This window comes from Tripterygium wilfordii, chromosome 13 (genome assembly GCF_013401445.1).
Source record: "Tripterygium wilfordii isolate XIE 37 chromosome 13, ASM1340144v1, whole genome shotgun sequence".
Taxonomy (NCBI): Eukaryota; Viridiplantae; Streptophyta; class Magnoliopsida; order Celastrales; family Celastraceae; genus Tripterygium; species Tripterygium wilfordii.
In genome coordinates this window covers 9515044-9587132 of record NC_052244.1, presented here as the reverse complement: position 1 = coordinate 9587132, position 72089 = coordinate 9515044, and the positions used below count along the sequence as shown (strand labels likewise).

The 72089-nt window shown below is 36.5% G+C and overlaps 5 protein-coding genes across 5 annotated transcripts in view; 3 read left to right on the top strand and 2 right to left on the bottom strand.

The window, feature by feature from the left end:
• Positions 1–8475: 8475 nt before the first annotated feature.
• Positions 8476–9135, bottom strand: LOC120012535. Its single transcript, XM_038863982.1, has one exon. It carries the CDS (start codon positions 9133–9135, stop codon positions 8476–8478), a length of 660 nt encoding a protein of 219 aa, XP_038719910.1.
• Positions 9136–23678: 14543 nt separating this feature from the next.
• LOC120012534 (probable 2-oxoglutarate-dependent dioxygenase AOP1.2) lies at positions 23679–24536 on the top strand. The gene is made up of 3 exons (XM_038863981.1): positions 23679–23914; positions 24097–24139; positions 24336–24536. The coding sequence occupies exons 1-3, from the start codon at positions 23679–23681 to the stop codon at positions 24534–24536; spliced, it is 480 nt and encodes a 159-aa protein (XP_038719909.1).
• A 5618-nt stretch (positions 24537–30154) lies between these two features.
• LOC120011768 (probable 2-oxoglutarate-dependent dioxygenase AOP1) lies at positions 30155–31515 on the top strand. Its single transcript, XM_038862878.1, has 3 exons — positions 30155–30528; positions 30635–30962; positions 31110–31515. Exons 1-3 carry the CDS (start codon positions 30155–30157, stop codon positions 31368–31370), a joined length of 963 nt encoding a protein of 320 aa, XP_038718806.1. The 3' UTR covers positions 31371–31515.
• A 5198-nt stretch (positions 31516–36713) lies between these two features.
• LOC120013384 (protein TIC 40, chloroplastic-like) lies at positions 36714–51125 on the bottom strand. The gene is made up of 14 exons (XM_038865174.1): positions 50751–51125; positions 49909–50020; positions 49615–49672; positions 49456–49473; positions 46948–47233; positions 44931–45037; positions 44777–44831; positions 43889–43958; positions 41382–41422; positions 40156–40201; positions 39344–39438; positions 38294–38397; positions 37648–37695; positions 36714–37249 (listed from the first exon to the last, which is right to left on the bottom strand). Exons 1-14 carry the CDS (start codon positions 50992–50994, stop codon positions 37190–37192), a joined length of 1344 nt encoding a protein of 447 aa, XP_038721102.1. The 5' UTR covers positions 50995–51125; the 3' UTR covers positions 36714–37189.
• A 19291-nt stretch (positions 51126–70416) lies between these two features.
• Positions 70417–72089, top strand: part of LOC120013447 (THO complex subunit 4D-like) — a 5381-nt gene continuing 3708 nt past the window's right edge. Inside the window, exons 1-2 of the mRNA XM_038865252.1 lie at positions 70417–70637; positions 71024–71262. Of these exons, the coding sequence (XP_038721180.1) occupies positions 71056–71262 (207 nt within the window). The 5' untranslated portion in view covers positions 70417–70637; positions 71024–71055. The remainder of the gene's footprint in view (positions 70638–71023; positions 71263–72089) is intronic.

Genomic DNA, 72089 nt, shown 5'->3' with positions numbered 1-72089 from the left:
TAAAGATCACAAACTTGGTTGGTTTGCAGTGAGCACATGGATGACCAAAACCCTGTAGCTGATGTGGACAAAATTGATATTTCTATCGAAATAATTATACGATCATAGCGATGGTTCAGATGTTATTTGATTCTGTTGATGACTTGCATAATTTTTACAAGGAATATGTACAAGGAATATGGACAAGTTAGTGGGTTCTCTATTAAACGGAGATCAATAACAAAGGACGACAATGGGATGCATAAATATTTCCAATAGTGGCTAATTACACTGACAATGTAATTAAATATAGTCACAATATTATAAGTCATTGTTGTGTTTATTAATGATAGGTTTAGTCAAGTGTGTAATCACATTGACAATGTATTTAACTATGGGTAAAGGATACTTTTGGTCCCTCACAGATGGGCTGTGTAACAACTCAGTCCCTCACATTCTAAACGTAACAATTAGGTCATTGGTCTTTGTAGACTGTAACTCGATCAGATTTGGGGCAAATCCGGTCAGTCAATTTGTTGACCTGTGACGTTGACCTAACATATACCGTCAAAATCATCTGACGTGGCATCAAAAAAAATTTCAAAAACCTTTTTTAATTGACATTTGCATATGTGAAAATTTTGTGAAAATTAACACATGACACTTTATGAAAATAAACAAATTGTAAAAAAAAACCTAATTTTCTTTAACTATTGGTCTCTCTGAATGGAATCCGAGAAAACCCTAGAAGAAACAAAATGACAAGTTTGATCACCATTGCATACATTTAAGTCTAATATGTTCATTACATTCCATTAAAAACTAGTTATTAAACAAATGCATTACATTGTAACTTATAACACAATCTATGTTTCTTCTTCAAATTGACAACTCTCAGTATGGATGTTATCCCTAATAAATTCGACTTGTACTGTAAAGTGCTAGCCCTTGGCTTCTCAGTTGATTTATCTCCTAGTTTCTTTTTTCTTGCTCTAACATTTACCATCCTGAAATAAACAAGAGAATAACAATCAAAAAAACACAAGTGAATAACAAGTGTAATCAATGGCTAATTACATTGTCAATGTAATTAGCCACTGGTGATTATTTTGTTATAGTCGAAAACAAATCAGAACCTCAAGCATGCTTAATTTGGAGCTCCAGCAAATCTCAGAGACCATAAGAACCATCAAGTATTTCTCCACTCACGGTAAAGATCAGTAAATATGCACGATGACCACTACTTTTTAAGAAGCTAGACCCTAATTATCGATCGAGCTAAAACAAAGAAATCACAAATTACTAACCCAAACCCAAATCCTTATTACAGTGTGCAATCTTTATGAAAAAATCGTTGAAATTAGGTCTCTTGTGGTAGAAATCTACTAACAATGAGAGTGTTTTTAAAGATCAAAGTTTGAATTCCCTCGATCGTCTCTGAGGTGCTCTATGACTATCGCCGAGCTTCTCTGACTGCACTGGGTGTATATGACTATTGTCTATCTTCTCTGACTTCCATCGACCTTCTATTCGCGCCGTCGGGCTTCTATAAGCTTTGTCGCCGGAGATCCGAACGGGAGAATTTCAGATTTTAGAAGATTAGGTTTTACGTGATGTGACTTTCTCTCTCCTGCTTGGGAGCCATGCGTGTTTTTATTCAAATATTAGGGTTTTGTTTTATTTGAATTTGTCTAGCTGGACTCTCCTATGTGGCATGCCAACTAGTTATGGACCATTGTGGATTTATAACTTATAGACATATAGGGCTTCCGATTTCAAAAAGGACAAAAAGTCAAAATATATGACATTTTTTAGAGATTTTTCATCCCGATTTTGTTGTATTCGAACTAGATATACTCATACTCACCACAAGACTTGTAGATCTTGTTGTTTTCCTTCGATCTGTCATCACATCATTATTTTTGATAGTTTCTATGGTGATTTTCATGGTTTTTTGGCTTTGACTTGGGATATGGAGATTGCAGGTGATTTGTTATTAGTTTCAATTAATTTGATATATATCTGTCATAATGTTATCTATCTTGCTAAGTGTTATTTTTCTTGATAAAATGTTATTTGTCTTTAATGAAATGTTATATGTCTGAAGTTCCAAAACAGATAACATGTCACGCCCCGTCCCAGGAACGTGACTTATTGACAACACGTGTGTGCACCCACGTGCCGCCACCTAAAACAAGGACTCAAATCAACTCAATTCACAATTTTAAAAGCAATAAGATTTAAACAAAAATTCGGCAGCACCTCCCCGTATTTCGGAGAATGCCCCCTGCACAAACTATAGCAATTTAAACCAACAATCTCCATACCACCAAACTAAACATCCAGGGCCTCAGGCCATATCATCCCAATCATAAATCTTCATACGCACATACATACTAGGGCATTAAGCCTAACCATCCAAAATCATCATTCATCCCACAGATTACATACTTGTATATATCCTAATATACAATTAAGCCAAAGACTAACCAAACACCACACAAAATAAAACAACAAACCACCACAAGTCCAGGCCATCCGCGTCACGCTCCTCCCTGCGGATCCGTAGTCAGAGCACTAACGCTAGTACCTATATCACCTGAGGAGGTGAAAATATAACACGGTGAGCAGGAGGTGATAGGTGTGATAATACCTATTGTTTTTGGTAGGAATCTCCCCCTCTTAAGCTTCATTTAAATAAATAATGAGTGTATTTATGTTTTGATTTGTATTTTTTGATAGGTTGATTGCGGTTTGGATGAAAAGTGATGAAAAAAGGGCTGAACTGAAGAAAATGTCCACCGACCTTCGTGTGTTCAAATACTTATAACTTTTTGTCACGTTATCGGAATCAAGCGAAATAAAAGGCATTGGAAACTAGACATCTCAAGCTTTCCGTAGACGCTAAAATCGTGCAAATCGGACGTCGTATGGAGATTTTGGAATCATTCCACGCCTAGGCGCAATATTTGTGCACGCCCAGTATCACTTGTGCACGCCCAGTCCAGCGAGTTGGGGCGTGAATTTGAAGTTGTGCACGCCTAGGATTGCGCCTAGGCGTGCGCCTAGGCGTGGTGCGCCTAGGCGTGAATACAACGCGCCTAGGCGCACAAGACAGTTTTTTGGGATGTTTTAATTCGCGAACTTGCCGAGCCGCAGGACACTTTTTAACCTAGAACTGATTTTCTGGGGAGCGAAACCAGAGGGGGAAGGCGATTCTTGGAGCTAGGAGGAGAGATTCTTCAGCTCAACTTGGATCTACTCAACTAATTGGGTTTATTCATGATTTTCTCATCTCTCCTTTTGTGTTTTTCTCTCATTATGTGTAACTAAACCTCTTTGCCAAGGCTAGGTTGAAGCCTTGGGTTTGATGACTTTGTTTATGACTTGATTTACATATATATGAGTTGATTTGGGTATAAATCTTGTGTTTCTATGTTTGATTGTAATTTCTTCATGCTTGTGGTGTTTGGCCAACACTTTAGGTTTTTGGATGAAATTGTTTGGAGAATTTGCTTAGACAATAATATGTCAAGTAGATTATGCTTCTTGAAACACTTGATTATGAATGTGTCTCCCTTTAATTAGGTGACAATTTGTATGAATTCTAATCTCCATAGAACTCCATGAATTCCTATGCATGTTTAGACCAATAAGATGGCTAGAATGTATTTAGGAATATCCGACCTAGACCAATAAGATGGCTAGTAATCGATTTTAGGGAGACTTGGCTTAAGTGCGCTAAAACCGACTTAGGTACGGATTCGTTATGCCCGAATTAGCAAATATGTGTGTGAATTTGTGTCATTGCAAGTCATTTCCCAAGGGGGATTCCAAAGCCTTGGTGTTCATCTCATATTCGTTAACTCATCTCATTTGCATTAGTTGCATCTTTATTCTAAGAAAATACCAAAAACACTTTGCTATTTGCTTGTTTTAGTTTAATTACCAAACCAAACAATCTTGAGTTGAACTTTACTTTTGATTGCATTGTCCATATATACATACAAATATACATTTGGATTAGACATAACACCGTCCCTGTGGATTCGACCCTTGCTTATCATTGTGCTGTAGTCGCCGACTAGTACACTTGCTAGTAAGGTTAATTTAGACCCAACAGGAGGCTCAGTAGGGATATCGAATAGGAGCATAAAATAAGGAATAAGGCCGGAATATCATAAGAAATAAAGCTATGCAACAATATGCCATGTCGTCAAACAAATGCAATCCGTACATCCAACCGAGCCATGTCGCTAGAGCCAATTAACCGGAACCACTAGCATATGCTCTCACAAATATTCCATACCATGCCACTAGATCCAATAAACCGGAACTACTAGTGCATGTTCACACAAGTACCATCAACCGTGTCACTAGAGCCAAATATCCGGAACCACCAGTACACGTTAACGTACGTACCAAAATCCAAACCACCACTTTCACCATGCACAAATGCAACATCACACATGAATGTTATGCAACTAAATTTATTTGCGCGCAATTTCATTAAAACATGTGCTCAAGAGTATCGACTACTCGATAGATGACCGAGTGTCCATGGGTATACATTCAACATTAAACATACAACATAGCAACTTGAGTTCACAATAGCACACAATCCAAGGTTTGTTTCCCCTTGAACAAAAAGGCGGAAACTAATGAATTTAACACAATTCGGGTAGCCAATAGTGTTTTGAGATTAAGGGTTAAGAAAATCCCTACCTCGTTTGAGCAAAACTTCACCACAACTCTAGCCACCAACCTTCCAAGTTCAAATAACCTAATTTATAACATTTACAATCACTTCCCTTCCAACAATATCAATTTCAACACATACATTCACAATAAGACACTTACCTTAGTCAATTCTTCAAATCCTTGCTCAATCCCTTCTCCTTCTATCTCCACACTTCAAGCCAAGCTCAAATCTAGCATCAATATACATAAACTTTGATTACTCAACAAGCTTTTACCCCAAAACCTCTAATTTCACGAAATCCCACAAAACCCATAAACCCTAGCTTGAAATCCATGGAAATCTTACCTCAATCTTGTGAAGATCTTGCAATCCAAGCTTTAGAAAGTCCAAAAGCTTCAATTCAAGCTCCTTTCTCCTTGATTCACACCAAAATCCTTCTTCTCTCTCTCTCGGCTATCTCTCTGTCACATATGTGAGAAATGAACCCAGAAATCGTTAAAAGTGTTTTTAAAACCCAATTTCCCAATAAGTGTCCAGACTGCTCCAAGGGGTGTCCAGACACTTTGTGAAGAAAATGAGACAAAGTGTAAAACTGCTCAAAATTTACTCGAGGTGTCTGGACACTTTGTTTGGGTGTCCGGACACTTCACCATATTTTTTTTTCTTTTAATTGGGTTTTCACATCCTTTCCCCCTTAAATAAATTTCGTCCTCGAAATTTAAGTCATACCTGAGAAGTCGAATAGATGTGGATACTTTTTCTTCATTTCGGATTCCAACTCCCAAGTTGCTTCCTCGGTTCCATGATGCATCCATAACACTTTCACCAATGGTATTGTGCTTGATCTCGTAACCTTATCTTGCCTATCCAGAATTCTCATCGGTTGCACAAAATAGGTTCTGTCATCCTCCACCGTCAATGTCTCCCAATCCAACACATGTGAAGGGTCCGGTTCATACTTTTGAAGTGTTGAAACATGAAACACATTATGCACATTCAACAATTTTGGCGGTAATGCCAAACGTTATGCCACCTCCCCAACTCTCTCTAGAATCTCAAAAGGACCAACATATCTTTGTGCTAACTTACCTTGCTTGCTAAAACGTTGCACTTCTCTCCTAGGGCTTACTTTCACAAACATTTTGTCACCCACCGAGAACTCCAATGGTCTCCTTCTTCTATCCGCATAGGATTTTTGTTGGCTTTGGGCTATAAACAACCTCTTGTTAATCTCCTCTACCTTGAGTTTGGCCTCCTTCACAAATTCAGGTCTGAACAACACTTTCTCTCCAACTTTCGCCCAACACGAAGGTGATCGACACGGCCTTCCATACAAAGCCTCAAAAGGCGCCATTCCGATACTACTTTGGTATGAGTTGTTATAGACAAACTCAGCCAAATGTAAGTAATCCTCCCAACTCTTACCAAAATCCATAACACACGCCCGCAACATATCTTCAAGTATTTGGATCGTTCTCTCACTTTGTCCATCGGTCTCCGGATGAAACGAAGTAGACATAGTCAATTTAGTACCTAATGCTTCTTGCAAACTCTCCCAAAAACGTCCCGTGAACCGCGGATCTCTATCCGACACAATGCTCAATGGAACTCCATGCAACCTCACAATTTCCCACACATACAATCTACTCAATGATTCAAGTGAGTCTGTCTTGTTAACTGGAAGAAAATGTGCCGACTTCGTCAATCGATCCACAATCACCCAAATGGTGTCCTTCCTCTTCGGTGTCAATGGTAGCGCTGTCACAAAATCCATTGTGATATTCTCCCATTTCCATTGAGCAACCGGAAGCGGTTGTAACAACCCCGCAGGTCTTTGGTGTTCCGCCTTCACCTGTTGACAAGTGAGGCACCTAGCAACATATTTACCCACATCAACTTTCATTCCACGCCACCAAAACTGATGCTTCAAATCTTGATACATCTTGTTACCCCTCGGATGCATGGCAAATCGGGAATGGTGTGCCTCCCGTAGAATTTCCTCCCGTAACTCTTTATCATTTGGCACCACCAATCTACCCTCAAAGCTCACACCACCATCTCCGCCTCTAATCCATCCGGACTCCTCCTCAATCACATCAAATGTTGCATCCCCAATTTGTGCATCTAACACCTTTTGAATCAATGCCGGCCGAACAGAAACACATCCCAAATACAACTTCTCCTCTCGCTCTTGCAATTCCAACCCAAACGAATTAATCAACTCCACAAACTCCCATTCCCGCATAGAAATTGCCGCAATGATATTCTTTCTACTCAAAGCGTCGGCCACCACATTCGCCTTCCCCGGGTGATAATTCAATGCAAAATCTAATCCTCCAGATATTCCATCCACCTTCACTGTCTCTGATTCAACTCCTTTTGTGTGAAGAGATATTTGAGGCTCTTGTGATCAGAGAAAACCTCAAACCTCTCTCTATACAAGTAATATCTCCACCGTTTAAGTGCAAACACCACCGCCGCCAATTCCAAGTCATGAACCGGATAATTCCATTCATGCTGCTTCAATAACCGTGAACCATACTCCACCACCCTCTCCTGTTGCATTAAAACACATCCCAAGCCTATTTTAGAAGCATCACAATAGACTTGGTATCCCATATTCCTCTTCGGAACAACTAATACTGGTGGAGATGTAAGTCTCCGTTTCAACTCTTCAAATGCCTTCTTACACTCCTCGGACCATTCAAACGGTGTTTCTTTCCGTGTAAGCTGCGTCATTGGTGCAGCAATACGCGAAAAATCACAAATAAACCGTCGGTAATATCCTGCCAAGCCAAAAAAACTCCGAATTTCGGTAATATTTTTCGACCTTTCCCACTTCGACACTGACTCCACTTTGGATGTATCCACTGCAATGCCCTCCTGTGTTATAACATGTCCAAGAAATTTCACCTCCGTTGCCCAGAATTCACACTTGCTCAGTTTTGCATACAACTCATACTCCCGTAATGTTTGTAACACTGCTCGTAAATGTAATTCATGCTCCTGGACCGTGGGTGAATACACCAATATATCATCAATGAATACTACCACAAAACGATCCAAAAATGGAGTACCAGCTGCATTAAGTCCATAAACACAGCGGGTGCATTAGTGAGTCCAAAAGGCGTAACAAGGAACTCATAATGCCCATACCGTGTTCGAAAAGCCGTCTTCTGCACATCTGACTCCCTAATCCTCAACTGGTGATAACCGGATCTCAAGTCAATTTTAGAAAAGTGTCTTGCACCCCGTAATTGATCAAACAAATCATTGATTCTTGGCAATGGGTACTTATTCTTCACAGTCACCCGATTGAGTTGCCGGTAATCAATACACATTCTCAAAGTTCCATCTTTCTTCTTCACAAACAACACTGGAGCACCCCACAGAGAGACGCTCGGTCTAATAAACCCCTTTGACTCCAAATCCTTCAATTGAGTCTCCAATTCCCTCAACTCCACCGGTGCGATTCGGTAAGGTGCAATGGAAATTGGTTTGGTGTCCGAAACCAACTCAATAGTAAACTCTATCTCTCTCCTTGGTGGTATCCCCGGCAAGTCCTCCGAAAATACATCCATAAATTCCTCAACCACCGGTATCGGCTTAGCCATATCGCCACTCGGTGCCGAAGTGGTCAAACTTGCTACAAGACAATCCGCATATGCATGATTTTCCAGGAAGTGCGAGCATGGCACTCCCTTAGACCCCTGTAATTTAATCACCCCACCTCCCGGTACATTCAAGGTAATTTTACGCATCCAAAAATCAATAATAGCTCTATGTTTTGTCAACTAGTCTACACCCAAAATTACATCAAAGTCTTTAAAATTGAGGACATATAAATCCGCCGTCAATTCTATTTCACCAAATCTACACACCACTCCTTCCACCATCCCCTCAAGTGAAGTAGTGTACCCAAATGGGGAAGTCACCGCAAACATTCGTCTTATTGGGGACACTTCTAATTCTATTGACTTTGCCAAGGATGCAGTAATGAAAGATGCAGTCGCACCAGAATCAAACAATACTCTCACTAAACAATTTAAAACAAGAAAAGTACCTCCAACGAAGTTTGGATGCTTCGACCCTGTCTGGTGCCCTAAGGCAAATACTCTCCCCTGAGTCAATGCAGGCTGAATCTGTGACTGCTGTTGCTGTGTCTTGGTCTGTGATCGTCCTCTTCCAACAGAGCCACCTGAGGAAACGGACGGTGCACGAGGGGTAGTAGGTGTGGAAGCAGCCGATGAAACCCCATATCTCTGCTGTGTGTCTCTCCTCCTCTGAGGATAATCTACCCGCATATGGCCTATCTTGCCACACTCAAAACATTCAGGTCCAGAAGTAGTGCACTGGTGCCTAACATGACCCGCCTGTCCACATCGAAAACAAACCCTCGGTCCCTGCTGTGATCCTCTACCTCCCTGGGACCCTCCACTGCTCTGTCCAGACATGTTCTGTGAAGTCTGACTGTCTGTCCTCTACCTCTTCTGATTAGACCACCCCTGCCTCTGTCCTCTAAGAGCCCTTCCAGTACTACCACTTAAGGATCGACCGCTAAAAGTATCCCAATATTTCTTTGAATCTTTATTAATTTGCTCCTGCTTCAAAGCCTCCTCTCGCATATCATCATAGGTAACAATCTTCATGCTAGCCAACGGTGCACCTACATTCGGTATCAAACCTTGCCTGAATCTCTCCGCCTTGCTCTCCTCATCCGAGGCATACATCTTCCCAAATTCATATAACTCCTCAAACTTGTAACTGTAGTCTGCCACTGACTCATCCGGTTTCTGTAACAAAGTCAAGAACTCCTTTGCCTTCTCCGTGCGATAAGAGTTTGGCACAAAATGCTGCAAAAATAATCTCTCAAATGATGCCCAAGTGAGTTACTTTTTCCTCTACCCCAGAGCATACCACCAATCATAAGCCTTGTCCTTCAGGAAGTACGAGGCTACCATTCCCCATCTCTCATCCGGAATGCCTAAGGTATCCAGATGTCTAGTCATCTCTCGGATCCAAGTGTGAGCTTTTGCCACATCTATATCACCATGAAATTTTGGAGGCTCCAATTTGCGAGGTCGATCCACCTCACTTATTTATCGTTGAATTCTGTTAGCCTCCCCCGAGGTCTGACCCTCCACCACACCGTGAGTATCCAGTCTAATTCGTGCCTGAACTACCTGTGTAATGTTCTTCATCACCTCCGACATCTCTTTCATCACTTGTATTTGAGCCTCAAACATCGAAGCTATCTGAGTAGTTGATAAAGCTTGCCCCTGAGTTGGTGTAGCCTCAGGAACCACTCCTTCTCCACCTGCCACATTCACTGCAGGATTCTCTGCCTCCTCAGAATTCCTCACCGCAGTGCGCCTTCCCCTCTGTTGCACCCTACTCCACGTAGGTAATTTAGGAACTATCGCAGGAGCGGGTATATTTTGTTCACCGCGTCCCCGCCCAGCTCCTCGACTGCGACCACCACCCCGCCTACCACCAGGGGTCCTAACACCCCCGCGTCCACGCCCTCATCCACGCCCCTGATCCAGGGACTCGAGGGAATGAACATCCTACGCGTGTCCATCTACAACCATAACATAAATAATCAATGTTCAATATCATCAAAACATACGATACTTTACGGGATTAGAATACATACCGGATCAGCGGAGGTCGTGACGTGGCCTGGACATACCACACACACCATTCACACATCATACGTGACACAAATACTCACCCATACACACACAAAAAATCATATTGAACCCAACCCTTAGGTCCTACACAGAGCCAACCTAGGCTCTGATACCAACTTGTCACGCCCCGTCCCAGGAACATGACTTATTGACAACACGTGGGTGCACACACGTGTTGTCAACGGGGCCTGACATGACATATCAGAACAAATTCGAAACATATATAATATCTGTAGATTCAGATTCAATTTCAATTTCATATGAAAAAAAGAGTTCGAAAAAGCAATAAAACCTCAAAAGTGATGCGCATTGGTCCGTGGAGTTGATTGAGGGTATTGATGGTCGTCGACGTTGATCGTATTGGCCGGATCTAATTCTTTTTCAAATGGTGGCCTTGATTTTCTATTATCGATGATGATTGGGCTTTGATCAGGCTGACCTAGAGCTTCATTTCGATAGTTCGTTCTTCGAAAAAGATGACCGGACAACCAACTTTCGATATGGTGGTGCAAGGAAGAAGGACGAAGAAGAAGAAAGGAGGAAGAAGAATGAGAGAAAGTATTTTGATAAGTTAGTTGTATTTGTCCTTTTTTCTAAAGGTTTTTTTTTTAGGTTGTCCTTATTAGAATGCAATTTTTAATTTTTTTTCTTATGGGTACAAACCCCTATAATTTATGGAGCAGAGTAACGTGCCCTTTTCTCTTTTTCCTTTTTCTCATTGTCTTGTTAAGTAAGTTCGTAGAAGAAAATTAAATAACATACATGAAAAAAGTGGATTTAAAAAGAAAAGAAACAACATGTGACTCAGTTGACAATCAGCTGAATTAAGGATACAAAAATGTTTTATGTCCATAATATTGGTGTCCATAATGAGTCATAATCTAGGTGGCAAAAGATTTAACAAAAAATGTTCCACACACTTTTGCCCTCATTTTTCTCGCCTCTCTCTTAGAGTTAATTTTTTTTTTCTTTTACTTTTAAACTAGTGAGCCAATAACCCGGTCCCTTGCCTGGGTCGATGTCCGAGTTGATTTTAAGTCCATTTGGGAGAGCGGTTGAATTGATTTTCAATGCTAGTGGAAAAGCTGAGTTTAAAGCTATGACATATGTTGTGAGATGTTTGGCGAACTAAAAGTTGACGTTAGTAGAAAAGTTGTTGAATTAAAGTATTATAATATTAGATTTTATGATTTTTATATTAAATTCAATATTAGATTAATATAATAAATATAATTTTATTAAAATTAATTTTAAACATAATTAATTTAATTAATTAATTAATAAAATAATTATTTTTATTAACGTGACCCCACATTAATTTGACATGCCAAACAATCTTTCTTTTGGCCCACATTAATTTTTTAAAAAAAAAGAAGTATGGCGTTAAACGCTTAGAGAAGCTCCTACAGGGACGGAGCCTCTCAAATTGCAGCGGAACCGTTATCATGTGTGCAGCGGTTCCGCTACAACCGCTTCACCAGAACAGCACAATGGTGCCGTTAGTAAAACTGCTTCCGATTTTGCTACACCAAACGCACAGAACATTGCATGTTAGTCATGCTTTCTCACCGATGCTCAATGTTTTTGAGACATCAGTTCACACAAATTTTAAATGAGTTTGTTTGACATGCTTAATTTGTGAGATATTGACTGTATTTGGTGACCGCTTTACCAAACATGTGAAATTTGAGGGTGGTATTAGGGCGGCTCTCAAATCACAAGCTCCAAAATGGAGATTGTGAGGGCGTTAAACGTCCTTACATTTTTTTTTTAATTTTTTATGCGGGCCCCACATATTTTAAAGTCAAACTTCCACTTTTTAAATAAAAAGCATGATGGGACCACTTGAATAATAAATATTACTAATATACCCCAACTAAGATATATTTAGACTTAATAAATTAGATTTATAATTATAAATATATATATTAATAATTATAATAATATATATTTTAAATTTGACATTTTCTTTCATTTATATATGCAGTATATATTATATTACAAATTTATTTAAATATTAAACTAAAGTAATTATTATTTTTACTTAATAAAGTATATTTATAAATTAATAATCATTATTTATTTATTAAATTTATAATTAATTTTTTATTGAATAAAAAAAATTAAAATGAAAAAATATAAACAAAATATATTTACCCAGCCTAACCGCTAACAATAGTTAACAGCTCTACCAAACACCTCACAGCTTATTTCACAGCTTTAAGTTCAGCTTTTTTTCAACACCTTAACCGCTAGCGTTGAAAATCAACACAATTACTCTACCAAACGGGCACATTGTGTAAATCCGATGGTTTGTTTGTGTGCACAAAAAATTGTTGCTGCAAATAAAAAAATAAATATTATATTTAAATAACCTAAGTTTGACCATATCCTGTTGTTTCAATCTCGAAACTTTCATATCCACTAGTTTGATAAATTAAATTACTTTAATTAATTAATAAAGCATTAATTTATTGTCAAATTACAAGTAGTGAAAAGAAGACAGTACAAAAAAAATCTCAAAGGGATAAGAACACGCTTGTCATTTTCACGTCCATGGTTGCATTTGGTAAAGCGGTTAGATTGATTTTCAACCATAATTTAAAAGTTACAGAAAAAAGGTTGTAGTAAAAATTCTGTAATATGCTGAGGTGTTTGACGAAAGAAAACTATTAATAGCTTATGCGGGGGATTTTTCTAGGCCTAGGGACCCATCCAACCCACACACAGGTACTGTGCACTTCGGGCTAGATAAGGTCGCAACTCTGGTCCACGCCTCTACGGCCCATCAACTCCATACGCATTTATTTCACGATAATTTAATATCCTCGCCTCCCTCACTGCTAGAACTCATGACTCTTTAGAGTTAGGAGAGTGAGTACCCAAGTTACCATGATGGATATTTTTCGCCCACTAAGGAATTGTTCTCTTTAGTCACCTGTGCACCTGTTAGTCCAGTCCCCCATGCGTAGACCGACCAGCAAGCACATCAACCTCACAGATTTATTTTAGGAAAATATCCAGCCTTCCCTCACATGAATCCATGACCTCTTGGTGATGGGAGAGTGAATACCCAACAGGGGTGTACATCGGGTTTCAAAACCCGATTCGATATGATGATCCGGTCTGACCCAACGTCTATCGAGCTGACCCAAAATTATTTTTATCAAACCAGATCAAACCCGACTCAATGAACTCTTAATAGGACCAGGTCTCGTGTCAATATTTTTTATAATTTTCGGGTTATAGGGTGACCCGTAACCCGGTTAACAAAATATATTTAATTAAAGATATATGTTTATTTGTCGGTTGATTTGTGCATGGATTCTTTTATGGCTTGTTTGTTTGTGTTTCTCTCCAAGTTTTTACGATGTGGGATATGTGCAACATTAACAAACATATATATTGAGATAAAGCCCAAGCCCAATCTTCGTGTAGATATTAACAAAGAAAAAAAATCATTAATGCTTTGAATCTAGAAGTTTCTTATCACTAGAAAGAGCAAGAGTTTTGATAAGATCATATATTCTCTCATTTTAGTACTCTCTAAGCTTGGTTTTTGTTAGAGGAATGGCTTTAAAAATGACTAAATACTTTGTTTTTCTCATTTTCAGTTTTCTCGAGCACTTGGATGGTTTATAATGGAAAATTGTCAATTTTGAGTATTTGAAGAACCATCAATTGGAGAATAAAGCTAAGACCTTGAAGAATGTTGGAGAATATTTTGAGAATTTTCTGTTAAGCCAATTAACCCAGATTTGAAGACAAGTTGAGCTAAAATATGATCTCGGCAGAACTGCGCTACCTATGAAGAAGTGGGTCTAGAAGATTCCACAGAATTTTACTAGAGGCGTATGAGATAGCTTTGGAAAGCTAGGACATCAAGCTTCAATTTATATATTTTTCAGGATTTTTCAGAAGGTTGTAACATGGTCAGAATCCGTAAAAGATACAGCAGCCCAGCTTCCAAGTTAACTTAGGAGTCAAACTTTCCTTCTATTGTCTTTATTGGTTAGGAAACCTTTGTAACGTGGGTTTCTTTGAGGGTTTACATTTATTTTAGAGGAAGTTTAGGGTTTAAAAGAGGCTATTTAAGGAGGACTTCAGAAATTCTCACGGACGTTCAAACACTCGAATATTCAGCTGACTTTTCTAGGGTGTTCTCCAACCTTTCTTGTGATTTTCATTCATGACTATGTGTAAATAAACGCTCTTTCTAGGGCGTGATGAAGTCTTAATTTGATTGTTTAGTTTGTTTATTACTCTTATCTTTGATTGCTCTTTTGATGTTTGATTTTTAATCACCATGATATACTATTTGAATGCTTAGATGGCTGATCACCAACTAGGTTTTCAAATAAGTAATTTGATGCAAGTTCACGTAGATACCATACGGGACTTGGGATCAGCTTCTAGTGATTAGAGATTGGAAACGCGTAGGGTAGATACCATACTCCTAGGGTTTACATGGCATGTTAATGAATTCTTGAACTTAAGGATATCTTGCATGTTCATATTTGAGTTAGATACCATAACCAAATTACATGTTAAGATAAACGTATTAGCCTAGATACCATAGGTAATTCACGCCTTAGTGGATTCGCCAACAACATCGGTTGAGTGGATTAAGGGTGAGGTAATCAACAACTAGAGAGGATTATTAAGATGGAATCATTGTCCTAATACTTTCATAAATTTGCTTTCTCAACTAAAATCAACAAGTTTGTGTTTTATTTACTTCGTTGCTTTTAATTTCGTTACTTGCTATCTAAAATCAATCATCTCCCAATAATTATTTCTTTTGCAGGTTTAGTATAATGGTTAATTGTATTGTTTATCCAATCCTTGTGGTTCGACCTCGTTCTTGCATAACCTATTCTACTACGGTCTTGTACGCTTGCAAGTATTTTAATTTGGGATTTTCGTTTGCTTATTTTAAGCGATCAAAAATTGCTATCAAGTTTTTGGCGCTGTTGTCGGGGATTGTTTTATTTAATTCGATTAATTATTTGTGCTTTACTTAGTTTTAATTTTGTTCAATTTTTGTTTGCAAGTTATAGAATCAATGCGTGTTAGCTCGAGTCTTTTCTCTATGAATGTTGGGATCGGTACAATGACTTGTTTATTCACTACCCTCACCATGGTTTTAATGAATATGAGAAGGTACAATTTTTCTACGAATGATTGACACCTCAAACTCGCCAAACCGTAGATGCTACGGTTGGAGGAAGTTTATCAATGAAGACTTCAGTTGAAGCCAGTGAAATATTTGAGACCATGTGCTTGAATTCACAACAATGGGACATAAATTCAGGAGAGAAAGTAGCAGCCCCTAAACTGCGAGATGTTTACAAGATTAATTCCAACTCTGTTCTTGAAGCATAAGTGGCAAAATTGAGACATGAGCTGAAGCTACTGGCTGGGAAGAAAGAGGTATGTGCTATGTGCTCTAGCACTATGCATACTATTGAAGTTTGTCCACATAATCAAATAGGACAAGAGGAGGCTACATTTGGAATCTATTCACAAAATAGAGTTGGGTACAATCCCTACTCTAACACATACAATCCTGGTTGGATAGATCACCCAAATGTTTTGTGAAAAAATCAGCAAGGATAGTCCCTAATGATTCCATAATTTGAGCAACCAACCGAGCCCAAGAAGTCTCCCCTTGAAGACATGTTTGCTCAATTTATGCAAGTCACGCAACAAACTCACAACACAATGCAAGCTTTGATTCATAAATTAGAGATACAATTGGGACAGCTAGCTTATGTGGTGAATGAGAGGAGTCAAACCGAAGTTAATTCAAGAGGTATGGAGCATGCAAAGGCAATTAGAACTTTTCATAGCGATGAATCGTATGGTAGAAAAGATAAGGATGTGATTTTGAGGGATGAGAGAGTTGAAGATACACCAATTGTGCCTCCATCGTCACAAGAGGAAAGTGACAAATTAATTCCTCCTAGTGCACCACCGGCTGCACCATTAAGGGAGAGAGTTTACATACATCCTCTACCCTTTCCACAAGTGTTCTATAAACAAAAGAAAGAGAGATACATGTTGGACATTATGGAATTGTTCAAGAAAGTTCACATCCACATTCCGCTATTGGATGCAATTAAACAAGTTCCATCACATGCCAAGTTCCTCAAAGATATTGCACTAATAAAAGGAAGTTTGCGGGACATGAGAGGGTGATACTAAACGAAGAGTGTAGTGCTATTCTACTTAATAAATTACCACCAAAGTTGAAAGATCCAGGGAATTTTACAATCCCTTGTGTTATTGGCAATTTACAATTTGAAAAAGCTTTGATTGATTTGGGTGCTAGTGTTAACTTAATGTCTTTATCTGTTTTTCAGCAACTAGGTGTGGGAAAGATGCAACCAACGCCGATAAGGTTATAGCTCGCAGATCGGTCCATCAAATTTTCACTTGGAATTATTGAAGACGTATTGGTTAAAGTGGATCGTTTCGTACTTCCAACGGATTTTATTATACTTGATATGGAAGAATGTCGAGAAGTTTCCATCATCATGGGTAGTCCATTCGTGGCAACCGCTAACACTATTATTGATTTGAAGAAGGGCTTGTTAATCACGAATGTTGAAGGAGAATCGGCAGAGTTTCGAGTATTCAAGGCCATGAAGAGATCGGCGGATATGGAGGAGTGTAACTGGCTGGACATTATTGAGTAGCTTGTACATACCAATTTTATTTCTCGAGTCGACAATGATGAGCTAAAAACCAGCCTAGAGTATCCAGAATTAATACAAGCTGCTGGTGATGATGTTTTAAACAAGGTAGCTATGTTCAATTCTGCCCTAACTCAACCACGAAAATGAAGACAAACTACTGAACTTTTGGGGCCATCTAAGAGACGAGTTTTGTTCTCCATACAACAAGCTCCTAAACTGAAACTTAAATTGCTGCCCACTCATGACATGCCAATTGGACCGTAAGACTTCTCTCCGGGAAAAAAAGTCCTTTTGAACAACTCTATGCTCAAGCTATTTCCATGGAAATTACATTCAAGAAGGCACAGTCCTTTTCAAGTTGCTCAAGTCTACCCCAATGGAGCTGTTGATAGTCAAAACTTGGAGAGGGACAAAGAGTTTAAAGTTGACGTGCATCGCCTCAAACCATATCTTGAAGTTGGCTATGATGCTGCCAAGTCCATCACTTGAATGAATGCATTGCTCTACATCTTGCCTAGATGTTAAATAAAGCGCTTATTGGGAGGCAACCCAAGCTCTTTTTCGTTCTATTTTAATTTTTTTTATTTCTTTACTTGGTGCTTAGATATAATTCCTGATATTTCTTTATTTGGCGTCCTATAGGATCTATTGGACAGGGGTAAAATTAGCTCAAGCTACAAAATTTTCACTTGATGGTTCATTGAGATGGCTGTAGATTTAGCTCAAGCTAAACATTTTCGACCTAGATGACTTGAATGGAAAGCTTGTCCAAAGACCCTCAATATCAGGTTGTATCTTTTCCTTCCCTTCTTATTGTGTGGTTGTGATTTTGTTATGATCAATTGCATTGAGGACAATGCACAATTTTAGTGTGGGGCTGGGATACATCATGCATGATGAAAATTTTTGAAAAAAAAGAGAAGAAAAGTTTATTGTCATGTGTCATCTCTTTTGCAAGTACATATGAAGTAATTTAGTTTTATTATCACACAGATGAATTTGAGTTAAGAACACACATTCTTATCTAGGTTTCTTTAAACTGAGTCTTGTTTCATCTATTCTTTTTAGTTAACAATTACACTTGCACGTTACACATGTTTTGTGGGGTATGCCATTTGAGATTAATCATGAATGTTGTTAGTGTTTTAAGAATAGTTGGAATTTGTTGACTTAGATACCTTGGCATGAAAAAAAAAAGAAAAAAAAAAAAGAAAAATCAATAAGTATATGAAAAAAATGGTGTGTTTGTGTTTGTCTTTGGTTTTCTCTACTGAGTAACCAGGTCTCTTGCCTAGCAAGCATTGAGTTTCGCTTAAAATGGTAGAGAGATCAAGATGAATACTTGCATGACTAGCAAAGCCTCGTAGCCTTTTTGACTCGAGTCATTAAACTCGTAAGGGTGTCTTTACACCTAATGCCCTAAGCCAACTGGTTGGGAGTCATTGGTTGAAAGCTCGCTACAAGGATCAATTAGAAAGCTTAATGAGGTTTAGCATCGCACAAGTCATGAGAAAAAGAAAGAAAAAAATTGGGAAAAAAAAAAGTGAAAAAGGAAAAAAATGCCTTGGTATTTCACTTTATGGTTCTACTGATTTTTGTGATACTACAATGTAATTTTTATTACAAAAGAACGAGTCAAGTGTAACTTTATATATCTTTTCTAAACAACATATGGAGAGAGAAATTACCCCAAATACATTATACAGAGTGGTAGTGTAGTTAACTATATTTTCCAAATCAACCATGAAACAAAATAAACTACTAAATAATAGAATGAGACATCACAAACAAATAAGACATCACAAATACATTACACAATATGGAAGTGAAGTTATATCATTGCTCATATTAAAAAAATTGGACCAATCTAGCAAACTAAAGTACAGGTTTCATGAGCTCAGTATAGGGAACCCATCATGAAGATTAGACAAGATCGAACAAACAAAATCCCACAGTTTATATCTAAATACACTTTCATTAATAGTATACCCAAACAAGACAACATATGAAAAATGAAAACAACATTATGCACACTGGTTGTGAACTAAAAGTTGTGATTAAATGAAAAAAGTGAACCCACCAAGTAAGGAAACTAAACTATTCAAGCCAACCACATTATGCACAAAGGTAATGTAGTTATATATTTGTCAATACAAAACAAATACATTACTACCCTTGTAGTGTAATCAAATATTTGTTCTACCTACAAAATGGAACCCATCAACCAAACTACAGAAATCAAATCAAATACATTATTAAACTCGCAATGTAGTGAAATATATTACCCTACAAAAAACACATTTAACCTAGCAAAAAAAACTAAAGCATTCAATCCAATTACATTATTGAACCCAGCAAACAAAAGGGCAGTGTAGTTTCGTATATTGGCAATGTGTTTAACAAAGCTATCCATTAAGCACAATAAACAAAATACTTATAGCGTATTTTGGAACTTACGAAGTTGCTGCTTGTTATGGTGTGTCCCATATTGTGACCAGATAGCAAACTAAATTACAGGTTTCGTATAGGGAATCCAACAAACAAGATTGAACAATAGAAACCCACACTAAATACCTAAATACACTTCCATTAATATTATACCCAAACAAAATGGTAGTGTAATCAAAGATTTGTTCTACCTACAAAATGAACCCATCAAAAAAAACTAAAGCATTCATTAATGGGCAGTGTAGTTATATACCCAAAACAAAATGGTAGTGTAATCAAAGATTTCTTCTCCCTACAAAATGGATCCCATAAAAAAAAACTAAAGCATTCAATAATGGGCAGTGTAGTTATATACATAAAACAAAATGATAGTATAATCAAAGATTTGTTCTACCTACAAAAAGGAATCCAGCAAAAAAAACTCAACCATTCAATAATGGGCAGTGTAGGTTCAAGAAATTGGAAATTTCTTGTTCAATAAATCAAACCTACAAAATTTATTCTGTTAATTGAATACCCAAAAAAAAAAATGTCAAATACATTGTTTAAAAACAAAAGCAACTCTCAAAGTGAATAACTTTACCTTGGTTGTGGATTGCTAGTCGATATGAAGCCAACTTCAACAAGACCAGGCCCGAATTTGATCCTTCTTCGACGAAAATTTGCAAAAACGGTCTATTCCGACCATGATTGTCACGGACGATTCTCGTCGAAGATGAAAAATGGTCATCGGAGGTGTAAACACGGGCAGAGTAGTTGAGAGAAGCTTGGGAGGATTTTGGAAGCTTCTCGTATACGGTTACCGATGTTGGAGGGTTTTGGTCTTGGAAATCGCAAAACCACCTAAAAAAATTATTTTGCTTTTGCGATTTGAATTTTAAAATTACACAGTCAGCATCCCAAAAGCAATCACAGTCAGCATGTCATGTCATTATGTATCCTTATGTACACCAAACCTATGTATGACTATCATTACCGTATATCATATTAATACGTACACAAGTCACATCTACTAACAACCGGTTAGTTAAATATAAACCCAAAATTAGGTAATCGAAAATGTTAAATGTCCCAAATTTTTTTAACCCAAGTTGTCACGCCCCGATCCGCGGAGCGTGAAGAAAATGACAAATACACAAAAACCACATACCAAACACAACCACGTGCTTCTCACGTGTTACATCCCAAACCAACATAAAATTTTCCAAAAATTTCGGCAGCATCTCCCCATAAATTGGGGAAACCAACCTGTAAACAGATCACACACAAAGAAAAACACTTCTAATACCATCAACATCAATTGACCTGTAGGTCCACCGTCAAACACATACCACTTCATCATCATCAAACACACAGTAGTCACGGGTCACCACTCCCGACCAACAAAACAAATCCATACATCAATCCAGCCATAACCATAGTACATCAATGAACTTAAACAACTAAAACATGCCAACATCACGCCATACATATATATATATATATATATATCCACACACACGTGTCAACTAAACGTAAAAGTCCAGGCCACCTCCGTCACGTATCCTCCTACTGATCCACTAGATCCTGTCTCACCTGTGGGGAGAAAAATAGATAGGGTGAGCAGAAGGCTCAGTAGGGACGAAACACGAGCACAAGTAAAGAATAATAAGGTTGGAGAAGAAACAACGTTTAATCAATGCAACAAAATACAATGCAAACTAATGCACCCGATCAATCCAACAGAACCTCCATATCCGCCTCCAATGACACCTAACCGACGGATTAGATTCTCGTCCTGTGTATAAGCCGACGAGAATCCACCCGCACTACCTCTCTCTCTAGCATCCAATCAATACCAACATCAAATACCAGTCATCTAACATCATAAATCACAAACCACTAGAGAGAAGGTTGGCACATATGTGGTCGCAACCATTCACTGCTAGCCACACAGTAATATCTCAACCTGCCACGCCTGGCCTAGCGTCAAATAACTAGCCAACGTGCAGTAATAAATACCGCTACGGGAATCCTATGGACTAGGACCATCACAAGGCTCCTATCCATCATCCACGCACGTGCCCAAATAACATCCAACACCTAATGTGAGCCCAGGACTACCCTCGGAACCCACCATGCATCTAATGTAAATTCTTACAATTCATGTCATTCGTGCAACACATATATATAAAAACATTCATTCGCCGTGATGCATGAAGATTTACATAATGCCCGATTTTTGACCAAGCATTTCAAGGTTATATAATCACCAAACTAAATCACATATAATATGTCATTGACAAGTAGGTAAAGAAACAATGGTAAGCCCTCAAGGCTTGTTTCCTCTCGAAAAAGATTGAGACGGAAACCAAAACTTACCGTTTAAGCAATTCGATGGTTTGAAAATATTTCGAAATAAAAGGGTAAGAAATCCCTACCTCGATAGTGATGCACAAAATAATTAACCGTTTACCATTGTTTGAAAATCAAATTTCCCTCTTCTCTCTCAATTTTCTTTTGTTTAAAAATTGAAAATCACTCCCTCTCTCTTTTATTTCCCACTTTCATTTTTTTCCCACACTTTCATTATTTCATCATTTCTCATTTAACCACAAATAGACAAGTAAATCATTCATATTCACGAATTACATTGAAAAGAATAGTATTACATTTTTTTTTGCTATAAAAGAATGCAACTACATTTTTTTGTATACAAACATGCAATTACATTGTTTTTTTGTATACAGACATCCAATTACATTGTTTTTTTTTTGCTGTAAAAGAATGCAATTACATTGTTTTGAAAACAATGTAATTTTCATAATTGACAAATATAAGCTGTAGGAAAAAAAATAGTCCACAAACCAGAAAAGAATAACAAGGTAGATACATTGTTTTAAAAAGCATGTTCATTCAAATGATTGTAAACACAGTGTATAACTTCTAAATATGCAAAAAAAACAAGAACAAGATTACATTATTGTTGGAGGTGGCTGAGAACATTGCTGGAGGCGGCCGAAAACGTTGCTGGAAGTGGTCGAACGACCCGATCGATAAATTACATTGTTTTTAAAACAATCATCGAAATCCGATAGCTATCTGGCTGGGAAATGGATGGGTAAGGTGTGTATCGACAACTGGAGTCCAAATACGAGGTCGGTTGTCGGAGAAGTCACTGGAGGTGGCCGGATCGACGTGATTTGTGCCGTGGTGATCTCATCCTTTGGGAGCTTTTTTTTTCCACGATACGAGAAAAGGTGGGTGGCTAGAGGGTTGGAAAATGATTGTGGTGGTTGAGCGCTTCCGTTGGGTGGGTCAACGGCTCAGATCAATCGCCGAACGAAAGAGCTACAGTGGTAGTGGTGGTGTTTTGTGAGGGTGGGAGGGAGAAAAAGGAGAGAGAAAGGGACGAAAGAGAAGAAAGAGAGAGAGAGAGAGAGAGAGAGAGAGAATGTGAGTGTTTATATAGAGACAAATTGGGAGAAATTGAGATAAATTTTGTTGGGCCATTTAACACTACCGTTAGGTAATATAATAGGACAATGGAGAGCATCTCTCTCCTTAGAATATAACGGGGATATAATCTCTGAAATTAGTCACTTCCTAAACGTGTTAATTGAGTTTTTTTTGTCACTAAAAATACTTAAAATTTCATTTTGGTCGCAGAAAAATCAAATGTTCTAAGTGAGTAACCCAAATATTTTATTTGTTTCATATTGATCACTCAGGCAAATTTTGAGGATAACGGTCAAAGTGACATGTCGAACAATTGACTGTCCTAAACCCCAAAATCTATACGAGCAACCAATGTGGAACAACTAAAATTTTTGGGTTACTCACTTGGACCATTTTATCTTTCAGTGACCAAAATGAAATCTTGGATATTTTTCAGTGACGAAAAGTTCCATTAACCCTTTCCTAAACTAATTTCTTGAGCTCTTCAAGAAGTGGAGGCCCCTCATCTCCTCTCTTCATACAGTACTCCCTTTTATTTTATTCATCTTTGGCGTCAGCTCTTACATCAAACGACAGAGACTTTCACGTTTAGGACAATGGAGATGATCTCTCTTTCCTTGGAAGATAGAATGGAATCTCTGAAGTTGTTGAAAGCCTCTATATAAATCCCACATCCTCATAAGCTAAACTTAAGAAATATCCAAGTTTTTCTGAAAAATGGGATCCCAAACACCTCTTAAGCTACCAATAATAGACTTCACCACACCTGGCACACTAAATCAAGGCAGTCTTGAGTGGGATTCACTGAAAGTTCAAGTAAGGGAAGCACTGAAAGAGTACGGTTGCTTTGAGGCTGTGTATGACGAACTTCCACCAAAACTCCGAAAGTCCCATTTCAGTATCGTGGAAGAGCTTTTCAATCTCCCTACCGATGTTAACAAAGCTGAGAGTATGTTTGATTGTATTTTTGAAAACAGTTTTCCGTTTTCAAAAACAAAAATGTGTGTGGAAATTCATTTGGTTGTTAGTTTTTAAGAACTTGTTTTGTAAAACTGAAATCTACTTTTTGTTTTCAAAAACTTAAAAACCAAAACATATAAAAGGTGTTTTGCAAATTTTTCAAAACTTGTTTCAGCACTGATCCCAAGAGTGGTGCTCCACTGCCAATTGGGTTAATTGTGCTTTGGTCACTTGACAAATCATTTTTTGTTTTCTGTTTTTGAAAACAATTTTCAAATAACACAAACCAAACCAATTTTTAACACTTCTTAATTTCTGAAATTTGTTTCAAAAATCTGAACTCAAAATGGTTTTTAAAAACTACAAAATAAAAAGAATCTCCAAACACACTCTGAATGTCAGAATCTTTTGTAGGCATGGGCAAATGGGCATCTGTACAATGCGGTTCATCGTGTAATGATGAGAGGAAATATAACACGGTACTCAACAGGGTTGTTTTCAGTCCCAAGAGAAGGCTACGTGTTGAAGGTTTCAAAAGAGCTGGTGAAGGGTAGTCTTGAAGGGGCTGGGAATGATGAAGACCAAACTTCTCGTATATGTCACCTACTTAGTTAAGGACTCTACATGATAGTTACTATTTTAATTAGTGTTTGCTTTCAAAGGACTCTACATGGTAGTTACTATTTTAATTAGTGTTTGCTTTCAATTAGCTTAGTTTAACTTAGTAGCGAAGGAATAGTTTTTTATTTGGTTTTGAAGTAATAGTTTAAGTAGAATTTGTTTTGTCTTTCTATGACTATATAAGCAAAGACAACATTATGTTAGAGAATTGTGTTTCAGATGACACTCTTCTGGTTTTTATTCTACTTGGCTGATCTCTCTCAACGACATCATTTTATCCTTTTTCTTTCTTTATCTCACTCGATGTCGTTTCTTCTCAAAACGTTTTCGTAGTGTTTTATCTAGCTGTGTTTGACAAGACCTCAGTTTGATTTTTGTGTCTCTGGCAAGATGACCGTTGGTCACCTCTACCATATATAGCTCTGGTCCTTGATCTATTCTTCTTTAAGCTTTTGCAACGACTACTTTCTCTGATAGATGAATTCAAAGTTCTCACAATTCTTTTCCACTTAAGTTTATTTTATGGTATCAGAGCATGGCCCACATTAAGTTTGCTTCAGGTTCTCAGAACCCTAATCCGTCAAAGTTTTCAATTCCTTCAAGTTCTCAGAACTCTAGTCCTTCAAATCCTGATTATTCAATTCCTGCAAAGCCTTCCTTTGTTCCAATACCAGATCCTCAACTTGAATTTTTTTTTATTCTCACAGTCTTACGGCTCACAACGGATAATGACTCAAAATATAAATCCTTTTAGAAATCCTTACTACCTGATCAACTCGAATTTCTCTTCGACCTTGATTGCGTTGACGCTGACTGGAAACAATGACCATTTGTGGAGCAATCGGTTGGTCAATGCGCTCAAAGCTCGGAACAAGATGGGATTTGTGGATGGATCACTCATCATCCCAGACGCAAGTCACCCAAATCACCAGAACTGGGAGCAATGCGATTGTCTGGTGAAAAACTGGATTACGAACTGCGTTTCACCTGACATCTTGGTAAGCGTTTCTACTGCCAAAATATTGAATGAGTTATGGATGGATTTGAAAAATAGGTATTCATCCTCAAACCCAACAAGGGACTTCGAGCTGACTAGATCAATCTCAACCATAAAGCAAGGTACTTCATTTGTAAATGAGTACTATGCCAGAATTAAGTCACTTTGGGATGAGTTATACCAATATAAACAACTAGCTATTTGCAAATGTGGTGGTTGTGTTTGTGATGTTGGAAGGACCTCCTTGAAGGAACAGAACAAAGAAAGACTCTTGCAGTTTTTGATGGGGTTGAACGATTGTTATGAACATGTGGTGAATCAAATTCTTCTGACGGATCCCCTGCCTGAAGTAAACAAGGCAATTGCTCAAATAGGACAGGTGGAAAGGAAGTTGATTGTCAATTCCAACAACAAGATTGCACAAAAGGAAACTGTTTCACAAGACACAATGGCCATGCAAGTATCTGCAAGGAATACTTATCCCTCAGACAAGGATTCAAGGAAGAGAAATTCATCTGAAAAGGAGAAGCTTTTCTACAGGTATTGCAAGAAAACGAATCATAATATTGATAAATGCTTTAAGCTTGTAGGTTACCCAACGGATGGACCCAATCCAACCAAAAGGGCAACGTACAACAATCCAGGAGGTTTTAATGAGAAAAGAAGTGTTAATCAAGTTGAAGCTTCTACTCAAAACTCTCAAGGATCATCAGTACAACTCACAGGTGACCAGTGTCAACAGATTCTAGCCTTCCTGAAGACTCAAGGTCAAAATTCAGATACCAATAACCATGCTGCCTCAGTCTCGGCTGTAGGAGGTAACTGTGATTTAAATTCAAGCTGGATTATTGACATAGGAGCTTCAGATCATATAACTTGCATGATGAATTTTTTCCACACATACAGAAAAGCATATAATGCATCTGTGACTTTACCTAATGGTACAAGACATGAAATCACTCATATAGGTGACATTAAACTAGGAAATAATATTGTATTGACAGGAGTGCTGCTAGTGAAAGATTTCAAATTCAATTTAATCTCTGCAAGCAAATTGCTCATGAATCTATATTATGAACTGGCTTTCACATATAGCTAATGTAAACTGTAGGATTTAAACACTTTGAAGAAACTTGGGATGGGAATTAGGCATAATGATTTGTACTTCTTACTTGAAGAGTTAAAACCAAAGGAAGAATTTTTTGTTCAAATCAACTCAGTGCCAAGGAGTCAAATCTGGCACAAGAGACTAGGCCATCCTTCTACTAAGGTGTTAGAGATGATAGGAAGTGATTTTGTTGGAGACTATCATCCATGTAATGTTTGTAATTTATCTAAGATTAAGAGAAGACCATTCTCAATTAGTGAGACTAAGTGTTTAAATGTTTTTGATCTGGTACATGTGGACATATGGGGTCCAAATCATGTAACATCCATTGATGGATATAGATATTTTGTAACTGTAGTAGATGATTTCAGTAGAAATACATGGATTTTTTTGATGAAATCTAAGTCTGAAGTTGAGAATCATATTGTATGGTTTAATAATTACGTCAAGAATCAATTTAACACCAAATCAAAATAATAAGGTCTGACAACGGGTTGGAATTTAACATGACAGAATTTTATAATAAGGAAGGGGATTTTACATCAAAAACATGCCCATATACCCCTCAACAAAATGGAATAGTTGAGAGGAAACACCAACACATCATGAATGTTGCTAGAGCTCTTAAGATCCAATCTAGAATTGCTGAGGAATACTGGAGTTATTGCATACAAGCTGCCATATTTTTGATTAACAGGCTTCCTTCTAGAGTCCTAGATAAGAAGAGTCCCTATCACATACTATACAACAAGAAACCTGATTACAACACACTGAAAGCTTTTGGATGTTTATGTTACTCAAAAATTCTTAGACATCAACAATCTAAGTTTGACAATAGAGCCAGAACATGCATTTTTCTAGGCTACCCTATTAATGTCAAAGGTTATAGACTGATGGACCTAGATTCAAGAGAAATTTTTATATCTAGAGACATAGTTTTTGATGAAAAACATTTTCCTCTACTTGAAAACACTGCACAGCATGTCACAGATACTCTGGATACAAATGTTTTAATAGATACACAAACCCTCAACAAGGAAATTCCTAATGATGTTCAAAACTCTAGAAGAATTAGAAGAACTCATGGGTATTTATCGCGATATGATTGTAACACAGTAGTTAAATCTAAGTCAGACATCATTACATCTCATTCTCATGCTACACATTCGGTAGGGTTTGAGCATTTTTTGGGAGCCATTAGCTCTCAACATGAGCCTAGAAATTTTTTAGAAGCTTCTAAAACACCTCAGTGGTGTGAAGCTATGGACAGAGAGATTACAACTGTCAATGAGAATAATACCTGGACAGTTGTTCCACTGCCCAAGGATAGGAAAGCTGTTGGTTCCAAATGGATATACAAGATTAAGTATAATCAAAATGGTATTGTGGAGAGGTATAAGGCAAGGCTGGTAGCACAAGGCTACAGCCAAACTTTAGGATTTGACTACCAGGAGACATTTTCTCCCGTTGTCAAAATGGTAATAGTTCGAATATTCTTGGTTATTGTTTATGCAAACAATTGGATAGTTCATCATTTAGATGTGCATAATGCATTTCTAAATGGTGACTTTAATGAGGAGGTATACATGAAAATGCCACCAGGATATCAAACTCATGACTCAGATCATGTATGCAAATTAAACAAGTCTCTATATGGCTTGAAGCAAGCATCAAGACAATTGAAATGTAAAGAAGCCCTGCTTAAATTTGGTTTTATTCAGTCAAAATGTGATTATTCATTGTTCATATACACTAGAAAATCCTTCAAAATTATCTTATTACTTTATGTTGATGATATGGCCATAGGTGGTAATAACCTTGCTTTGATTCAAGAAGTTAAAGATTATATTGGAACATGTTTCAAAACTAAAGACTTAGGGGATTTAAAATATTTTCTGGGATTAGAAATACATCATACTGATTCTGGAATGACTATTTGCCAAAGAAAATATATATTAGGCTTGCTTGTTGATAGTAATTTCAGGGACTGCAGTACAGCCAATGCCCCCATGGATGCCAATTCCAAACTGTCCATCAACAGTGGAGACCTACTGGAAGATCCTATGGTGTACAGAAGATTGATTGGTAAGTTAATATATTTGACTCTCACTAGACCTGACATAAACTTTACTGTGAACAGCCTGAGTCAATACATGAGAGCTCCCACCACCTTTCATCCCAAAGCTACTCATAGGGTCTTGAGGTACTTGAAAGGAACTTGCAATCAAGCTTTGTTCTATCCTACAAAATCAGATTTCACAATTCAAGCATATTGTGATGCGGACTGGGCAGCTTGCAAGGATTCCAGAAGGTCTGTCACGGGTTATCACATCATGTTGGGAGAAGCCTTGGTTGCCTGGAAATCCAAAAAGTAGCAAACTATTTCAAGATCATCTGCTGAAGCAGAATATAGATCCATGGCATCTGTTACTAGTGAAATCGTTTGGATCAATGCCCTGCTGTGTGATCTTCGACAACCTGTGATCATACCAATTCCATTACACTGTGACAATAGAGCTGCTATACACATTGCCACCAATCCTGTCTTCTATGAAAGAACAAAGCACATCAAAATTGACTGCCATTTTGTTGTTAGAGAAAAGGTGGAGAAGAAGCTCATTAAACTTTTTCATATCAGAACGCATCAACAACCAGCAGATTTATTCACCAAGCCTATGACAGTTTCTCAATTACAAGCATTCATGCTCAAGCTTAACATGATTGAAAAACACGTTAAGCTTGAGGGGGGATGTTAGAGAATTGTGTTTCAGATGACACTCTTCTGGTTTTTATTCTACTTGGCTGGTCTCTCTCAACGACATCGTTTTATCCTTTTTCTTTCTTTATCTCAGTCGACCTCGTTTCTTCTCAAAATGTTGTCGTAGTGTTTTATCTAGCTGTGTTTGACAAGACCTCATTTTGATTTTTGTATCTCTGGCAAGATGACCGTTGGTCACCTCTGCTATACATAGCTCTGGTCCTTGCTCTATTCTTCTTTAAGCTTTTGCAACGACTACTTTCTCTGATAAATGAATTCAAAGTTCTCACAATTCTTTTCCGTTTAAGTTTATTTTACATTAGGTTGTTATTCATTCAATTAATCAAAAACATTGAGATTTTATTCTCGAAAACTCATTTTTCTTTACTTCGGTTTAGACGAGTTCTATAACACCACATGACACATGCATGTGAGTTTACAGCTCACATTGAAAGAATCGATATATATATATATATATATACACCCCACGTATCATCAGAAGGTAAACCTTTGGTTGTCGAGCCCACGTGAGTTTCCAGCTCACATTGAAAGCATCTATCAATCTTCATATTAATAAACCTGAAAGAGAAAGAATACGGCACCTCCGCATTAATAAACCTGAACCACGTGAGTTTACAGCGCACATCCAAAGCAATCTATCGATCTCCATATGTATATATATATATCCCACATATCCTCAGAAGTCAAAAGCTAACTAAACTTAAGATCGAAATCAAAGTTTCTGAGAAATGGGATCCCAAACACCTCTTAAGCTACCAGTCATAGACTTCACAACACCTGGTGCACTAAATCAAGGTAGTCCTGAGTGGGATTCAGTGAAAGTTCAAGTAAGGGAAGCACTGGAAGAGTATGGTTGTTTTGAGGCTGTGTACGACGAACTTTCACTGGAGCTCCGAAAGGCCCATTTTGGTGTCGTGGAAAAGCTTTTCGATCTCCCTACGGATGTTAAAAAGCTAAATGTTTATGAAAAACCCTTTCATGGCTATCGTGGTCATTACCCGGACGTATTCGAAACCATGGAGGTTGACTGTGCCAATGTCTTGCAACAAGTCGAAGAAAACTTCATCAACAAATTCTGGCCTCAAGGGAATCCCGATTTAAGGTTAATTTGTTAGTTACAATCTTTCTTCTTCTTTCCAAAAATTCAATGAATTAACAGGGTGGGTATTGATTGATTTTTCTCATATATATATATATATATTTGGCAGCAAAACTATACACTCTTTCTCTAGACAGGTAGCAGAGTTTGATGGTGTTGTTAGAAGGATGGTCTTGGAAAGCCTGTGTATTGAGAAATACTGGGAAGAACATATGAACTCGACCGACTATGTGCTTACAGTAAATAGATATTTACCATCTCAAAACGGTGATGAGTCCCATCTTGGGTTACTTTCTCACACTGATAAAACAACGACCTCCCTTTTGTTTGGAAAAGACTTGGATGGTCTAGAGATACAAACAAAGCAAGGAGACTGGATCAACGTCAAACTATCTTCTGCTAATTCTCTTTTTTACATGGCTGGGGATGCTCTCTATGTAAGTCAACCGACTACACTTTTCTCCCACACAAACACATACATGTATTGTTCAAAGCGGCAATTCATCGAACACCTTATCTGTAGATCATAATGAATTCTTACTATTGTTTCATGCACGTGAATAATTTGTCTGAATCTTGTATAGGCATGGACAAATGGGAATCTATTCAATGCGATTCATCGTGTAATGATGAGAGGAAATATAACAAGGTACACAACAGGGTTGTTTTCGGTCCCAAAAGAAGGCTACATGGTGACGGTTCCAGAAGAGCTGGTGGACGAAGAACACCCTTTGCAATTTAAACCTTTTGATCATTTCGAATACCTCAAATTCTTAGCTGAACATTTTGATCCTAGTTCAATTGTACCTGAAGTTTCCAACATTAAAACTTATTGTGGCACATAATTCTATTGGGGATTGTAACGCTCTGGATCTTCCTATTGTTAGTATGGATAGTGCATTGCTACTGCGTGCATGCACAAGTTATATGTTTGTGTGATGTTCTTGTTTGTATGGTGTATTTCTTATATTGTTATGTTGTTGTGTGGTGGAGATTAATGGTCTCCACGGTTGTGAAGGGTTTATGTAGCCTCTAGTATGTACTGTCTATGTTATGTTGAATAAGAATCACTTCATGGTGGTACTTGGTAGTTCTCTTGTTCCCTTCTTCATCTGTGTTGTGTTACTGAGTGAGTTTTAGGTTCTTGCTGTTACACTGTTAATACACCATTTTTGAAACAAAGCTATCTCTCAAAGGGAAATTTAGGAGAGAATTCTATCATCTACGCATATTATTGAGGAGAGAAGGAGTTGGTAAAAGAGAGCACCGACTCTTCCTCTCCAAACTTAAAAAAAGAAGCAGCGAAGTTATTTTAGAGAGGAGGGAGAGAGAAGCTACAAACTTATTTGTTTACTTTCCACATATTCAAAAACTCATTGCTTCTTTCGGATAACAAGAAATTTCATAACAAGATCCTTATCAAAATATTCATTCTTATTTTGGATAATTTGTTTTTTTCCGTTTTCTGGGTAAAATATCCACAAACTATCATGGAAATAAATTAAAGTGAGATACATCAGCCAAAGAAAATTGCATAAATAAAACAAGTTTTTAAAAAAAGTTAATTAAAACGACACTGGCCAGCCGTCAATCTCGAGGTGGCGGCCATGTGAAATCGTGAATTGTGTCACCTGTCATGAAAGCTCCGATGCCTTCAGATTTCAGAATCACTTGGCAGTTAAATCATCTACCGGTGGAGTGGATGAATCTCTCCCAAAATATGATTCTTATTTTACCTCTAAATCTACGTGGTATTTGAAATAATTTTTGATTATAAACACATATAGGATTCACTTAACATCCGACACTTCACACAGAGTCTAATGGGATCATATTTTGAGCTCTCAAACATTATTCTATTTGTAGAGTAGTAAAGTTACTCTTTAACACTAAAGTACGCCAAGAAGGAAGATTTTAGGAGAATTTACACAAGGACAAAATGAGAGAGGTTTGTTATAATAAGGGCATGTCAAAAAAAAAGTTTGAATATAATTTTTCGTCCCTCAATTATACACGTTTCAAATGTAGGTCAAACGTAGCACACAGAGCCAAGAATACTCTGACCTTTGTAAGTCGCTCCACGTGATCTTTGCTATCCCACTTGATCTTAGAGACACCCATTTGTTATCAATGGATTTTCTTATAGGGATAAAGATAATGATAAAGGTTGTTGTGTAGAATTAAAGAAAATAACTATTATAATTAAAGATTAAAATATGATTAAGTATTACAATTAACTAAACATGTGGGATTAAAAAATTGGAAGTTTGGGAGGGGAAAAAAGCTTTAGTGTATCATACTTATATATATAGAGAGAGAGAGGAATTCTCTTATGAGGTCCTAAAATGAGTTCTTAAAATGAGTTTCTAACTTCTAGAATTCACTTTTAGGGTTCAAAATGTTTTTCAAAAATTTAGAAAAATATATTTGTATCTTGATCAGTTATACGAACCCAACGATATTTTTTTTAAAAAAAAAAATCAAATGCAACCTACAAAGCGTATGAAATATTTTTTGTTTTATATCTAATAATCCAGAATTATCATGCACTTTGCATGTTGAATTTGATTTTTGTTTCGAATAAAAATATATCGTTGGATTCGTAAAACCGATCAAGATACAAATATATTTTTTTAAAAAAAATTTGTAACCTAAAAGTTAGAACCTTATTTTAGGATCTCATAAGAGAATTCCTATATATATAGATTTTAGTAACTATCATTTAAGATTTCAAAAAGTGGCCAAAATTTTTATAGTAATAAAGATAATCATATTGAAAAAGGTGATAAAATCTGTTTTATAGGGATAAATATAATGATAAAAGTTGTTGTGTAGAATTTTAAAAAATAACTATTATAATTAAGGATTAAAATATGATTAAGTATTACAATAACCAAACACGTGGGATTAAAAAATTGAAAGTTTGGCAGGGAAAAAAACTTAAGTGTATCCTGCTTTTATAATATATATATATATAGATAGATAGATAGATGGAAAAAACTTTTATAGTGGTAAAGATAATCATATTGAAAAAGATGATAAAATCTTTTTTATAGGGATAAAATATAATGATAAAGGTGGTTGTGTAGAATTTAAATAAACAACTATTATAATTACGGATTAAAATAGGCAAAAGGGTAATTTTCATCCCTCAATTATTGGTCGGGTTTTATTTTCGTTCCTTAGTTTTTTTCTTCCTTTTTTGTCCCCCAACTATGGGAAAGTACCCCGTTTGTCCCTTGAAAAAATCCAGCGACGGAAAGATCCAACGTGACATCCTATTGTTTGTCAGATCAGATTTCTCCAACGTGCTACATAGGAGTCACATAATCATTTTCCAACCCCAATCTCACTTGAAGGACGAAAATGATATTTTCCAATAGTTGAGGACGAAAATGGGAGGAAAAAAAAAAGCTTAGGGTCAAAATGAAACTCGTCCCCTAATTGAGGGACAAAAAGTACATTTTTGCCGATTAAAATATGATTAAGTATTACAATAACTAAACAAGTGGGATTAAAAAGTTGGAAGTTTGAGAGGGAAAAAAAAAGCCTAAAGTGTATCCTACTTGTATATATCTCTTTCTTCTTCATCTTTTCCCTTTCTTCTTTCTTTCTTCTCTCTCTTCTCCCTCTTTCTTCTCTCCATCTTCTCTCTCTTTCTTCTCTAAGTTGCAACATCTGCAAGCAAAAATGAAGCTGCGATTCCTTTTAAGTTTTGTGAGGTCCGTTTAAGGTTTTGTGTTGGGCATATTGCTACTTCCTGATCATCAACTTCTGGGGTGTTCTCCATATGTTCACTCCATCCCGAAGACAACGTCTTCCCCGGCTGAAGCGTGCACAACAAATAATTTTTAGAATGTTTAGAAATAGGTGAATTTTTAACGACTAAGGAAGCACAAAAAAATGCAGATCTGATGTGAAAAAAAAATGAAGGTCCAACGACTTATAAAGCTCTAGCGCTTGGATTGTCAGTTGATTTATCACCTGGTTCTTGTTTTTTTTGCTCTAACAGTTGCCATCCTAAAATAAACAAGTAAATAACGATTAAAAAACACAATGTATTTGAACCTTATTTCACAGTCAAATGTAATCAGTGTACTTTTTAAAGCGTTGCAATGAAATGGATGCAGTGCATTTTATTCCAATCCAACTAAAAAGGGATGGCAGATAGTGTAATCAATGTCTTATTACATTGATAACATAATTAATTACATTCAATTTGTAATAAACCCTTACCAAACTTATTAAGCCATCACTGTCAAGTTTAATCACAAATGTCTTATTATATTGAGAGCAGCGTAACATTTACATTTAAAGTGAAATAAGCCGCTCTCAAACTAAATAGGCTAACATTGCCAAGTTTACTCACCAATGTCTTATTACATTGGAAGCTAAACTAATTACGTTTGACGTGTAATAAGAAAGGTTGGGTTCGGTGCTCAAACAAAAATCTCAAATACCCATGAAAATCCAAAAAAAAACTCAAACTGAAATCTCAAAACTCATGAAAACCCAAAAAAACCCCAATCGAAATCTCAAATACCCATGAAAATCCAAAAAAAAAAAACTTAAACTGAAATCTCAAAACTCATGAAAACCCAAAAAACCTCAACCGAAATCTCAAATACCCATGAAAATCTAAACAAATCTCCAATCCCAAACAAATCCCAATCTGAAATCTCCGCTATGAGCTCCTCAACTAGGGGAGTCTATTGGTGGCATCGGGGTGACAAACCGACACTGAAAACAGCTAGATTGATACTTTTTGTTTGGCAGTTATTCGCTACTTCCCGGTGGATTTTCCAGTAAAATCAGCGACCGTTGACATTAAGTGGTGGATGGGCTTTTATTTGTAAAGCAAAATAGGCATTATCACTCTCTCAATTTATATTTTTTAAAAGTATACAAGAGTTTTTTTTTTTTTTTTTGGGCAATATGCAGCTCTACCATGTTAGGGATCATATCACTTACTTTCCAAGACCAAGTAATAAATTTTATTTGGCATGTTTGTTGAACCAGCTAGCAACAAAAGGTCAAAGTTCATTATTTGCGTTCTTAGATTCTCAAAGTGCTCAGCTTGATATTAGAACACTAGCCAGACAATATACTCTTTAAGAATAAAAATTTGCAGAAAATTTATCTGTTAGATAGAAGACCAGAAAAGCTGTTGCTTCCCAAATTTAGTGACAAGATTACTTGGACGGCGACCAGATCGACTAAGATATCAAAAGCTTCTGATACATTTCCCATCGCTGTATACATCGATCAACTTCCCATGTCTCTTGGAATTTTTCCCTTCAAGCTGTATAACAAGATGAGAGTACTAATTAACTGAAGTTAAGTTCTTGATAAACCAGAGGTTGCAAGTTATTTACGTCAAGAACAAGACTCTAAATTATACATGCGACCATAAATCAATCAAAAAATAATTTTCAACACTCAAAATTTGTCAACAATTTCTTTCTTTCTTTCTTTTTATTTTATTTATAATTTCTTTTTGGAGTAAAAGATAATTTTCATTGATAAAAAGATTTTGCAACTCTGGATAAATTCTCTCTCCACGAGAGAGTGAGTTTCCTTGATAAACAGACGAGGGTCTCATCGCACGCACCTACCGACAAACAATCCCCACCAACTTGCGTATTAATTGTTTGGTTTGTTAAATGAAATGTCACATAGGCGACTTGTCATACTTTTCACTTGTTAAGGTCATAACTGTAATAATTGAGTCCACCTCCAAAACAAAATTCGACACGCCCTTATCCATTGCAACATAGAGCGCTCAGATAATGGTAATCGGTCCACAGAATAATGGCTTCACCGCGTCTGCTCTAGTCTTAGCCATGGCCATTCTAATTCTCTCCACTAGCATTCCTAAGCACCGCCCCTACCCCATAGCATTACACTCTTCATTTTTCATAGGTGATTCGAGTTTAAATCACTTCATCAATGCGAACTGTCAAGATGGAGGGAGAAGATGACGCACATATATTTAATGAAATATCTAATTATAAATCCCCACCGTCAAGTATCAGTTTGTTGCTTCACATTCAAGCAACCCAAACCCTAACCCTAACCCTAACCCAAGAGTGCGTACCAAACACGCAATGATTTTCCACAAGCACTCGTCTCCTGAGATTAACATGGTCGTCACAGTAAAACGACTGACCATCTACTTCTGCAAAATATTTTAGGCATTCGCTGCCGCCAACATTAATGCCCGCACAAGGAGTTCTATTACAATCGGAACAAACCCAACTTCCAAAAACAATATCATTTACAGTTGATCATACATTATTATCTCCATAAAAGCCCAGTTAACTCGAGCTTAAACTTAAAAATGCCAAGCAGAGCAAGCAAAAAACATTTCAGAAGGAACTCCAAAGATTCAACTAAATATCATCATATTATCTTAGCCATAGAAATAAAGTGAAAAACTTCTAGCTCGGCCCAGTTCACAATGTTAGCAGCGGTGCAGCAGATCTCCGGAACCGTACGCCTGAGACCTAGTTCAGTTGAATATGATCACAGGCAATAGTTCAGTTGAATATGGCCAAGAACCATGTGCAGTCCATGCATTTCAAGGTCGCTTTTCATCTCTTTTAGAGCAGAGAGTGAAATGATTAGCACCCGGATGAAGCAATAGTGTATATAGAGAACAAAATTATAGTGACCCTGTCATCCCGGGAAAGAGTTCTGATATCTTGTTGAAAACATCCATAACCTGAAATGGAAGACCAAATTCAGATTAAATTTCTGAAGTTTCACATTGCATTGATGATTGTTCCAAAAACATATGTTTAGCCTGATGAGACATAGAGTTGAACTAAAAGATATCATTCACTGAACAACCCCCAGAAGGCACAGTCTACCAGAACAGTAGGACACCACGGTATATATTTTTTAGTGAACCTATTTTCAGTATCAATATCAACTAAAAGAATACATCTAAATAACCCAGACAGAAACAATCAAAACAATGACTTTAGAGATTTTAAAAAGATACTAGAAAATGTAAAAATTTTAACATGACATAATCCAAAGTGACGAGAATACAAGTGACTATGTTAACACTAGCATGAAGGAAAAAGTCGGTCTCAGATCTGATGTCTTTGGACATACCTCCTTATCATTTTGATATTTGACTATACTCATCGGATTCTGTGAACACTGCAAAAGCAACAAAATTATTAAAAAAACTGACAACAGAGGTTGATAAAATACTTCAGTTACTCTAATCCCAGACCATTCATTAACCAGCAACAATGAATATGTCATGGATCAATGGCATAACCGTCAGCTCAAGAGTGGCCAGATTGCAGTAGTGTTATTATGCCCCCATATACAATATTTGATAAATTGATTTTAAATGAGCTTTAACACAAGGAAACAATAATAACAAGAGAAAGCATCATCTATAGATTGAGTTTGATGTTCATAGTAACCAAAATAATGCAGACCCTCACCACTTAGCTTTTGTATGTTCATTCATGTTTTTTACCCCTACCAACGTACTAAGACTGATTATACCATTAATTTGAGGGCAGAAGCTAGAGTATTTACACTGAAAAAGAAAAAATTTCATCATCTTTTAAGTCAAGTCAAGCATGTTAGCAATATGGATTCCGCCAATGCTACTAATAATGGTTTCTGAGATAATTCTTGTAAGTAATTAGAATAATGAATCTGGACCAGAACCAAATCACTAAACATTTTCACCAATGAAATCAGGCCAGTGCTTAGTTTAGAACTTTAAGACAAAACATACTTCCATGATTGCTTGTTGAACTCTCGGATTTTGAAATGCCATAGCAACTTCAGGATTAGCCAATATTTTTGAGATCACTTCTTCAGGGGTAAGCCCAACTTGATCTGAAATGTAAATACCAATATAGCTGATGAAATATTTAAGTATTAATTATTAACCAGGAGCTTAGTATATGTCGAGAGAGAGCGAAAAAAGATGAAGACAATTTGAAATTATGAATGCAATTCCAATTCCAAATTATAAACATGTGTCGTCATCAACATAACCTTAATACCGACCAATTTGGGATCCACTAAAATAATAATCAAAAGTAATTGTAATATTCAGAGTGCAACAACAGCAAACACATTGACATTTATAAATAAGATGAAATCCTTGGTTACAATAAAATTTCTAATCATAAGCAGAGATTATGTCCAAAATCCTCCAACAAATAGAGCAATTCAAAGTAGCTAACACAAAATCTTTTCCAACATACAACCTTTTCAAAGTCATATCTACAGGCAGAACCATAGGCCTCAATGATTATTAACACTCACATCACAAATCCGTATAAAAATTAGTTTCAGCACTACCTCCACCCTCAACCAACAAAAGTCAAGCCTAGCTAACGTGAAAGGTATAATTCATTCAGGGTAATGTTAAAAAATGTAAATGGCAATCAAAATATTGAAAAATGATCTCTTAAATTTAGGAAAGAAATAAAAGTATCTGTTTATATGGTTTCAACGAGCCAACAATAAATTTTGAAACATCAGCCAATCAAATAAGATACAATTTAAGATGCCGAAAACAGTTTAACGGCAATTATTAAAGAGTAGTAAAATTGACTAAATGGATCAGGATAGACACTTATTTGTAACCAAGTGGACCAAATCAACCAGGTATCAGCAAGTCAACTTTCCACAGAACTGAACAATTTAAGACTATGTTTTCACTCATCACCTTTGTTAAACAGTAAAAGTAGTGTTTGCTTAAACACAAGGGACAATCAAAATGAGATGTATCCACATAAAAACACATGGAATACCCAATAGATAGCGAACTCACCAAACTGCTGCTTAACCTCAGGACTGTTCAGGTCAAAATTCTTTAATGTATCCATCACACGGTTGTCCCATTCACTGCTTCCGCCCATATTATTTCTAGAACAGATATCAAGAAATTTAGGATGAGAATTTAGATTCATCATAATCTACTGAGGTCATATGCTTTGCTCATAACAATGAACTTGTCCTTAAAGAGACAGCACTGGACCTAAAGAGGCAGAGGAAGAAAGCGAGTTCAATAATGGAAATCAAACAATTACATAATCAAGTTAATAAGCAAGAACAACATTTTAAACTTCAATATCAGCTTCAAAAGGTCCAACAATATGGTACCAAGAGAATAATGCACAAATCTGAAATCAAGAAACGTCCTGCATTGAACTTAAATACAGATGGAATGCAATAACACATGATACCATAGGCGATCACCAAAAAATTATAGCCACATAGAACAAGGAAAGAAAAATTATGAACACGAAAGAAGGCCTGGCGTATATAGAAAAACAGCGGAATACAAATTCAATATAATGCTAGTCCAGAATCCAAAAGATTAATACAAATGTAGATATGAACATACAAATATTTAGTATGTAAGACACTGCTGCACATTGATGCTGTCCAAAAAACATGACAATAAGACTCATGTTTTAGGATAAATTGCAACTAGCTAACTGTTCCTTTTAAACAAAAAAGGCTTAAGCAGTAAAATGACTACAATCCCACAAAAAATATGATAATATACAGTTGAGCACTAAAAGCGCAACATAAGACAATAAAATAAATCAAAAGAAGAAGAGTTCGAAAGGAGCTCACAGCATGTCTTCGAGTTGTTTACGGTATTCCGGATGTTGCAACATCCCTATCAATCCATAACAATGAAAGATGAATTTTGTAAGCATTTACAATATACACAATATATCTTAAGATTGATTAACTCACACCATGCAACTAGACTATTGCATTTGCCAAAAAAACAAAAAAAGAGTTATCTGCTAAAAGAACAAGAATAATAAAACAAAAACAAAATGGAAACCACCAAGGGAAGCATATTAGGAAGAATTGGAATAGATAATGGGGTAAGTTCCCCCTCTAGTCTTCCCCCTACAACCAAAATACCCTCCCCACCCACCTTGGACGAAGTTTTTACTGCATGTATCCAATCCACCAAGTCAGAAGTACCAGTCATAAGGCTAATGGGAAAAAAAAAATCTCAACTGAATTACACTGAAGACGAAGAATTTCAAAACTTGACCCCTGCCATTTTGTAGCACACACTAACATCAACCATCCTAATTCTTTGCTGACATTCCAATTTTGTGGCCCACTAAATCAAGTATGAGTAGATGGCCCATTTTTTCGTTAGTATAAAACTTGATCTACAAGGGACCAAACTTGATGTAAGCTTTCTCTGAAGCATATTTTGATGGTACAGTCTCCAATAAATTGCACTCCAAACAGTTTTCACACTGAAATTATTATTTATAGATCGAGTGATAGAAGTATTAGTGAATCTCCAAAGAAGTTGATCTTGCCCTCATTTCTCAAGTCTCTACATTCTAGCATTGATGCACAGAGAGAGAACTTCCTAAGTTCTATTTGAGGGTGAGACGGGCTCAGATTCACCAAAAAATTGCAGGGCAAACATAAACAAACAATCAGGTCAGGTTGGGAACCATTGTGTCCACCCTAAACAAAACCTAGAGAGGGATTCTAGATTCTCCACTTACGTTCCAAAATGGCCGCAGGACAGGGAAGGTTCCTAGGTTACCTCCCAAGTAGCACTCACGTGTTTTGAGGGAATGGGAGGAAAAAAAATACAGACACAGATAAATAAATAGATACTTGATATCTGGGAAAAATGTTCAATGAAAGAGATGGTTGGGTTAGGGGTAACAAGAAGGCACGTGGCCCAATGCTGACAACTTACAACTACCGCTCAAGTTGTCAAATTACTTCAAAAGCTTCACTGGTAACTTAACTTGAAAATTAACCAACAATCATAACCAAGTGGGTGGTGGGGGTGCACACATTTCTCTTACATTTGAAGGTAGTAGGATTCCTCATCTCCTCAGGTAAGTGTCTGCAAGGTACAAATTGCAACGTAAGAAATAATAGTAACCAACTCATACATAATCAAACAAGTATTGGAAGAACAAGTAACATCTTTACGGGGCATTAAAGTAGGGGGAAAGAGAGAGAGAGAGAGAGAGAGAGAGAGGAGAGATTAGAAAAGGTCGGCTCATATTTATATCAAAGTGGAAACAATAAGAAGAAGAAGAAGAAGAAACAGTAGTATTGTAGTAGAAACAATAAGATTCATTTGTGAACAGACAAATATAAGGAGAACCGGAGCATCAGCACGAAAAACTACAAATGCTTTATAAAAATGGAAAACTGATCATAGACATATACTGCACAAGGATGGACTCAGCACATGAATCTATTGCCTATGAAGACTGCATGAATCTATTGCCTATGAAGACTGTTTGTGCCTCAAAGCACAGAAAATATGATCTTCAAATCCACGACCCTAATTTCAGTTAGCTCTCACTCTTCAGTAATGACTACAAAGGATTGCTATCACTATCAAATATAGAAAATCAAAAAGAATCGACAATTAATGCTACTAATACTACAAGATAAGTTTTTTATTCTCCTATTCTCCCCTCACTTCCTCTATCTATCAACTCCGAACACTAAGATCTATTCCACCAGCGAGCACCAGCCCAATATAAACTCAACTTGGTGTTGGGGTAGGAAAAAGCAGGGATGAAACTATTTTCCACTGTCGTGGCTCATGCGAGTGACATCATTCTCAGATCAGATAGCATCAGATGGGCAGCTAAGGGGCAGACCCTAGGTTGCCTTGATTTATCTGAACCGTTTTGTGAAACTTTGTCTTGGTCAATTCAATATTCTCTTTTTTTAACTTGGATTAACAAGCACAGAAGTAAACGCTGGCTCATCCCTCATGGTTGAGAATGCTGCAATAATATCCGTCATCAATATCTAGCAATAAACTTACCAGGAATAACAAAAATAGATAAATTTCTTGGGCAGAACAAATTGATTTGACACTGAACTTGAATAAGGAAGATAGGCTCTCGTATCCTTTGTATATTAGTAATGAATACTTGGCCATCATTTTCTTTTCAATTTTACTGGCCCCTACAAGAGTGATACAGGATCTTACTTAAGTGTATTTGAGATGATATGAAGCTAACCAGCAGTTGATTCTTCCATTAACCTACTATTACTACCTGTGCATGATGCAATTCATCTCCGTGAAGAAATTTTGCAAGTTTTCAGTGTGCTCTTTTCTTTTCCATATTTGTCCCTTCATGTCCTTCATCTGCCCATTGATTACTTGTGGAATAGGCTTCATAACTTCATCTTGTGGTTCTTTTCCTGTTTCCCTTCAAGACTATAGAAGATCCAGTTGTGCACAAAACTCAACTCCGAACTCATCTCATTCATCATATCAAACTCAATATAAAGGCTCCTTTTAGATACCAAAGTTGAAGATATCCATGAAGCTAACTTGCTTTGATACCAATATAAATAAGACAACAGCTACTTGATCCCATGAACAGTGAATAGAGTAATTTGTGGATTTCAGACGACCGGACTTAACTCTAACAATGGTATGGGATTCTGAAAGTAAATTATTTATCCTTGGAATCAATGCAACCAACTGACCAAGACTATTATCTTGTGGAAGGAATAAATTAGAAGGAAGGCTGCAAATATAGGTTCCTTGGAATCATACCTGGTGATTAATTGCATCCTACAATCTTAAAACATATTTCTCCAGCTTAGACACGTGTTTAGAAGTTTCAGAATAATCCTAGTCCTATTAAGAATTGTAGCAATGCAAATCCTATAAGTACTTCAAAATGTTAATAGAAAATAAAAACCTTTTAATAAAATCCACGTTTTCCCAGAAATTTGGAAAATTACTTAAAGGTCACAAAACGGTAAAGGTAAACAACTCCCGTGCACAAGGCTCCCATAGTAGGCGGGGTCAGGGACAGGCAGGATGTATGATACCTAAATAGAATAAGACCAACTCTACTTTACGTGGCAAAGTCCTTTTGTCATTCTATGATTAATCCATCATTCAAAATCAGACAAAAACATATCATAATCAGAAAAGCAAAAAAAAAAAAAAAAAAGAGTACGTTAAAATTAGTTACTTTGACATTCAACCCAATAAGTTGACTTGTTTGTTTGAGGCATTTCACACTTTTTATATATATTCTAACACTCCCACTGATGTGTGGGATGGACAACTCCGACGACCCAATGTGTGCACAACAAACGAGGCCAACACTGGGGCAACAACAAGCACATAAAGGCCCACACTAAATGGGAGTTTAAATTGCAGAAGTTAAGGTTAGAACCGAAGACTTCATGCTCCAATACCATGTTAAGAATTAAGATTAGTTACTTTGCCATACGACCCAAAAAGTTAACTTGTTGGTTTGAGGCATTTCACACCTTTTATATATATTCTAACAAGGTAACATAAAAGAAGTGGCATTACGGATAAACCATCTTTTGCACTATTGGATCCTCCATCATTTTCTCCAGAGCTTCAACTGACAAGACAGAACCTGCGTTTACAGTCCACAAAAGCAAGTATAGTTGGATTATTTTTAACATTAGAACACCAGAATTAAAAAAAAATATGGAAGCTAATTAACAGCATCATCAAGGCAGAGTAGAAGTCTACAAAAACTCGGGTGATAAACTCCTAGTTCAGATTAAACTGATGCGACAAGTACCAATAATCATGAGTACTGTAACTAAAAGAACCATCTAACCTCAGGAGCAAAAAACTCAACCTTATATGATAAGACAAAGATGAACTATCTACAAGAACTGATTAGATGGTAAAAAGGCCATTCAGACATATACATATGGATATTCAGATGGACATAAGCATATTCTAATTACAGGAAAGCATACAAAAATCTAGGCAAGCAGTGAACATTATTCATAAGCTCAACCTACGAAGCACCTGCACATGTTTCATAACAACAATCAGAAAACAAAGAGCATAAATAAATGTCGACCAAGATTCTAAACTTGCATTGACAAGCAAATGAAACAACCAGAATAAAAGTGACGAATTTAATGCAGTGGTGCATAGAGTTCTAAAAATTCAAGTAGGAGATATTAAAAGGAGGAGGCCCAAAAAGACATGGATGGAAAAGATTAAAAAAAAAAAAAGGGCATAAAGCCATAAACACTGTAGGATTAGCTGAGAGTGTGGCATTTTATAAGATATGATTCATGTAGCCGACTGCAACATTGTCTGGGATAAAGGCTTATGATAACTATGATGACAACAATGATAATAATGCAATCAATATAAAGGAATTTTTTAGTCAATAAAATGAAATGTAGGCGTAGTTGGCGTCTTACTTACCAGTAGACTGGGAGCCCTCGAAGGCACCTCCGCTCTGCTTAGACACAGATCCATTCTGAGAAGTCACCAGATTACGTTAAAAAAAAATTAAACCCTGCAACTGTGAATCAGAAGTGCCACATATTCTGCAGACAGTGTACTGATTAGGACTTACTTCCCTGGCAGATTGAGTATCCTTTGACGAAGTAGTCTCATCCACATCTTCAACACTTTTAAAAGGACTACTTTGAACAGTTTCTTCAGGAGAAACGTCTACAAAAGCTGCAGACCAAAGGTGCAAGAGAGAATTAAGTAAAAAACATTTCGTGCAAGAGCCCTTCAAATATTTTGGATCGATTTTCCAAGATGACGGAGACATTAGCGAAGATGTAGTTAATAGAATTAAAAACGGGTGGATGAAGTGGAGGAGTGTATCCTGACTTTTATGCGACCGAAGGATTCCTTATAGGTTGAAGGAAATATTCTATAGGTCGGCTATATGACCAGAGATGATGTACGGTTCTGAGTGTTGGGCTATTAAGAGAATATATCAAAGAAATACATGAAACAGAAATGTGAATGTTTTGTTCCATGTGTGGCCACACAGAGGAAAACAAGATAAGAAATGAGATTATTAGATCTAAGATAGGAGGAGCAGCAATGGAAGATAAGTTGCGACAAAACCTTTTAAGATGGTTTGGGCATGTACAACATAGAGATAATGACGCAACGATGAGGAGAATCAAGAGAATTTGCATAGGAGAGAGTAGGAAGCAAAGAGGAAGACCTTAAAAGACATGATTTGAAGTAGTCAAAAATTATATTTCAATAAGAGTTGATAAGAGTATGAATATACACGATGGATTCTGTTGATTTTCTCATTTATTCATGTAGGTGACCCCAAACTTTTGGCATAAAGGCTCAGATGATGAAGAGTCCTACAAATCCAACATGCACGAATAACCAAAAAGTAGATGCATAGAAGTCGTCGTGTATTTACTTTCTAACAAGTAGCAAACTTGTGAGGCAATAACAATCATCTCCATGTACGACAGTGCAGGAGGCAATTCCTGTTTTGAGTGAGGGGTACACACAGACACACACACATCATACATGTAGTTGTTATGAGCATGTGAGAATGATTATACTCTCACCATAAATGTACGTATATACACCAAAATAGAAGCAGTAATTTACCTAGTTACTCTCAATTTGAAGAACTGAAATTTTAAGCATTATGTTAGGTATTTTCAGAGAGGCACCACAAATTTGGAATCACGAACATTAGCATGGCTGAATAGTCAATATTCTATGTGTGACATATACGGCTCCTAATGTGAGAACAATACAGACTTTTGATGTGTAACCTCCAGAAGGACCACGTTAGAATTGGCAACAAAACCCACTTTTGTATAACTCGAATTTCGCATCTTGGCACCTGAATGAATTCGTCATTAATGAGCAATGCAGTGAGCCCAATATCTCAACCACTAATTCTACTTTCAAGAATACTCGCCATAAAAAAGTATTAGCCTTCCCATCTTGAACACGTCAGACTCATTTCAGCATTAGAAAGAAAGCTTCGTCAAGATGGACAGAAGTGTACTACTAGAGGGGCAAGTGGTTATGTATATACACATGATTACAGAATCAATTTCTTGAAAAAGGTTGCACACGTGCTCACATAAGTCTCAACTCTCAAATAGCCATATTATGTGACAAAAAGTTACAATTTAAAGAGATGATCTAATCTCATAAATACCCGCTTTGACACATCATGTATGAGGATCCAAGAAAAATTTAGAAAAAGATTTCCAAATTTAAATTGAGAGAAATAATTCTGCATTTGGGTTCATTCTCCAAAGGGCATCAGATCCCCCCCCCCCCCCACCCCACCCCGCGCAAACTTACAAGATCAGACAAAAATTTAGATTGTTTAACATTTAACCCTAAAACGTTAATCTAAATATAATTAAAATGAATTTCTAACAAATTCCAAAGTAAAGGAATTGAGAGATGGATGATACTACCAAAATACTAAACATGAAGATCCAACATGCTAAGGGGCATCAAATTCGATCATCATTACTAGTAATAAAGCCACAATTTACACTTAAATTATGCATGCATAGTGAAAGAAACATAAGACATAAACAGCACATGTTCCAGAAATGTAAGAGGTCCCTCATTACCATAATTCTTTTGTTCCTTCTTTGCTGCTGATTCAACTTTCCTCGTTTCATCTTTCCCTTGTTCATCTTTCCTTTCTTCTTTGACTTCAATCGTTGGAACTGCTTCCACTTTTGTTGCAGGAATATCCATCATAAGTGCAGGTTGGGAAGCAGGCGGAGAAGGTGATGTGGTAGGCATTGCAAATGGAAAAGGCGAACTCGAAGGAAATCCAGCACTGTCAAATGGACTATTTTGTGGGTTGATTTGGCCCATCAAAGTTTTCATAGCTTGCTGCATAGCATATTTCTAAAAGAAGAAATAGACAATTGGATAAAAACACTGTTAGTTCCCCGACAGCTTTCTTGCACATCTACAGACAAGTAAACATGCCAAATCATTATGTCCTGATAGAGGGAGAATAAATTTATGGTACAAATTCTTCTCTTTTCTATGGACATAAAAACGTACCAATGCAGCCATGTATTCGTGTTTGTATATATCTCAAAAGAAAAAGAAATAATAACCATAATCTCAAATACTTGGGGAAGGCTACATTATTCCTCAAAAAAATATATCTGAACTGGAACTCCTTATCAAGAATTTACTATCACCAATCAATCATATCCAAGTATACACCCTCAACTGATCCTTTGCATCCATATCGTTCAGCAATTATATCTTCTTCACATGAGTGTGGCAACTGATAATAAAATGGTATCTCCTTCAGCAAAGACACTTACTACCACACAACCCTAAGTAGTAAAATTGTCCCTTATAGTTTAATCAGGATTTTATTCCAGTACCATAGTTCAATTGTCTCTCTCTCTCTCTCTCTCTCCCCCCCTCTCTCTCTCTAAGAAGTCTCAATCTAATTTTTTTTTCTCCATTGTTCATACTCTAGCCATGGATCTCTTTCTTTTTTCTATTGGTCTTCCAGAGAACCCTGGATCTAAATGTTGTTTTCTCTCTGCATCCCTCTCGCTCTAATTTCCCATTTATCCTCAATCACTTCTTTTTATTATTATTTTGATAAGTCGTGGGGTTACGAGAAAATCGTTTAAAATGGTATGGACATGTTCAACATAGAAATAGTTGTGCGACGGTGAGGAGGAACAACAGAAATTGTATAGGAGAGTGTAGAAGCAACAAGGAGGACCTAAAAGAAATGGTTGGAATTAATAAGAAATTATGTGAAGTTAATAAGAGAGGATGAATGTATGATCCATGATAGAAATGAATAGAGAAAATGAATACAAGTGGTGGATTCCTGTTGATATTCTCATAAACTCATGTAGTCAACACCAAACTTTTGGGATAAAGGCTTTGATAATGATAAGTCGTGGGATTGTATCCTTAATTTCTCATCCCTCACTTAGATCTGTCTCACCTCTTATGGCAAACCATAAGTGGCAGCAGCAGCATATTGAAAAAGGTTTTGGTCGTCGATAAATGGCATGGAAGCTACTTGGGGTTTTACAGTGGTTTAGGCATACGCAGCTTGCCATCTCCCCCACCCCCTTTTCCCAAAGCCCCTCTCTTTATTTGTTGGTTTATTTTTAGATTTACTGATATTGTGATAAAGACCCCTCCCAAGCCAGTGTTTCATGGACGTTGGAGAGCCCAGGCCCATACCCATGGACCGATTGTAGTTCAATAGGCCTCCACAATCAAGGCCCAATCCATATCATGTGAAAACCCATTGGACATGTTAAGGAGTGGCATGTGCCCTCCTTATAAATTGCACTTAACTCCCCCATCTCTCTGATGTGGGAGTTCCTATCAAATAAGTTCAGGGATAATTGGCTCTCTATGACTAGGTTTTGTTCGTCAAGAGATTGTAAAAAAAACACCACTGTTCAAACGAAAAAGTAGTTAAAAGGGAAGAAAGAAAGAAAACTAAGCATTCTTCTGTCTCACTACATCTTACTCCTCTCTCAACTGTTTTATTGTATACTTTGCAGATAATGAAACAGTGAGAAACTATAAGTAAAAGATAGTCCAAGATATTGATAAGTGATAACTGAATACAACAGCATTTACATGCATCTGTTTTCTCCTGCAAATGCACACACATTAAATCAAAACATCTTTTAACCTTTATAAATGTGGTTTACTAGATGCAATTAGATTGATAAATTATTCATGGGGGATAATAAGCAGAAGTAACTTGCTGAAAGCTTTACTCAAGCATTCATGAGGTAAATTCACTTCAAGTCATAAGAGAATAAAACCACACAAAAAAAATGGCAGTTCTGGATACCAGTGATAAAATAAATTTCCTGTGATTGATAAAGGGATGCACCAACCACATGATGAATGGAAATTAATTTTCAATATGACTTCTCTGATCAAGCAACATGTCAAATTGAATCTTCACTCAGAACCAAGTTGATGATTCCTAAAACAAAAATGCAAAAGATCCCCATTGTTTGATGTTTTGATGTTATGATGCTAATTAGCAATGGGAATAAGACAGTAATTGAATTCACATAGGCAATACACTTACATAGTTGAAGAATAGCACTCACCTTTAAGTTTGCAGCAACCTGTCATTTTAACCAAAAATCATTCAATCTAACCGAGAGAGAGAGAGAAAAGAGAAAAAAAAAAAAACAAAAAAACTCCAGAAGACATCTGCTTGATAAAAGAATACGACAAAATAACTTGAATTGCATCCTTGTCCTCACCCATGAAAACAGTGCTGATAACCCAACACCAACTCCAATCCAGAAAAGAGGTGAACCCCTACAAGCATAATCCAAAAATTTTAAAACATGAATATACAGGAAAATGGGAGGGCAAAAGAACCAAAGTAGAATAAACTCCTACAAAATTGTGGATCGTGATTAACTATATCAAACCTTTTCATGAAAACTATTGTACAGTTCACACTCTGTGACTCTATCAACGAGATTATCCAGTAATAGACCTTTCACTAGAAAAGACAAAAGTACTACAATTGAAGAGAATAATTCAATTACATGTTTGAAGCTGGGGGAGGCAGTGGCTGCGGGATAACACCAATTGAAGAGGTCTCTTGACTACTCGAAGAAGAAATGCTAGCGAAACTTTTAGCACCTAATTCCCTCAGAACTGTATCACAAAATAGGATCAAGAACAGTCACAACTCACAAACATAAAAGCGAAATAAGAAGAAAATGATCATACTACGGAAACTAAGAGCAATCCCACTCCCACAAGGAAAAGATTGATAAAACTGAACTCAAAGTAGAGTCTCTGAAAACTTTTCACTTATATTTCTAGTTCTTTTAATTTCATAGAATTCTCCTTAAAAAATCAGCCAAGTATTTCAGTAAATCATCATTTTTACAGGCCCACAACTCTTCTTTCTTTCATTCAGGTGGTTCAGCTCAAAAAGCGGGATCAAGAGATCAATCAAAGAACTATTGGAGGGTTTAGGGTTCATGTAAGCAGTTCTAAAAGGCCAAACCCATTAACGTGTTTCTTCTGTATAATTCCTATGCATTTTTCAGGTTTGCACTTTTACCTTTTCTTACCGCAAAGTTAACAGTGAATTCTCAGTTCACGAGATTATCCAACAGGACCAACACCAGTTGTTTTTCAAACTTAAAGAATTAGGCATTCTTTTACTGATAATATAACCCAGACTTCAGAAGTTACTTTGTCAATATATAGCAGAAATTGAAATGTACGAGCATCTTCAGGTGTGATATATCAAATTCAGTAGAAATTAGCAAATAATCACTGTCCAGGTTGAATTATATGCTTCTCATAGCATCTTTTAGTTTATGCTTCAGTTAATTCTTCAATTCAAGAAATTCTTAACGTGAAATGGAATTACCATCCCGGGAAGTTCTTGGAGCGCCTGCAGTGCTCCAGCGGAATCTATGAGAGTGAGCAAGAGCAGAGACGGAAATCCTGCAACAGCGAGGAACAGTCCGGGTACTTCGAACCGAGGAGATGCGAGAACCAACTGGGAAGATTCTGGGACTAAGGGTTTCTCCAGTAGGGTTTTTCAAGGAAGTGAATCCCAACACCAGCTTCGGAGAAGAAGTGGAAACCAGAGACATATTGAACGTCTCCATTATTCAACAATCAATAGAGGAATCCAAAATTATATTATCGACTATGGAGTCTCAGAATGTATAAGCACAGACAAAAGTGCTTCGCTGAGTGGTCGCTGCTGCCTGCTAGAGAATGGAAGGGTGCTTCGCTCATGTACGGATGTATAACAAAAGTTATTTTGGACTGTATGATAAAATTTATTTTGTATAAATTTATTCAAAAGAGATTAAATTTTTTATTTTAAATTAGATTTGTTAAAATTATGGCTTAATAAATATTTAGATATTATTTTTTTCTATATTTTCACAATGAAGATGTTAAACTATCCCAACTATCCCACATCAATATCGGATGTTCAAATCAAGTGATTTATAAGAAAAATAAGAAATTCAATTCTCTATCACACTAAGAGGTATTTTCTTAGGCTTAAGTACCATTAGGTAAGGCATGAACTGGTGAACCTAAAGTGGGAGGAAAATAATTTCTTTTTTTATAAGAATACTATATCTATATTTAAATAAAAGGCATTTGTAACCGTCCATAATTAGATTTTTCAAACTACAAAACAAGACACCAATATAAATTTCAATTAAAATACACTCGCATGGCCAAAGATTACAATCACAATTAAATGAATTGTGCCTAGTTAGATTGAAAATGTTGTTTTAAATTGAATCCATTCAAAATTTGTAATGGGTTTTGATGCAAGAGGCAAGTCTGGTTCCATGAAGGATTCAAATTCATCAAGACATTTAGTGTGAACGTTGGTGTGGACTTTCTATTAAAGATCATTTGTGGCGTGCTTCCAAGAGCATGGATGGAGGTGAAAACTGTGGCAATTAACATGATTTCAATTATTTAACTAGTGGAGTAATTAGTGGCCAAGATATTAGCCACGGTTGCAATAAGGTGGGACTTTGAGAGTCCTACATAAAGTAGTTTTATTTTCCATTACAATCACCTTATTTTGATATGAGAAAATTACTTTGTGATAGGAGAGATTCCTAGGAGTGATTCCATACCCTTTTGAAAGTGATTCTCATATTGTTTCCTACTATCAATTTCACTTTGTTATTATTTGTATCATTGTTCCTAGCAAATCAATCCAGTTGTGATAACAGGATTTTGTTTGCATCAGGTTTAACCTAATTAAATTATATAATGTCACTGAATAAATAAATGAGATAAATCTTAATTAAATATGATAATTTCTCAAAAAATAAGATAAATATAAGAGATAAAATTTGTGTCAAACTTATATTTTTTTAACCTTATGTTCTCAAGCCTACTCATATAAATAGGCATTATTGCATTAGCTAAAACAATAATAAGGAGAAGAAGTGAACTTTTCATAAGCTTGCTCTAAATCCTTAAATGGAAAGAGGCGTCACCTTGAAGTACAAGGAGTTATCATCATCAAGTGGGAGCACTAGGGGGAGTGTCAAAATGAAGAGGCTCTGATTGAGTAAGTTTCTTCCATTTGGTCAAGTCATCTCTTCGTAGTCTCCAATTCAAATCAATATGAAAGTCTTTGCAACCTTTCAAATCAATGTTGCAGGATGTCTCCATCAACCTCTCAAATCAAGTCAATGACATTCCAAATCAAATAAAAAGTCTCCAAATCGATATCATCCATCTAAGTAATACTAAAGATTAGGATTCTATGTCTATGGGAACTGTTCACTCCATGTACCAGTAATCTTTATGTTTTCCACGACACCAAATCAAGGCCTTCAAGACACTAAAAACATCGACTTCAAGTGCTTATTTGGTTTAGCGTATCACATTCTCCCATAAAATAATGTCAATGTGCATATCATTGAACCATTTAAATAATCTCTCATAAATAAATCAAAGTCAAATTGCATATATCATCCAAATCAAATGAGATGGAAGAAACACATTCCGAAGTTATAGATGAAAGATTAAAGTCTGAATCAAATTCCATAATTTCATCCAACAAAACATGGAATGATTACACTTTTGTTTATAGTCAAAACACCTATGGTGATTCCATGGTAAAATAATTTGTGTATTACCTAAAATGAACTGCATTTAAATGGTACAATGACATGCATGTTGGATCCATTCATAGCTTGAATAATTAGTCTCTTAGAATTGTCTAGTGTCATCAAGCGTTGGAGAAATCTCGTCCTTAATTACAAAGAACAAATTATTGAGGCTTCATCAATTGATATGTGTGTGCAACCAATGCATTAGAGGGTATCATACAACTTTCAAGCTAACATGTCTCACTTTTTTGAGGAACTTTCAACCTGCACACACCACCTTGAAACCCAAATTATAGTGTATGGGAGGGAGCTATCTGCTAAGAGATCCATACAAAAAGGACTCCACTAAAAAAGTCAACCTATTGAGTGTTGAAGAAACCATGACAGTAACAATCATGCCTACAAATATGTCAACAAAAAATCACAATCTAAGTCCAAATCTTCTAAAGATTGAAGTCGTGAGAAGAAATATTCATTATTGAACTCTAGTATGCCTGGAATCTTAGATCAATTCCTTAAACTCAAGTTAGTTGGTCTTCCAAATTAAAAACATCCTCAAGAAGCTGGACATGAAGACCATCCAAGTATTGTAAGTATCATCAAATTATTGATCATACAGTTGAGAAATAATTTGTTCTAAAGCATTGCATTGTTCAAATGGCCATATAAAATATAATCCAACTCGATCAAATTGATAGTGCTGAAACTAACTGTAATATGATGCATTTGGAGCATTCAATCCAATATTGTTGTCTACAAAAACGCACTTCAAGTCTTCTTTCAAAGAAACGGCTTATGCCCCTGAGTAATACTTGTTGAGATAATCTACCACAAAAAATTGATTAAATATTACCACGAAATTCTTCAAATAAGAACAAATTGAATCAAGTTTGGGAAGATGGTTGAGTCACAAACTAGGTAGCTCTCTTTAAGACGATTTTATGACTCTACCTCTGAATTTTATGCTAGCGGTATACAGCAATGTCGTCCCTAATATAAAACAACCAAGATCCTCTGTAAGTATTCTTTACACACAAGAACACCAAGAATTGTAATACTCGTTTCTGTCTTTTTCAAATTATATTTCTCATAGAGATTTGTCATTCTATTTATAATACTTAAAAAACACGTCTTTTCACCAAGAATAGAACAGTGCGACTCCTTTAATCGACGTATCGTTTAGTTTAAATAAATACTAAAAAAACATTTTACAATTTTAATAAAATAAAAAAAATTAAAAAGAGAGAAAAATAATAAGTTGTGAAGAAATCAAAGGCTCAGAGGCCTGTCTTTTGATATAGTAGGATTTGAACTTGGGTGTACGGTACGATTCCCAAAACTTTAACCACAGCCCTATCCTTCAATTTATGTTTAAAATATGCATCAAAATTCTTTTAAGACCTAGTTTGGTAAAGCTTTTTCAATGTAACAGATATGCCAACAGAAATGGTGGTAGCAAAAATGCTGGACAATTTTAGTAGCAGATATGCTGCTTGAATGCTTTGGTAGTGTTTGGTTGAGCTTTTACTGGTAACATGTATTCTGTGTAGCATATTGTGATAAATTACGTGCAGGGTATTATGTATCCTAGTTGTAATAGAGAAATATAGTTGTATTCAAACATAAAAGTTAATTTATAAATTAATATAATAAATTAAAATAAATTAAATATACTTAATTTATTATAAATTAAAAAATTAATTAAAGTTTCAATAACAATTAATTAATTTATTAAATGAGAAGTAGTTTAATAAAACTAGGTCGTCAATAACACGTTTCTTACTATAACGATATGAGGGTATAACTGGAATAAAATTAATTTGATGGGGACAAAATAGAGAAAAGCTTGTGAACTGCTGGTGAAATTGTTAAAAAATTTAGCATTTGAGATGTTACGGGATCGTTTGGCAAACAATTTTGTCAGTAGCGTATATACTAACAGATATTGTGGTAGCAGATATGCTGGACAATAATGGTAGCAGATATGCTGGTTAAATGGTTTGTGCTGTTTGGTTCAACTTTTGTTGGTAACATATATGCTAGGTAATATTCTGAGGCAAATTACATGCAGGAGTATTAGGCATTTTAGTTATAGCGTATGAATATAAATGACAGAAAATAGAATAATTAATTTATAAAACCAAGATAATTAATTTAACTATTATAAATAGTTAAATAGAAGAGTTTCATAATATTCCATCTTACAAAAATAAAAAAATTCAAATAAGTCCATACATTTTTTATAAATGAAAAATAAATGTGCATCAATAAAAAGCCAGGGGTAGTTTAGGGTATTCAATAAATAACTAGGGACAAATTGGGTGGTAAATTCGAAATGGTCCCAAAATTGTATCAAAAGAGACCATTTTCAAAAGACAATATTATTGTTTCAAAATTGTCTCGGTTTTAGGGCCGTAAAATGACCGTTTGGTTGCAACAGACAATATATTGTCTTGAGTAGCATATATTGTCTTCATAATGGTCTGTCAAACGGGCCTGTAGTATAAATTAATGCTACATAAAAATCTATTGGATTATGTGCTCGGAAATTGTTGTTTGGATGACTACCAACATTTATATTAGCAAGTAGTATAAAATGCTAGTAAAAAAACTATTCCAAACGGGGCCTAAATATATATAAAACATCAACAATACTATATTCCCCAAAATATGACCCCTAAAAAGACCCACAAATTTATGTGGAATTAAAATAGCCATTGATTATAAACACACATGTAGAGCCCACTTAACACCCAATATTCCATATTAATTGGGACCCCTAAATCTGTGACATTAAACCATTGATTATAAATACACATGTATGTCTCATTTAACATCCAACATTCCACATTAATTGGGGTCATATTTTAGGAGTCTCAAGCATTTTCTCAAATACAATTATTGCACTTGATGACAAAATACCCATAGGTCTCATTATTTCAATCAAACTAGGTATAAACCCGTGCTATGATATGAAAAACGTGTGTGATATGAAAAATGATAAAAATAAAAATAGAAGATTAATTGATATGGATACTAAATAAGTTGTTTTTTTAACATTAAGTTCAAGTCGAGCAAATATTTGTCAGTTCATATTGGATTGATATCCTTGAGGGAGTTAGGGATTGATTATATTTGGACTCGAAATCAATATGACAAAAATGTAGAATTTAGCGTAAATTGTAGACTTTCAATTTTCATATTCAGCAAGCTCAACAAAGATTCTCACTAAATGAGTAACTAAACTACCTACCCAAGTATGGCGCCCTCCAGGCGTTGGTTTTGTGAAAATTAATTTTGATGTAGCGGTGCAAGTTAAGGAGCAACGTACTGAGTTTGGCTGTATTATTAGGGATGAAGCTGGGTTCCTAATGGAGGCAAGTGCAGAGTCTCGACTAGTGGCCCTTAATCCTTTATTGGCAGAAACTTCCTCCGCATTTTTTGCCTTACAATTCGCTAAAGATATGGGCTTTTATGATATACTCTTAGAAGGAGACAGTCTTTTGCTTATTAACGCTATAAATGAGAAGACAACTTCTGAAAATATGTCAAACTGGGGGTCCTCGATTCAGGAGATCAAACTCTTATTGCTACACTTTTCCTCGTGGGATGCTCTTCATGTTCGTAGGGAGTCCAACATGGTGGCTCATCTCATGGCTAAAAGAGGCCTTGAATCCCCAGGGTTCCAAACTTGGATTGAAGAAACTCCACCAAAGCTGACTTCCATTATCACAAAGGAGATGCGGATCGAGTAAAAGCTTTTCTGGGGTCTTGGCAGTGATGTTCTGTAGTTTTTGTTAATTCTATCTATTTTGGTTCCCTGGCCCTACTGTTTTGGGGTCTTGTTCCTAGTTAGTTGTTGTTTTTCAATGCTTTCGTCTACCTACGGGTAGAGAAATTCACCACTTTAAGTGGTTGTGTATTGGTTCCTTTTCTAATACATAGTAGGTTTGTGATCTCTTCTTTCAAAAAAAACTACCTGCCCAACATTGACGAACCCCAAGCTATGAAGAATTCCATTAGTGCCAAATACCAACCTTAGGAACGTAATTTTGTCTTAAGACCTCAGGTGCCATATAGTATGGACACCCCACAATCTCTGAGATTTTCTCGCCTTCTACAAAGGATCCCATAAACCCAATTCAATAACATAATCCTAAAAACCAATAAAACATTCATTCTCATTTTTGTATAAATACATACAACATTCATTCTCAGTGCTGAGATGGACTCATGTCGGATGTGTATGGCAGAAACTTAAACCAAGAATATGCTAATCAAACAACAAAAGAAGAAAATAACTAAGATACCAACTTCAACATTGTCTTTCATTGGCTCCTTGCTTGGGAAGATTTATGCACGGAAGCGCTTTTACAGGTCACTTGAAAGCAAATCAGTTTTTGATGAATTGTACTTAGAAACCAAGGAGAAGAAAGGAGTAGGCAACTAAAGACATGGAGCCTCCTCAATAGTAGTCTTATCATGCCCCGATCCTCGAAGTGTGAAGAAAAGGACAAAGACACCACAACCAACACACCAAACACAACCACGTGCATCTCACGTGTTACATCCCAAATCAACCTATAATTTTTCCAAAAATTTCGACAGTATCTCCTCATAAATTGGGGAAACCAACCTGTAAACAGATCACACACAAAGACAAACACTTCTAATACCATCAAAATCAACCGACCCGTAGATCCACCGTCAAACACATACCTCATCATCATCATCCAACACACAGTATTCATGGCCCATCACTCCCGGCCAATAAAACAACACCATACATCAATCCAGCCATAACCGTAGTACATCAATGTACTTAAACAACTAAAACATGCCAACATCACGCCACATATATATATATATCCACACACACGTGTCAAATAAACACAAAAGTCCAGGTCACCTCCGTCACGCGTCCTCCTACAGATCTGTAGCCTGTGCACTAGATCCTGTCTCACCTATGGAGAGAAAAATAGATAGGGTGAGCAGAAGGCTCAGTAGGGACGAAACATAAGAGCACAAGTAAAGAATAATAAGGTTGGAGAAGAAACAATGTTTAATCAATGCAACAAAATGCAGTGCAAACTAATGCACCCAATCAACCCAACCGAACCTCCATACCCGCCCTATGGTGATAAGCTGACGAGAATCCACCGCACTACCTCTCTCTCTAGCATCCAATCAATACCAACATCAAATACCAGTCATCCAACATCGTAAATCACAAACCACTAGAGAGAAAGTTGGCACACATGTGGTCGCAACCACTCATTGGTGGCCCCACAGTGATATCTTAGCCTGCCACGCCTGGCCTCGCATCAAATAACTAGCCAACGTGCAGTAATAAATACCGTAACGGGAATTCTATGGACTAGGACCATCACAAGGCTTGTAATACCCTGAACTTCATTTCTTTTAGAAATTAGGTATGACAAACACGTGTTGAGTATGTATATGTATATAAAATCATTAGAAATTAATACCGAGTGATTTGGGGGGTGTATGGGTGGTTTTAAAACTGAAAAATTTGACTACAGGGGTAGCAGTCCGGACAGCTTTTAAAAGCCGTCCGGACAGATATAGAAGAAATTGATACAGATGAAATTTTAGCATAAGTGTCTGGACACCTCCTTAAATTTTTCACCCTAGAAGTTGTTTTAAACACCCATTTTCGCGATTCTTTCAAAATAACCGACCAAAACAAACCCTAAACCTCATTTTCTCTCAAATTTCCTCCCTCCCATCAATCTAAGATCATCAACCAAGGTAAGATTTCTCTCTTTCAAGTTGGATTCCTAACTTCTCTCTCTAGCTTACATATTCTTAAATCTCTCTCTTTGTTATAATCTTTCAAGGTTTGAACCCAAACTCAAATCCATGGGTTCCTACATCATTTGAGGCCTAAAGGAAGCTTGAATCCCTTCCCTCTACTTGTTTCTACAACCTTGGTAAATTTTCTTAAACCTAAAAGCTAGTATTTAAAGATTGGGTGATTTGAGATTCTAGGGTTTTATGGGTTTTGTAGATTTGGGGAAAATTCTTTAAATTAGATGAAATTAGTGATTTAATAGGTTGGTTTAGACTTGTTTATGGTTGTATTGCTAGATTCTAGTGTGGATTGGAGTAGCAAGCTTGAGTAGGTGAAGTTCAAGAATTTAGGAAGTTTTGGGTAAGAGAAGGTAATGAGTTCTTGATTTATTGGATTAATGTGTGTTAGATATGTGCAATTGAAGTTGTTTGTATATTGATTGGAGGATGGGTTTATCGAATAATAGGTTGGTTGAGGCCGGGAAAAAGTCAAGGTTGAGTATTGATTTACATAGCTAATTTTTGGAGTGCAAGGTAGGGAAATTCCATCCTTTGTTATTCTCTTCAAATATGTCTTCCTATTGAGAACATTTATTCTTCCCCATTGTTCATTATGATGCGTTCTCGCCTTAATTTGTGCCTAAGGGAGAATAAGCCCATTTTGTGATATCTTTATTGTATGATTTGAATTATATTGCATACCTTACGTGTTCAATCTTCCATTGAGCATGAATTACTCTTGAACATGCATCATGTAGTAGTATATGTATATATGTAGGTTGTAGGTTTACCCTATTGCATAACCATGTTGGACATGCATTGTAATTGCATGGAAGATGTCGGGTATGGACCCGTATATCTCCTAGTTGTGATTGATCTGAAATGTGGAATGTCGTTGGGCTGTTCAGGGTTCCCATGACTACGGGAATGCCGGTGGGCCGGATCAGGATTCCATATGTGCTTGAAACACCATGCGATGATGCCGTTGGGCTGTTCAGGGTCTCGATATGTGTAGGGATGCCGGTGGGCCAAGTTAGGATCTCGTATGGTGTGGTTATCTACTTGTGTTTGGTGTACTTGATGTTAGCTATCAGATTGTTGCATTTGTGTCTTTCTTTGATATTTCAGCCTTATATTATTCACTTACTCTTTATTATTCCCTACTGGGCCTTTCGCTCACCCTTTTCTTTCTCCTATTTCCTCCTCGCAGGTGAGTCTAGTTCCGGTACCAGGGTCGCGGATCAGGAGGAGGGTGCGTGACATGGATGGACCCCTGGAGAGTGATAGGACTAGATAGTTCTAAACTTTATTTATGTTATTACTATTTTGGTCGTATCTATATTTCTTAGTTGAGACGTTGTGTGATATCCCCATTCTTGACTGTGGGATGGACGGTAGGGAGGGTACTCCGTGTGATCGGGACTCCCGAACCGGGTTTGTGGACTTTGTGTCCTGACGACTTCTTATGTTTGCTAGATTGCTATTTGTGCTGGATGTTGAATATATATGTTGTTGTGTGGAGAAATTATGTGTGACTGTTAGGTGGCCTGAGCCCTGCTTAGATGTGAGAATTGATTGATGCTATGATTGTTAGGTGGCCTGAGGCCCTGCTTAGAATTGAGAATTTGAATATGATATGAATTGCTAGATGGCCGGAGGCCCTACTTAGGTTGTGAATATATTTGTGAAGTTGCTCCGTGTTACTCCAGGTTGGCATCCTCCGTATTATGGGGAGGTGCTGTCGAAATTTTTGAGTGATCGAATGATTGAATTAATTAGGAGATTGATTAAGAGGATACCAACAGTAATGCATTTCGGGTCGGGGCATTACAAGGCTCCTATCCATCATCCACGTACGTGCCCAAATAACATCCAACACCTAACGTGAGCCCGGGACCACCCTCGGAACCCACTATGCATCTAATCTTACAATTCATGTCATTCGTGCAACACATATATACAAAAACATTCATTCGTTGTGATGCATGAAGATTTACATAATGCCCGATTTATGACCAAGCATTCCAAGGTTATATAATCACCAAACTAAATCACATATAATATGTCATTGACAAGTAGGTAAAGAAACAATGGTAAGCCCTCAAGGCTTGTTTCCTCTCGAAAAATATTGAGACGGAAACCAAAACTTACCATTTAAGCAATTAGGTGACTTGAAAATATTTCGAAATAAAAGGGTAAGAAATCCTGATAGGTATAATAATACCTATTATTTTTGGTAGAAATCTCCCCCTCTTAGGCTTCCTTTTGATAAATAATGAGTGTATTTATGTGTTGATTTTTATTTTGATAGGTTGATTGCGGTTTGGATGAAAAACGGCGAAAAAGGGGCTGAATTGAAGAAAATGTCCACCGACCTTTGTATGTTCAAATAGTCATAAATTTCTACCAAGTTATTGGAATCGAACGAAACAAAAGGCATTGGAAACTAGACATCTCAAGCTTTCCGTAGACTCTAAAATCCCTCAAATCCGAGGTCATATGGAGAAGTTATGGTCATTTGAAGATTCCAATGGCAGATCTGGAGATTTTGGTGAAGAAGTGTGCCTAGGCTCATGCCTAGGCGAGGTGCGCCTAGGCGCACTATTTATGCACGCCCAGAATCATTCCATCCGCCCAGTCCAGCAAGCATTGACTTGAAGGTAACAAAAAATATGAACATGCGCCTAGGTGTGGCACGCCTAGGTGTGGCACGCCTAGGCGTGAATTAAACCCGCCTAGGCGCACAAAACAACTTTTGGGCCAGCTTTAATTCGCGATTTGCCCTAGCCGCACGAGACTTTTGACACTTCGAATAGACTTTCTGGAGAGCGAAAACGGAGGGGAAAAGGGATTCTTGGAGCTTGGAGGAGGAATTCTTCAACCCAACTTGGATTATCTCAATATTTGGGGTTTATTCATGCCACTCTCTTCTCTTTTTGTGTTTTCCTCTCTCTATGTGTAACTAAACCACCTTTGCCAAGGCTAGGATGAAGCCTTGGGCTTAATGACTTTGTGTATGACTTGATTTATATATATATGAGTTGATTTGGGTATAAATCTTGTGTTTCTATGTTTGATTGTAATTTCTTCATGCTTGTTGTGTTTGATCACCACTTAGGGTTTGAATGAAATTGTTTGTTGAATCTACTTAGATGGTAAAATTTCAAGTAGATTATGCTTCTTGAAACTCTTGATTATGAATGTGTCTCCCTTTAATTAGGTGACAATTTGTATGAATCCTAATCTCCATAGAACTTCATGAATTCCTATGCATGTTTAGACCAATAAGATGGCTAGAATGTATTTAGGAATATCCGACCTAGACCAATAAGATGGCTAGTAATCGATTTTAGGGAGATTTGGCTTAAGTGCGCTAAAACCGACTTAGGTACGGATTCGTTATGCCCGAATTAGCAAATATGTGTGTGAATTTGTCTCTTTGCAAGTCATTTCCCAAGGGGGATTCTGAAGCCTTGGTGTTCATCTCATATTCATTAACTCATCTCATTCATATTAGTCGCATTAGTGATAGTTTGCATTAGCGTAATTTGCATCCTTATTCCAAGAAAATACCAAAAACATTTTACTATTTGCTTGTCTTTAGTTTAATTACTAAACCAAACAAACTTGAGTGAAAACTTTACTTTTGTTTGCATTGTCCATACATACATACATACAAGTATACATTTGGATTAGACATAACTCCATCCTTGTGGATTCGACCCTTGCTTATCATTATGCTGTAGTCGCCGACTAGTACACTTGCTAGTAAGGTTAAATTTAGACCCAACAAATCCCTACCTCGAAGTGGACTCGAAATTCTCACCAACAAGCAACATACACTCGAAGCCAATTCACAAACCTATTTAATGAAATAAACTCCACTTAGTTCCCATATTCATCAACCCATTCAAATCCCACATTCCATACTCCACAATATCCTCATTTCCACTAAATTCATATTCTACATTAATTCTCTACGGTTAAACAATTAAAATCATATCACAATATTATTTTTCATCCCAACTCAAACTTAATTAAAGCAATTTGAGTCAATAACCCTTACCTTGGAGCTTGGTAATTCCACCAAATCAAGATAACAAAGGCTTCTCTTGAATTGATTCAAAAACCTCACTTGAACCTAGAAATATAAGAAGATTAGAATCTAATTGTGAGTTATTGAACAAAGGAAACTCTCAAAGAATCAAAACCCCAAAACCCATTTAACTCCTAACCCTAGAACCAAAAATTTACCTTAATCTTTCTCTTTTCTTTAAGTAAATGAAGTGTGGTTGTAGGTTTCAAACTTGGAGCACCTTTACTGGTCGGAAAAGTCACCGGAATGCCGCCAGAAGTGGCTGATCAGAGGTGGTGGAGTGCAAAAGGGTGGCTTCCCTTTTGTTTTAATATACACAGACCTTCAACCACTTTAATCTCTTTTTTTTTTTTATATCATTATTTATTCTTTTTAATTCATTACTTTTAATTCATTTACTTATTTGACCCTAATTTTAATTCAAATATTCTTTAAACCCTCCCAATAATTCTTTTTACCCTACAATTTATTCTTTTTATAACTAAATCCAATTTATTTTTATTATTCTATATTTTATTTATTTTTATTTTAAGACAGTGTATTACATGTCTAGCGAACCGAGCACAAAAATCTTACTACTTATGTGAGATAGATATAGTGATAAGCAAGTCTCACAACCATAATCATCCTAACAATAACAAAGAAAAAACAAACATAACAACAAAAATAATTTAAGCAACAATTTTTTTCGTGGGGATCCATAATAGAAACCTTAAAAATATACCAAATCTTTGTTTAGCCATGTTTCCTTTAAACAAAAGTAATTTCATTCATTTGTGCAAAATGCAAATGAATCCTCTCTGGACCGAGACCAAAGTAAGAAGACATGGTTTCGTCTACTACTACACTTGTCTACATACTCATCAAGCGCATGTTTTCTAGGTACATTTTTTTAATAAGAAACAATATATATCAACCAAAGAAAAAGAGAAAACAATAGGGCATCATGTGGGATGGCCTAAAATAGGTACAAGATTAAGCTACACAGAAGCAAGAACCAAAAGAACATGAACAATGTTTCTGGTTACATGAGACATGAATTTTATGGTAAAAAACTAAAAACCTCATTCATTATCATTATCATCCATCCAAGTAGAATAAAACCAACAATACTTGTATTCCACAAACTAAGAAACACCATGTGATCTGGAAAAGAAATTACACATAATATGTGCATGGTAATGGTGAAATGTTTTATAATGATGCTCCTATAGAACATTTAAAAATACTCAACCAAACCTTATAAAACCAATAGCGTGGGTATACAAAAATATGGAAGTGATAAATCACATTTAGAATAGAACCTTGAATCTCAACCATTTTCTTATTAACCCTAAAATGTTCCAAGCAACTCCTACTATTATAACATAAACAAAAAACTTTGATCATTTAAGCAATATTTTGGTCAAAAAAGGGAAGTACTTATTACACAAATCCCTTATTCGAACAACTTCAATTTGATTACTTCCAACTACAAAAATGAAAATTTCATTGCAAGTTTGCATGTCATTATAAAGTCAGAAGAAGCATCAGTTGAATCTCTTTTCACCCTCACTCCATGTGAATATCGGCACAACATCAACTCCTCTCACATTCAGTGACTAGTTGTCTATCAGCAGTTTATCAAAAGTCAATTGTGGTTCCTTGCGCAGAATTTAGAGAAGTTAACATACCACCCTAATGCTCTAAATAGGAACAGAGAAACAAGAACCAAACTGGAATATGTGATTCTCATCTCTCAATGCTCCTGTAGAACATCAAGCCTAATTTCGAGCTCCATGACTTGGGCGTATACCTGCGCTAATTTGACAAATAGAGAGTTGAAGACATTTTCATCTCTAAAAGTGATAACGGTAGAGGCTTTTGATTATGTACAAAGAAAATAAATATTAATTTGCTTATATTTCAATAAAATCTTTTTACTAAGGCACTAAAGGAACATCAACACAATGCTTCATGTATTGTATCTGCTCTTTACTTCTGGTACTTTCTTCGGCAATGCTTTCATGACCACGACAGGAAAAAAAAGATTCAGTGACAATCAAAATAGAAAGTCCTCTAATTTATTGTATTCTCCTAGCAACCAAACAACTATTAAAATAATTTAAGAAAGCGAAAACTATAATTGAACCTGAAAGAAAATTTTTTTTCAACCATTCCACCTTTTTTAAAAGAAAATTTGAATAAAAAAATAAAGACTAAATCCAAGACTTATAATCTAAACATGCAGCTTTGGACTTCCTGTGGTTGACTACATGAAAAAGTTGTAATCATATGCAGTAGTGATATACATACATAGGATTTGTATACATAAAAGATACATAATGATGTGCAGCTGACTGGATATGCTGACTAGGCAAATTCAAAATTTAAAAATAAAAAATCAAACCCTACAAATCACTTTTATCTCTCCTCTATCTCTCCTCTCCTCTCTCTCTCACGCGATTCTCTCTTTTTCTCTCACGGTCAATATCAGACTTCCGCTGTCCGGCCATCGATATGACGGCCGCTGCCTCCAAAAGAAGCGTTCGGCCCCCAGGAGCAATGCCCAGTCACCACTTGTTGTCACTGGTTGTTGATTTTGTCGAAAATTCACCATGAAGCCATGGGTATCCACCTAACAAAATTCACAGATCTGGCTGATTTCGGTGTCGATTTGGCAACTCGACACCACCAATGGACTCCCCTACGTGAGGAGCACCTAGCCCAACCCTTTGTCGACCGAAACAGCCACCAAAAAATGGAGACCCATGTCGAAGGTATGCTCCAATGCGTTATTACACTATACATTTGACAGTGTATTAGCTTTTTGTGTTGATTGAATGTCTTATGGATTACTTGTGAAGCTTGATAGTGGGTTATTGCACTGTCATAACGAAAAGTATAATTATTTTGTTCCATGGTTTTTTTGAAAAATATAGTTAACTACACTGACAGTTTGAGAAATTTAGATTGTGTTGTCTCATTCTATGATTTAATAGTTTATTTTGTTTCATGATTTGTTTGGAAAATATATTTAACTACACTGCCAGTATGCATAACGTATTTGGAATTAGTAGGTCCTATAGTTTTTTTTTTGTTTCATTGTTTGGTTAGAAAAGTGATATAAATACACTTGCAGAATGTATAATGCAGAATTGGGGAATTTAGTTTGTGTCGTCTCATTCTATGATTTAGTAGTTTATTTTGTTTTATGGTTTGTTTGAAAAATATATTAACTACACTGTTATTATGCATAATGTATTTGAGATTAGTAAGTCATGTTGTTTTTTTTTGTTTGATTGTTTGGTTAGCTTTTTTCAGTTGATTGAATGTCTTATGGATTCCTTGTGAAGCTTGACAATGGGTTATTGCACTGTCATAACAAAAAATGTAATTATCCGGATAGTGGATTGAATTGGGTGAATTGATTGGAATCATTTTATTATTTTCTAACTACACTGCCAGTATGCATAATGTTTCCCTAGTTGTTCCAGGTTCTTGTTCTCTTATTCAACGTATTTTGATGAACACTGGAGTTTATGTTTGTGTTTCTGTATGGATTTGTTGTGACTGAGTTGAATGTGGTGGATGCTAATTTTATTCCTTTTAGATTTTGTTGTGATTGAACTATTATTTGCTAAAAAAATTGAATAATTTGTTGTTGATGAACATTCACATTCCCTTAATATGTCTTTCATGGTGAGACTTTATCACTGGGTATACCCATTTTTTTTCATAGCAGTGACTTATTACATTATATTTTTGACATTGTATTTGTTTGCCCGTTTATAATGCATTACGAATTACCAGTGTATTTAGTGTCGCTGTTTATTACATAGTCATTTTCCTTGTTAAATACATTGGTTTCACTTTTTATGGCATTGAGTTATTACACTCTAGTATGATAGTGTAATAATGACAGTCATGTCATTTTGGTGTTGATATTATATGAGTTATTACATTATCAATCACTAAATTTATGTATTTATCAAACAAATGTATGTTTCAATATTGTTGTCAATAACAAAGGATGCGAATGGTGATTACAAATATATGATATTTACATGCAGGAGGCTGGATAACAAGGCGAGGCTTGTTGGTAGACTTTCCATCGATGGGAAGGGGAAGATTACATTATTTGAAGATATCAACTACCACGATCTAAGTCCTTATCATTCTAGATTCTTCGTGTGTAACAAATAAATAAACCTGAGTGTGAAAATGCAACTAGAGATTAATGATATTGCTAGAATTCGACCGAACAAGAGTTACAATTCATTTGTCATTGGTGCCGGTGGGCATGATAATTTTACAGTGTATTTGTTTCTCAGTTGTTAATGTATTACGAATTATCAGTGTATTTAACCAAGCTAATCATGGCAGTGACTTATTACATTATGTTTTGACAGTTGTTTCCCATTTTTTGGCAAGTTTGATTGTTATCATGTAGTACCTTATTACATTATGTTTTTGCAATGTATTTGTTTTCCAGTATTTAATGCATTACGTATTAGCAGTGTGTTTTACTACTAATAGAGGAGAGAGTCTAAAGAGAGAGAAGCGGGAAAAAAGAGTGGGCATTGAGGGTTTTGTGTCAATATATCCATGTGGCATGCCTAGTTGGCATGTATATTATGCACCTGAAAAATTATGTATGTATATCATTTTTCAATCATATGACAGTAGCAACTAAGGAAATGAAAATTGAAAAAAATATATTTAAAGTTAGAAGAGTGTTACCGTTGTCCTTAGGCCATCCCCTTTAGTACCTTTTGTTGTATTTCTTTATCAGGCCAAAATCTAAAGCACGACTATGAATTGCACTAGTATAACTGTATGAGGAAAAAATTCAGAAACTTTATCACTAAATACCTTATTTTTGTACTTACGGAATCGCTTGTCTATCATCCCAACAAACGGGTGACACGTAAATCAATACTTGAGCTAAAAACACAAATAAAGATACATATATTCAAAGAATACCAACGTTGAAGAGATTAATTGGTTAACCTCAATAGAAAATCCATAACAGGAAAACAGGCAAGAAAACTAACCGTGGGAAAAAAGAGGAGCTGCAAGGAAACAAAATCGAATAAATGTAGGGAATTGAATAGACGCGTGAAAGAGGAAGGCGAACCTAGATTTAATGTTCTGCAAATCAACATGCGTTAATGTTCCCAGAATCCAAAGCGGCGAATAGCAAAACAATTGGGGAATCGATGGAAATCCACCTAGACTCAACAAAGAACAAAGACCGTAGAAGCTGAAGAGGTGAAGAGGCGTGAATTGAATCGTACATAAGGAGATGAAGAGGGGTTTGAGAAATCGTAAGCAACAATAACTTTAATCCTTTTTTTTAATTTAATTGAAATTATTATCTAGGTGGCAATAATATGTTGAATGTTAAAGCTAACGTGGTCTTTTAAAAATTCAGTAAATTTTCTCTCAACTTCCGTAATATAATGTTGTATAGATATAGATACAGGAAGACAAATGGCGCAACATAAACTTACAATCAAATAGTCTACACAAAGATCCTACTTCTGTCGGCTTGGAAGAAAATCTAAAATGTCCTTGATGACGAAACAAAGAAAACACAATAGTGTATGTGCATCGTCTTTCTAGCTGGCCAAAATCCATGCAAATAAGTCTTAGAACCGTTTATTTAGTAAAATACATAAAAAGTAGATTATAGAAAGCTTATAAGATCAAAGGAGAAGTGTGATCTACTGCATGTCTGCATATATATATATATATATATATATATATATATATATATATATATATATATATATATATATATATATATATATATATATATATATGTATGTATGTATATATGTATATATATATGTATATATATATAAATATATATACAAGGATTTTCTTATGTGGACACCCACAAGTTAATGTAACTTGTGAACTTCTATCACAGCCATTGGATCTATTGGACGGCTAAGATTAAAAAATTTTGGGTTCCCAAATTTCAACCCGTTTTGGTGCCTTAACCCGGCATTCTTCCACCTCCCGTTTTTCTTCCAACTCTCGACATCAACGATTAGCAAACATAGAGGGTTTCAAATCTTTTTCCTCCCTATTTCAGATTCCTCTTCCTCTATCAAGAATTCTTCCTCCAGTAGCAACGATTTATGCCAAACATCTTCCTCTCGTTTCTTAAGACCCGACCTGGTCATATATTAAACCAACTAATCTCAAAAGAATGAATTGTCACAATAACAAGAACTCCTAAACCCAACAATTTTACTCAAACAAACAAAAAACAAAGGGTTTCTACCCAGAATCTGAAACTATATCCACAAATCGTAAACAACTACTAGATTATTACCCAAATTTGTTCTATATGCATAAAACAACGAATCTAAAACAAATTCAAGAATTTGAAAGCCTCTGTGAAGGATTGGCAACCGCAAATCTCTTATTGATGATGTTGGACATAAATCGGGTCCATAAGTCCATCATTGCTGAACATAAATTGCGAGCCAAGATGCACGATACTCGCATCATCTTCCTCCAGCAACAATGTCGCGATTACAAACCCATATATCTTATGGGCGAAATCCTTGAAGCCGGAGATGAAGGTCATGAGTGTTGCCTTTTCAAGCTAGAGGAGAGTGTTCGGTTTCTGATGCGAATCTGAATGAGAGAGGAGAAGGGGAACTAAAATCGGGAGTTGGAAGAAAAATGAGAGGCGGAAGAATGTCGGGTTAGGGCACCAAAACGGGTTGAAATTTGGGAAGCCAAAATGTTTTAATATCAACCGTCCAATAGATCCAACGTGTGAGATAGAAGTGCTCAAATTATGTTAACTTGTGGGTGTCCGCATAAGAGAATCTTTGTATATATATGTCAAAAAAATAGTAATAGTTAAGGAGCAACGTAATGAGTTTGGCTGTATTATTAGGGATGAAGCTGGGTTCCTAATGGAGGCAAGTACAGAGTTTCGACTAGTGGCCCTTAATCCTTTATTGACAAAAACTTCCTCCGCCTTTTTGCCTTACAATTCACCAAAGATATGGGCTTTTATGATATACTATGAGAAGGAGACAGTCTTTTGCTGATTAACGCTATAAATGAGAAGACAACTTCTGAAAATATGTAGAACTAGGGGTCCTTGGGTCAGGAGATCAAACTCTTATTGCTGCACTTTTCCTCGTGGGATGCTCTTCATGTTTGTAGGGAGTCCAACATGGTGGCTCATCTCCTGGCTAAAAGAGGCCTTGAATCCCCAGGTTTCCAAACTTGGATTGAAGAAACTCCACCAAAGCTGACTTCCATTGTCACAAAGGAGATGCAGATCGAGTAGAAGCTTTTCTGGGTCTTGACAATGACCCATTGACCTGAAGCTTAGCCCCACGGCCCATTGGTCCGACTTATTTGGACCTGGCCTGGGCCTGAGCTTTCATTTTCATCTGGCCCAAAGCTCGAATGGTAAGTCGGGGCTTGGGCTTCATATTTCCGGGCCAATGCCAACCCCTACCCACAGAAATCTTAAATAGGCAGCGATAACCCTCCCTGACTCTCTATTTATGAAAAACCCTAACGAAGGTTACGAAGCCCCTAACTCGTTCCAATTCAGTTCGCTCCATTCCACCATAATCCCACCATATATGATATATGAACGTTCTATATAAAGTTTCTCCCGTCGTAATCTCTCACAGTTTTCTCTGATCCTCTCTCTGGGGTCTTCCTTCTCTATCTGCGCCTCGCTCTTTGCCATCGTTTTACTGGTTGTTTCCAGGTATTTTCTCTCTCGCTTTTCTCTCTTTATGTCGCGCTTGTGTCTACTTTGTATGTGTGATTGTTAAATTGTAGTTTGAGTTCAGAACTATAAGTTGGAGATCAGAATGTTTTTGTCTTGAGTTAGGCATATTCTCCTATCGATTTCGAATTGTGTTTGATTTTTGTTTTCTTTTGAATGAGAGTGACTGTAGTGGTAATGCTGGAGGCATCGCAAGCAATATCTTATTTTGTCCTGTTGATTTTTATGTGATAATGTTTATCGTTATTGTTATAGAAAGCTGTTTCTATGTATTAATCCTGTCATGGGGGCTCACTGACACTCTATATGCCTAAAAATTGAATTTTTATAATGTGTTTTTCCACCTTTTCGCTTCTGGTTTGCAGGTTTACTTGCTGCCTCGTTTTCTCTTGGATTAATGGCCACCTCTTTTGATATGTCTCTTGATGACCTTATAAAAAGGAATAGGGAGAGAGCAAGAGGACGGGGTAGGGGTAGGGGTGGCGGTGCCCGTGGCCGTGGCCGCAGACCAAGTGGCTCCTTAGGTGGCGAAAGAATGACTGGGCCAGTTCGAAGAGGTCCTCTGGCAGTGAATGCTCGTCCATCACTCTACATGATTGCCAAGGCAAGCTCAAATCCATGGATGTTTTTATGCGTATGATTGAGATTCTGATATTTGCTCGAATGTGAGAGGATCCTTAACTCTGCTTTAGAATCTTGAACACAGCGAATTGCTAAGGTTTTTTTGTTTATGGAGAAGCTCATTTTGGCACAGTCGCTTATGCATTAGCAACACCATTGTATTTAAACTGTTTTTCATCAAGACTTGTTTGAACTTGTGGTTGGTTTGGGTTATACTTTTTGGGGCTTTGCTACGGATGTCACATTTTAGATGTGGAGGACTTTGGTGCCCAATGAGTTGCAATGCTACTTCCTGGAATTTCTTGCACATTAGCTTTGTTAGGTGAATAAGCAAGATGGAGCTCATCTGTACCATGAAATCACTTGAGAAATTTTGGTGTCAAATTCTTTATACCACACATGGTTAATATTATGAAGTTGCACACTCTCTTATGTTGGATGGCTGGTTGTTATAACCGGGGATGGTTATGATGGATCATATTGCTATTTGTGGAATTTCTTCGGTGCAAGATTTCAGTTCCTGTGCTAGTTCTTGGCAGTTTGCAAGTAGCTTCCTTTGCTGAACTACAGAACTGGAGCTCTCACCTATTGCATAGCACTGATTTAGATGCAGTGGATCAATTCTTTACTCTTGTTAACCATCCATCACGCCAATCTGCTGATGTTCAATTCCAGGCTGCTTAAACAGTTTCCAACCTGGATCCTACTCTTTTAGCTATCTTTTTATTCTTATTGGGGACTTTTATGATATATTGATATCAGATTGCAGTTGAAGAAAGCTAATTTTTGTCTCTGTTAAATAAGCTGATA

What these genes read in the sequence shown, in the direction of transcription:
- LOC120011768 (XM_038862878.1), top strand. Translation starts at nt 30,155, where the DNA reads ATGGGATCCCAAACACCTCTTAAGCTACCAGTCATAGACTTCACAACA. An exon ending in CAAGGGAATCCCGATTTAAG is followed by an intron (nt 30,529 to 30,634) that starts GTTAATTTGTTA and finishes TATATTTGGCAG; the next exon opens with CAAAACTATACACTCTTTCT. An exon ending in TGGCTGGGGATGCTCTCTAT is followed by an intron (nt 30,963 to 31,109) that starts GTAAGTCAACCG and finishes AATCTTGTATAG; the next exon opens with GCATGGACAAATGGGAATCT.
- LOC120012534 (XM_038863981.1), top strand. Translation starts at nt 23,679, where the DNA reads ATGGGATCCCAAACACCTCTTAAGCTACCAATAATAGACTTCACCACA. An exon ending in GTTAACAAAGCTGAGAGTAT is followed by an intron (nt 23,915 to 24,096) that starts GTTTGATTGTAT and finishes AACTTGTTTCAG; the next exon opens with CACTGATCCCAAGAGTGGTG. An exon ending in CACTGCCAATTGGGTTAATT is followed by an intron (nt 24,140 to 24,335) that starts GTGCTTTGGTCA and finishes AATCTTTTGTAG; the next exon opens with GCATGGGCAAATGGGCATCT.
- LOC120012535 (XM_038863982.1), bottom strand. Translation starts at nt 9,135, where the DNA reads ATGTCTGGACAGAGCAGTGGAGGGTCCCAGGGAGGTAGAGGATCACAG.
- LOC120013384 (XM_038865174.1), bottom strand. Translation starts at nt 50,994, where the DNA reads ATGGAGACGTTCAATATGTCTCTGGTTTCCACTTCTTCTCCGAAGCTG. An exon ending in CGAGGGCTCCCAGTCTACTG is followed by an intron (nt 43,959 to 44,776) that starts GTAAGTAAGACG and finishes CTGTAAACGCAG; the next exon opens with GTTCTGTCTTGTCAGTTGAA. An exon ending in AATATCAAAATGATAAGGAG is followed by an intron (nt 37,250 to 37,647) that starts GTATGTCCAAAG and finishes CTTCCATTTCAG; the next exon opens with GTTATGGATGTTTTCAACAA.